Source organism: Camellia sinensis, chromosome 6 (assembly GCF_055761805.1).
Source record: "Camellia sinensis isolate YWXY chromosome 6, ASM5576180v1, whole genome shotgun sequence".
Lineage (NCBI taxonomy): Eukaryota > Viridiplantae > Streptophyta > Magnoliopsida > Ericales > Theaceae > Camellia > Camellia sinensis.
The window spans coordinates 162,116,584-162,188,672 of NC_138966.1; the positions used below are offsets into that span (position 1 = coordinate 162,116,584).

General features: G+C 36.3%; 2 protein-coding genes, 2 non-coding genes and 1 pseudogene across 5 annotated transcripts; 2 read left to right on the top strand and 3 right to left on the bottom strand.

The window, feature by feature from the left end:
• The first annotated feature begins 18,527 nt into the window (after nt 1-18,527).
• On the top strand, nt 18,528-19,389 carry LOC114316484 (uncharacterized). The gene is made up of 2 exons (XR_014333424.1): nt 18,528-18,916; nt 19,302-19,389. It is a non-coding gene; the product is annotated as an uncharacterized LOC114316484 (transcript).
• A 12,944-nt stretch (nt 19,390-32,333) lies between these two features.
• Nucleotides 32,334-34,274, top strand: LOC114316483 (Integrase-type DNA-binding superfamily protein). The gene has a single exon (XM_028263140.2). The coding sequence runs from the start codon at nt 32,794-32,796 to the stop codon at nt 34,072-34,074; it is 1,281 nt and encodes a 426-aa protein (XP_028118941.2). The 5' UTR covers nt 32,334-32,793; the 3' UTR covers nt 34,075-34,274.
• A 7,608-nt stretch (nt 34,275-41,882) lies between these two features.
• Nucleotides 41,883-44,191, bottom strand: LOC114310032 (ubiquitin-conjugating enzyme E2 4-like). Of its 2 annotated transcripts, none has more exons than XM_028263099.2 (3): nt 43,687-44,191; nt 42,648-42,859; nt 41,883-42,314 (listed from the first exon to the last, which is right to left on the bottom strand). In XM_028263099.2, exons 1-3 carry the CDS (start codon nt 43,927-43,929, stop codon nt 42,239-42,241), a joined length of 531 nt encoding a protein of 176 aa, XP_028118900.2. In that variant the 5' UTR covers nt 43,930-44,191; the 3' UTR covers nt 41,883-42,238. The 2 variants fall into 2 exon arrangements, with proteins under 2 accessions (XP_028118900.2, XP_082731357.1); XM_082875231.1 differs by having other exon boundaries at nt 43,764-44,163.
• A 15,840-nt stretch (nt 44,192-60,031) lies between these two features.
• LOC114310031 (uncharacterized) lies at nt 60,032-67,392 on the bottom strand. The gene is made up of 2 exons (XR_014333425.1): nt 66,913-67,392; nt 60,032-60,471 (listed from the first exon to the last, which is right to left on the bottom strand). It is a non-coding gene; the product is annotated as an uncharacterized LOC114310031 (transcript).
• Nucleotides 67,393-71,706: 4,314 nt separating this feature from the next.
• The window catches only part of LOC114310056 (cyclic dof factor 3-like), a 1,925-nt pseudogene continuing 1,542 nt past the window's right edge, over nt 71,707-72,089 (bottom strand).

The window sequence follows — 72,089 nt, forward strand, 5'->3', positions numbered from 1 at the left end:
TCATGTTTAATTTTCTCTAGAATTTTAATATTATGGATTGGAATGAATATTTCTTCTTTGAATTTTCTCTGCCATGTGTATTTTGAGAAAAAGTTATTTCTCTGTATTTTGATCTTATTCTTGAACATGTTTCTGTGATTTTGTCGATGAATTTCTCTGCTTTGTAAATTTCTCTAGAATATGTATTTTTCTCTAGAATGTCTATTACTCTCTTGCCTGTCTAAGTTTCTCTGGTATTTATAATTTTCTCTGACCACATCACACCATTTCCTTCCCTTGTGTGTCTCTATCATGGTTAATTTTCTCTGGTTGTGTTTGTAAATTTCTCTGGCATTTTAATATTATGAAGTGAAATTTTCTCTGGAATGGAAATTTCCTCAAGAATGTGTAATTTTCTCCGGAATGTGTATTTTTCTTTGGTATGTTTATTTTGTTCAATTCTTGGTTTCAATGTGGTGTAATTTTCAGTGACATATTTACATTACTTTGTTTATTTTATCTTGCTAATTGTGGAATGGAAATTTTCTTTGGCTTGCCATGCTTACATTTTTCTGTCATTCATTTTCTCTGGTATGTTTACTTCTATATGTAATTTTAACAATTATTGAAAATTTCTCTTCCATGTTTATGATGCTTTTGTTGATTTCCTCTGACATTTAATTTTTAATGTACAATTTTCTCTGACATCTTCAATTTTTTCTTATCTGTAATTTTCTCTGACATGTCCAATTTTCTCTAGTATGTTCAATTTTATCTGGGATTTAATGTTGACATCTTTATGTTTTAATCATTGTCTAGAAATGGCAAAACGTAAAAGCAACGAAACACCGAAAACACCAAGCAAAAAATAGAAACTCTCTCAGTCTTCTTATGGACTAAGATAAAAAACCAGCAACAAAACACTGGAAACACCAAGCAAGAAAGAACAACTCTCTCGGTCTTCTTATGATCTAAGATCAAAAACAAGCAGCAAAGCACCACAAACTCCTCGCCAAAACACACAAGTCCAAGGTGATGAAGCAACTAGCATCCAGATGAGTACCCGAACTTCAAAAGACTCAAGCTCAAGGGGGAAAAAACCCGTTAAACTCCACAGAAAGAGAGCTCACAATAGCATTCAATTCCGATCCAACCTCTCATCTATTGTCTCTTTTTTTCAAACACTTAAATTCAATTCAAAACAACTTGTAGAGCTTCAAAAGACCCCATTCTGGTATTTGATCCGAGCTCTAACCAGTGGAAGGATGTATCCAAAGAAATCTAGGAAATCCGATGATGATATAGTTGTCATAATCCAATGTTACAATGAAAAAATAGAAGCATTCACAGTTGGTAAAAAGAACCTGACCTTTACAACAAATGACATGACCTTGATTTTTGGTTTGGAATGAGGTAAAGGAGCCTGTAGATGTCTCCGAACGTCCCGGAAGGGAATCTCGTTTTGTTCATTTGGGCTTACTACAGTTCAGGACTCAATGTCACGGTCTTGTATCTAATCTTGCAGAGTGCAATACAAGACCGATGAATCATCAAAGAGTCCAAATCTGGCAAATCGTTTTTGAAAAATTGAGTTTTAGAAAGAAGTGCCAAACATGGACTACTTTGCCAGATACAGAGTCGCCACCTAAATATTTATTTTTTGGGGGAATTTAGGAAATACTGACTCGTTGCCTAAGGCCACGTGTCCGTCATCGCCAAAGTTGCCTCGGTTCGGGAACTTAGGTACGATTGGGGGAAGGTCACTTCGTGAGCACCCCCGCTCACCCGATCAAAGATCAGCCTCTACTAACCATGATATCGAGTTTTGAAAACATATGTGCTCTTATTCCGGTTATTAGCCTAGAATTACTATGTGATGCGCATAGCATACAAGTATAGACTGGATTGCCTAAGTTGGAACAAAGCATCGCATATCCGTTTATTTTTTAAAATGGATTGAAGTTTGCTACTCGCAAGTAGGCTAAAACACGGGTTTCGACGAATTATTCCAACTCAAGCAACCCAACCTTCACCCACAGGCATTCAGGCAGTTATATCACATAAGCACATAGCCTCATGGTAAGCATGCTATCATGGCAGTCACTCACACGCATGCAAGGATGCTAAAGCATAAACACTCACCGAGTACTCCAAGTCAAAACAGAAACTAGTTAGTAATCAATGTATGATCCTAGTTCATGTTAAGATGGCTAATGCAACACATGCAAAAATGCAACTACAATAGGCTCGGCTATTCTAAGATGGCATATGAGATGTAACAATCGATACATGTATTCAACTTGGAATTGAAATACAATGCAGTTAGCATGATGCGCCGAGCCCAGTGCATGCAAAACAGATGAATGAATGCAAACATACGAGCATAAGGATGCTAATTTAAACGTACCCTAAAACTAACCATCATAAGCTAGTAAATAAAAGGGAGAAAGACGTGGGGTTGGAAGACATACATCACACACACGCACACTTATTACAACATTGCCCTCCTCGGAGGGTCCGAATAAGTAATACACAACCGAATGAATAACGAATTATAGCTAATTATTACATAACCCTAATTAATTAACAAATTAACTAAAATAAATAAGCTAGCATGCAAAACATATGGAATGGACTGCCTCAGCTCGGTCTTAAATAATAAGAAATGCATGCATGCTCGAGTCGCCTTGCCGAAAAATCCATTGCGATGCCCTGATTTGCCTCTGTTTGCAACTGGTCCCAGAACATTGTACAAAACTCCAGAAGGCTGAAACTCCACCATGCTATAGGGATACTACCGACCAGTTTTTACTATTGGTTTTCAGTTTGCTGTAACAGAGAGCAAAAAATGGGAATGGCAAAGTATTTTCAACATATGTGTGCACGACCACTCTCCCCGTCATTGCATGAGCTCTAGGGAGTGTAGTCCTCGATCCTCGTGCCACCAATCACGCATCTCGATGCATGATGGCCGAGGAGTCGGATTGCACGACTTGATGTAAAATGAATGCACATATAAATACAACAAGGCCTAAACTCCATCATGGGTAATCAAGAGTGTCGGCGACCGGGAATCGAAGCACATTTCGTCACTTTGAGTACGAAACGTCCCTCATTTCCCATGTTTGGACTAAACCCTACTCCAAACACCATGCAACAATTAGAATGGCATGACATGTAAACACAATGCAACAACTAGCATGCAATCCTAAACGAAATGCAACTAAGACATGCAAACATGCAAGGAATGACATGCAAAGGTGCAACTAGCATACGCAATGCTATGAACTACGAATGGCATACTCAATGCACATGAAAACTATATGGCATACGCAATACACACATGGAGATGGACATACACAAAGGTATAATCAAGGCATATACAATGCGACGATCAAGCATGCGACAACATGGACATGGCATACACAATGCGAGATGGACTTAAACTAAAATGAATGGGCCTCAGCCACACTCAAATCAGTGGCCAAACATGATGAAATTAAAGGCAGGAACACTCATACAAACATGCCCAATGCAAGGGACCGAACTTAAGGCATCAAATGCCACTCTACCAAAGCATGGCAAGGGATGAAATATGGCATACAATCATACATTTTCCAGCTCTGAAATGACATGCAAGATGGTCCCGAATCATGCAAACACCTCATACAATGCATGCTAGATGGCCCGAATACCGAAACTAGTGAAGCGCATTACACTAGAGGTACACAAAGCAATGCACAAATGGCCAAACCAGCCCCAAACAGACCCGAAAATGGACTAAAATGGTGGCTCGAAAGGCATGGAAATGAAGCTCATGCAATGGTCCAAAAACGAGGCGTACAAGCACGACTCTCAAACGCATTTAAAGAGTGGAAAACATGGAAATATGGCATGCATGCAAGCTCTGAAATATGATGCACAATGGTCCCAAAACATGGAAACACCTCAACATAAGTATGCAATAGGCTCCAAAACTCAAAACTAGGCAAGGGTATTGAACTACAACCATGCATAGCAAGCATCATTCGACCATGAGGCATAAAAACAGAGCTAAGGCAGTCCAAAGCATGCACAAAATTAGTTTAAAGCATGGCCAAAAAATGCTAGAATCAAAGGCCAAAATAGCATGCAATGTAAGCTAGTAAAGAGGATTTGCACTACAAGCACGTGAGGCAATCAAGAGGTCACCAAACCAACAAAATCCAGAGGTATGAAATGCCAAATAAAGCCCAAAAAACCACTGAAACATGGTCTATGCATGCAACAATGATAGGCTCCTTTGATAGGCTATAAAGAGGGTTGTTCTACACATGCAAGATAGACACCCAAAATGGAAAAATGGGCTCTGGACAGAGCCTATGCAGGTCCTAAAACCCACCAAAAATGGATTGAAACATGGCTTTGAAGCATGCAAATAAGGGCTCCTTTGTTAAGCCAAATATGCTAGTAAACAAGACAAGGGGTGAGAGGGTCACCCCTCTCTGATTTTGGCACTCAAAACAGCATGATAGCCATTGAAAATCCACTGGATTTCAGTGGCTAAAAGGCCAAACAAAGGCTAACACAAATGCTCTAAGGCATGGCTCAAAACAAGGTGAAATGAAGCATGGAAGGGGGTAGATGACCCCCAACAGCAAAATAATTTTAAACAAACATGTTAAGGGCCTCAAAATAAGAATTTTTTTATTTTACACCAAAGCTCAAAAATGCTTTCAAGTATAGCTAAGAGATGGAGCAAAATAAAGCCAAAAAGCGGGAAATGGTGTGTTACCCTTGTAGTCAAGAACTCCAGTAGCTTCTGGACCAAAAAAGGCAACTCCTTAGCCTCTGAAAACAAGCTCCAAGAACCTTAGAGTGGTGGTGGAAGTGTGTAGTTGTGAGGTGGTGTGTAAAGGTCCAAGATCAAGGCTCTTTTGGAGGCTAAAATATAGAGACAAGGGAAGAGACATGGTATATGCTCCAACCAAATTCTGAACCTTTGCTAATAAGGGAGAGGGTCTCTCTTATAGCCAAAGAGGTCCAAAGCTTCTTTAAGAGGCCAAAAACTAAGTTTGAAGATCCTCTATACACGTGTATGGAGGATCAATTATGTGCCTTCCAGTTGGCACAGCCGGCAACAACTCACAAGGACAAGACAGGAGGAGGCAGGCCGACCAGTTCAGGGGGTCGGCTGACCACTTCCCCTGGTCGGCTGACCAGTTCAAAAGGTTCAAGTGAGTGAATGGTGGTCGGCCATCTCCCAGAGTGGTCTCCTCACTCAATGCAAGCTAGTGGTGTAGTGGGAGACCAGCAATTGTGGCTCAAAAGTCAGAGAGACCAGCTACCTGACAAGAAAAATAGGCCGGCGGGAAAAATGGTCTCCAAGAAGAAAAGGTGGTCTCCCACCCTTGTACCACCTTCCAAACAATAAAAACAAGGTCCATGCCAAAAATGAACCAAGACGGATGCAAAACGAGGGTTCGGGGGTCAAAACGCGCGGCTGGAGGCCTTGAAAACTGATTGTTAAGCATCGAAAGTGGCGTGTGACCACGAAGGTGGTCTCCCGGGCCACGGTGTCCCTCTAGAGAGAGGAAACAAGGTGTGCGCCAAAAACTAGAGCAAGCAGAGAAAGTTAAGTGGTCCCGAACCGAGGCGCACGGCCGACGACTCCGAAAATCAAAAACTGGTCTCCAAACGGGAACAGTGGTCTACGACCATGAAAAGTAGCCTACGGCTACTGAGAGATGGTCAATGAGACCTCTTCCTCCGTTCAGGAAGAGAAAACAGAACTTGGTTCGCAAACCGAAGCAAAGCACAAAAGAGTCTCGAAGGCAAGGCTCTCAGCTGAGACTCCGTAACCTCAGAACAAGCACAACATGCGCAATCACTGAGCACTCAATCGATGACGTCTGAGTCTTAAGGTCGGTCAAAAATGGGGTGTCTACAGAGCCATGTCATTAAGATACTCTAAAAAACCAAAATCTGCATTCCTAGGAGAAGATTCCAAAAGGACACAAGGCTCACTGGTCCTGTTCTTAAAAATGCCTTGCTCAAAGCAATGAAAGGCAAGCAACTAACTGACTTCAAAGATGTAGCAATCATTGTGACATTATACTTGTGTCTCATCCTATTTTTTGCAACAAGTGGGAATTCAATAGGGTGGGTTTTTATAAAGTATGTGGAACCTCTTGAATTAATGAAACAGTATGATTGGCCAAAAGCAATCACATCAACATTGATTGATTCTATCATGGCATTACACAAAACTCCAGAAAAAGTTACGGAGTGTGTCATTGTATTGCTGGTAAGTATAACATCCATTCAAATTTGTAGTTATCATACTTACAAATTTGTGCATTTAGAAAATTTTATTTACTTTAATTTTCATCATAGTATTGGCTATGTGAACATGCAACTATCATTGACTCGGAAGACAGTAACACAACTGACTTTCCAAGACGTGCCAAGTGGAACCTGCAAACCTTGACGAAACAGCTGCAGAAGACACCAGTCCACTCTCTTATACCTCAACAGGTTAGATTCCTATCGCTACTGAAATCTCAGTGAAATTCCAAAATTTCTCTGACCACTGCTTTGTTTCCCTCCTTGTGCATTGATTGATTAAGATCAATTTTCTCTAAACTATCAATTTATGTTTTCTTCTTTGGTACCAACTGGTTTATTTCTGCCATTGTAATCAATTTTCTCTACAATCCAAATTTCTCTGACCACAATTGTAACACATTAACTTATATGCCCTGATCGATTTTCTCTAATATCTGAATTATGTTGGTTGTTTCATAATTTTCTCTGGCCCATAAAATTGTTTCTCCTTGTGTGTAATTTTCTCTGGCCCATAACTTATGTGCCTTGCATCTTTGATAAACACTGTTTATTTCTGCCCTTCTAATGAATTTTCTCTAGATTCCAAATTTCTCTGACACAGTTATAGTCAAATATTAACTTATATGTCTTGATTGATTTTCTCTGATATCTAAATTATGTTGCCCGTTTCCTAATTTTTTCTGCCTTATAAAATTAACTCCTTGTCTGTAATTTTCTCTGGCCCATACAATTTTCTTTGAAGTTTGTTTCCCATTAGTATCATTTAGATGAATTTTATTTTCCTTATTTGAATTATCTCTCTCAGCGAATTTTGTAATATTTCTCTAATAAAAGAGCCTCCTGTTACAGATAGATAACAAGCAGCTAGTCAAAAACTCATCAGAGGAGTTCTGTCTTGGTAAAAAGACAAAGAAAGAATCCAAAAAGGCAATTGTCAAATTCAATGAGACATTACAAGATTCATCTCAAGATCAAGCAATTGTCAAATTCAATGAAGAAGCAGAAGGCAACATAGAAGAATACGAAGCCAGCAATGGACAAGAAGATCATGCAAGCAGTGGAGAAGTAGAAGCCAGAGAAGAAAGTGAAGAAATAGAAGCAGAAGACAAAGAACAAAATGAACAGAAAGAAGAAGACAGTGAAGAAGAAGATGAACAGCAAGAAGAAAACAAGGAAGAAAGTGACGAAGAAGAACGTAATGAGCCGATGGACCAACAACGTGATAGCATTTGTGGCTCAACAATGCATCAGCCTCAAGAATCTGAGGAATCAAAGGATGCCCAAATTGCTGATCTACATCAAAGACTAAAGACACTTTCTCAATCTAAAAAAGAAGAAGAGAGAAATTGGATTGAATTACTTGCTGAAAAGGATATTGCAATAAGAACCTTGACATCACTTAACTCAGAACTTCAAGAAAGAGACAGCACAATCCAAATGAAACTAAGGATGTTGGAGGTTCAAAAGGAAGAAGATACAAAAACAATTCAGCAGTTGAGGTATTCAAATTCGGAGCTTGAAACTGAAAATGCTAAATTGCATGAACAAGTTCAAGAACTATCCGTCCAACTAGCAACACAACCATACCGAACACCAAAACAACTTCAACCACAAGGTCAGTGAAAATCTTGAGCAACAAAAAGTTGTGTACTTGTGTCTACATAACTCAGAGAAATTTCTATTTATTATAATTTTCTATGTCATTGGTAATTTTCTCTGGAAGTTATATTTCTTTGAACACATTAGTTTCTGCCACTTATTTCTATTGATTTCTACTGCTCATTTCATTTTCTTTGTCCATGTTCTTATTCAATTTTTGGGGCTTGTTTGATTTTCACTGTGTATAGTTGGAATGTAAGTGGAATAACAACCAACAACACAATAAGAACAAATGGCACACAAAGAACAATCGAAACAAAAGACGAAAGTCTATGGCAACTGGAAAATATTGAATCAAATAAATTTACATATTGAAATATCATCTGTTACTTCAGAGAAATTTCACTTTTACCAATATTTTCACTGTCTACAGTCAAAAAAGATTCGACATCAATGATAAAAAATTTGAAGGCGAAAGAAAGGAAGGAAAAGCAACACGATCCAGAATTTCAATATCCCAAAGTTGCGAAAGTGACTAGAGCTTCAAAACAAGCTGCAAAGCAAACTGAGCAAACCACGAACGACAAAGAAGTACTTGATGCTGATGCATACGTCTTGCCTGAACCTATAAACATCAGAAAATCTTGGGTCTTTCCACAAACTCTACTGATTTCAAGATTGATAAAAGATCATGTAAAAGACATCTTGCAGCACATATCAAATGTGTCTGGATTTGAGTAAGTACAACAAATAAAATAGTAGATAACAAACAACAAATTACAAACTTATATTGCATTAATAACAACTAAATCCCTTCTTTGTTATCTTGTAAGGCTTTAATTTGAACAAGTGAGTTGAATCTCATTACCTTTGAAGACATTGGAAACCTAATAAAGCAAAAAGAAATTGCCAACAATGTAAGTATTTCATCAAAATTTCTCTACAATGTTCCATCAACCTTTATAAACCAATATTACAATTATAAATCATATTTTTCAGGTCATTGATGGCTATGGAGAGATCCTTTTGGCTGACCAAATGAGGGAAAGACAAAAACTAATTTCATTTTTTTTCATATCCATGGGCTTAGTATGTTACTACTATTTTATTTGATTTTCTCTGGAATTTACTTACTACTTTCTTTTCTTAAGATACTTCTTGAAGTCAGTTGTGTCACTAATCTAATTTTCTCTGGCTAGTTATGTGCATTTAAAATTTCTTTGTGTATATTTCTTAAATTCCTGTCATTTTAACTTTCTCATAACATAACCATTTTTTGATTTTCTCTGACCACAAAATTTCATCAAGATAACAGAAAATCAAGCTTTTCGAGTGTCCTTATTTGACAAACATATTGAAACAGCATAGAGGAACTACAGGTTCCTCCATTTCCCAATAAATACTGGAGGTAATAAGAAGTCCACACATGAAAATCACTGGACATTGCTTGTCCTGGACAAACAAGACAATTTATGGAGGTTCTATAACTCATTGAGGCCAAGGAGGGATGATGCAGAAGACAAATATGTCATAGATGCAAAACAATTGGCAACGAGTGCAAATTTCTCTGATCCATCATAATCTTTATGTGATGATAATTTTCATAGAATCCCATTGATTTGTCTGTAAATTTCTCTGTTATTTAAAAATTATTTTTTGTAGCAAGATTATGTGGAGAATTTTTTGAAAGTTTGCCTTGAAAGAAAGGCTCAATCACAACCCTCTTTCAAATTGATAAACTCACAAAACACAAGTTATGACTTTTAGTATGTCAACAATGCTCCACAACAAAAAAGTGATTCGTAAGTTTCATACATCTATAAATAAGATAATCTGATTTGCATGTTTCTTAAAACTAACCATACCTATAATTTGTATGCAGTATGGATTGTGGCCTCCTTGTCTGCTATATAATGAAACAATATAGCAAGCATGAACCTATCAGCTCCAAATTGTCCACACAAGAGATAAGGTTGATGAGGGTAGAACTCATAGAGAGATTTGTAACCGAAGTTGGCCGGTCATGGACTGAACTAATTGAAATACCTTCAGAAGAAGAACCAAAAATGTAATAGTGAAACTAGTGAAAGGAAGACAATGTACATATCCACACAGAGAAAATTGTCTCACATATATGTATATATCCATACAGTATTAACCATTCATCTTTTTGTTGATACATTGAAGGAATGATGATTCTTCACTAATGTAAATTTCATTTTTTTTTTAATTTGACTAATGTAAATTTCATCTATCGATGGTTAAATATATATATATTTTTTATTGTGATTGTCAACACAATCCACACAGAGAAAATTGTCTGCAAAAATTTCTGTGGTATGATATTACAAGAAATTCATAGAGAAATTTAACTTGTATCGTCCCAAGGGGATGCCTATATGATCATGTAATCTATAATGCTTTGTGTTCGTACAAAACAATCATCAAACTCAACAAAACACAAAGTGCACAGTAATTTTATTTGCCACTGGAAAATTTCGCTGGATGAATTTCAAATTTCAAAACACAATGCCCAGATAGTTTTCTCTGATAGTGGAAAATTTCTCCGGATGAAATTGATGGATTCAAATGGTGACAGAAAATGGAATTTCTGAGTTGTGAATTTCTCTGGGTTGAGTGATTTGGAGATGAGGAATTTCTCTGGGTTGGTGAGGAAAATTTCTCTGACTTTGACAAAAATTTCTGAGTTGAAGTGAGTTCAGAGAAATTCTTCCCTAGTCCAGAAAAATTCTCAACACAGAGAAATTTCAAAAGAGCTTAATTTTGTTTCTTGGTTGTACTCAGTGCAATAATTTGGTGTATGCTCTGTCTGGTGTGCACATTTCTTGAAATGACTGATATGAAGTTACCAAAAATTCACAGAGAAATTTAACTCATATCATGCCAAAAAAGGTGCCTATATGATCATGCAATCTCTAATGCACTGTGTTAGTACAAAACAATTATCAAATTCAAAAAGCACAATCCACACAGTACTTTTCTCTGTCGTTGTCAAATTTATGTGGATGAATTTGAAGCTTCAAAACACAATACACAGAGAATTTTCTCTACCATAGGAAAATTTCTCTGGATGAATTTGACAGGTATTACAAACCCACTGCCTATAGTATATATCAACAAACACACTGCACACTTTAACTGATTTGGAAAATTTCTCTGGATAAATTTGATTGACATTATTATATACACTGTCTAAAAAATACATTTCACAAAACAAAATACACAAAGTAATCATCAAATGTATTATTCAATCAATAAAATGTATAATCCTCAACTATTTAACAAAGGTTCCTTGCATGTCCTCTTATTATGGTGACCAATACTCTCACAACGACTACACTTAATCACTCTTTTAAACTCTCCAGTAGAAGCAATTCTATTCTTCTTCGGCCTCTCAGCTGGTCTCTTGCTCAATAGAGGTAAAATCATAACATCTTTAATGCTATACAGAGGTTTTTCAATAATTGGAACTGGGCCAATCGAAAACGAGTATGCTTGACGATACATATCAGCACGAAAAAATGGTTCAACAAATGAATTCAAATTCTTTCCACTCCTAAAAATTGCAGCAACAACATGTTGACATGGATACCCATTTATTTCCCATTTTCAACATGAACAAGTTTTCAACCCAAGATCAACCATAACCGAAGGAAAACAATGCACTTTAAAGACATTATCAGATGATAAACTAACATTCCATGTCCTCCCATCCAAAAAAGACCTCTCCAATACACTATCCATACGAGGACACAGAACTTTATTCCATTTACTAGAGAGCAGCCTCCTATCAGACCTCATATTCATGATTTGCAACTGTATCCTGTCCACCAAATTTGTTATTGGCAAATGTCGAGCTTCTCGTATCCATGAATTGAATGACTCAACAACATTTGAATACATCTCACCATAACGTTTCCCCTCAAAATATGCATCACTCCAATTTTCATACGGTAAACTTCTCAAGAAAACACTCACAATGTCTCCTCCCTCACTTTTTAATTCATTTAACTTGAAATGAAATGATGCCTTTGTTGGAGCATATGCACATTCTGAAAACTTGGACACAATAGTCTCCCTAGCCAAATTTGTGTTTCCACATGACAACTTATCCCTCAAATTTCTCTTTAGATGTTCAAGACAAAATCTATGAAAGCAGTTAGGGAAAAACCTAGCAATTCCCTCTACAATACCACAATGTAGATCTGATATGAAACTTATCACCCTTTCCGATCTCAATACTCCACATAAATGTTCAAGAAACCAACACCAATTGTCTTTATTCTCAGTATCAACAACAGCAAAAGCAACAGAAAAAAAACCTACAAAACAAACAGGAACAAGCATATTAGATATACACATGTAGAGAAAATAGAACAATAAACAACCAGAGAAATTTGACACTGCCAACATTCAGAGAAAATTTACTTAGTGTCTAACTCCAGAGAAAATTCACACATTGGAAACATCCAGAGAAAATTGACTTAGTGACCAACTACAGAGAAAATTCACACAATCATAATATCCAGAGAAAATTCACTTAGTGACCACCTACAAATACAATTCACACAATGACAACGTCTAGAGAAAATTCACACACTGACCAAAATCCAGTGAAAATTCTCACAGTGGCCACAACCATAGAAAATCCACACAGTGACCAGAACTAGAGAAAATTCAAAGTGTTAGAGAAAAATCACATTCACTCAATTCCTACATGTATAGAAAATTCATATATTTAGATATATTTAGATATATTTACAATTATCTTTATTCCCATCTTTCCCCGTTACAGCAAGCATAACTCCTTTGTATCATCCTTTCAAAAATGTTCTATTAAGAAAAAGCAATGACTGACAAGATTTGAAACCAGCAATGCATGCATGAAAAGCCATAAACACTCTTTTGAAACGCTTGTTATCTTCAAAATGTAACTCAAAATGACTACCTGGATTGTTCTTCAATGATTCATCAAAATACCATCGTAATTGATCAAATGACAAACAAGAATCCCCATATGTACTACATTTTGCTTTTTCAACATCCAACCAACCACAGTTATAACTGATTGAGACCCCATACTTGTCTTTCATTTCTTTGACAACATCCACTGGACGAGTTAAAGGTTTTGCACTTACCTCTTCAAGTATCAGCCCAGAAACTAAGCTGGAAGTCATCCTAACATGTTTACTCGTACGAACCGCCACACTACACGTATGTTCATTGTTCAAAGTCCTTATGTAGAAGAACCCATTTTTTTTTCAACTGAAGCATGTACACTCCACATACATCCCCCTTGATTTCTTATATGCACATTCTGCCGTAACTCTCAGCTTGTCATTTTTAACATATGTAAACTGAAAACCAACCTCAATAGCATACTTGCATAAAAAAGTACGGAACTCAACCACACCACCCTCAAACTTTTGTCCAACACTTGTAATATTATTCGCCAACCAGCTGATAATAACACCTTTTCTTGGTGAGAACAAAACTTAGAGAGTGAATTCCTTTCAATATCTACCAGCCTATCACACTCACTATCCACAACATCTACCCAATTAGACCCCACTTCATCCTCTTCATCAGAAGTACTACATCTAGTAACTGAAACATCAACTATATCAACACCGCGTGCACAAACAACCCTCAACATATTCAGAAAATCAATATCATTTCGAACCATACAATTCGGATGGCCCACAATAGAATATGAAATACACATAGTCTCAGGTTTCAAATTCTTCCATGTTTTACACAAAATGCCAACCAATTCCTCAAAATTCAATTCGCATGAAACATTAATGTCAATAGTATCATTCCCATATTTGCACAGTAACAACACTGCACTATCCATTGAAACTGAAAAAAAAAATAAGAAAAATAATTTGTTTAACATAAAAACACTTCACAATAACAACATAAAAGTCCAGAGAAATTTCTAAAAATTATAACTTTCTCTGGACTTAAAATAAAAGTCCAAAGACATCTACAAACTTGTATTCACCTTCAATATGACAAAAAACAAAATCACAGAAACTTAATGAATCCAGAGAGAATCACAGAGAAATTTACTGCTAACTATTAAACACAATCATAAAAAAAAATCACACAGAATATCTCTTATGAAATTATAGGCTTCTCTGTGATTTTCACCTCACTACAAGCTAACAATTTTTTATGCGTCATTCTGCAATATTGCATTCATAGAAAAATCCAGAGAAATTTACAAACTTATATACACCTTTAAGATAACAAAAAACACTGCATTGTCCATCTAAACTGAAAGAAAAAACACAAAAAATAACATTTGCTTAGAGAAACAAAAACTTCTATTCATCTTCTACAAACATATAATTTTCTCTGAACTATAAATTGAAAGTGAATAACAAACTTATAATTTTTTCTGAACTACAAATAAAAATTCAGAGAAATTTATGAACTTACATTCACTTTCTCAGATTCTATCTGCATTAGAAACTTCTAATAATATGTCCATATGCACTTATAATTTTCTCTATGATTTTCGTTGGATTATAATAACAAATTTACAATTTTCTCTGGACTATACCAATAAAAATGCAGAAAATGAAATTTTTTTGGTTTGAAAAAATATAGAACAAAACTTATCATTGATCAGTATGTTGATAAAAAACAGAGAACGAAAAATGAACTATAAATATCAAAATCAACTACACTGTCAACACTATTTGAAATTGATCAAAAAACAAAGAATGAAAAATTAATTTCAAAAATAAAAATCAACTCTATCAAGCTGGCTTCTCTCTAAACAAAAATTCAAAACAAAAATCAAAATTTATGTGGAATCTAAATAGAAAACAAACCTGATTCAACTTCACTCAAAAACTTACGCGATCAACACACTGTCAACACTCTTTGAAATTGATCAAAAAACAGAAAATCAAAAATTAATTCTAAAAATAAAAATCAACTCTATCAAGCTGGCCTTTCTCTAAACGAAAATTCAAAACAAAAATCAAAATGCATGTGGAATCTCCATCGAAAACAAACCTGTTTCAACTCTACTGAAAATCTATGCGATCAACACACTCTAACACCACTAAAATCTCCGACGAAATCTCCGATGAAAACTACACGATCGTAGCAATCTTTCTCGTCAACTCCACTGAAATCTCCGACGAAACCTCCACCGTGAAGTCAACAATATAATATTCAAACAAATTTCTCGTCAACTCCACTGCAATCTCCGACAAAATCTCCACTGTGAATTCGGTTTCCAAAATCTCACCGTGAAGTCAACAATATAATATTCAAACAAATTTATCTTATAAAAGAAAGGTAATTTAAGTACTTTACAATTTAAAATAAATTTGAGGAATCTTAACCATCAAAACATATTATTTTAAATCTCTCCTCCTATCAAAAATAGAGGAGGGACCTTAGGTCAATTTATTCCAATTTTAACCACATACATCACATCTCTCTCCTATTTGTGTGAATAATTTCAACAGCGGCGAACATTTCGGCAGCCTCATGATGACTCATATCCTCTCAAATCGAAAACCCAAAAATACCAAATCCCAAATCACCTTTCTTTCAATTTTCTTTCATCTATTTTTTTTTTTTTTAAAATTATCAACAATTTTGATTTTTTCTTTTCATCTCAAAATTTTTTTTTATTAAGGACAATCATAAATTTTTTTTTTAAAAAAAGGTTTAACATATAATACCACTATTATCAAAATATTAAACTTTAAAATAATATAACGTTTGATATAAATATTGATTTTTAATAAACTTAATATTTTTAAAATTCTCTCATTAAGATCTATCAAATAAAATCGATGTTGACTATGAAATTCTTAAAAAAAAAAATTATTATCATCAAAATTGATATAAATAATAATATATTACTTTCTTTGACAATAATATATTATTCTTATTCATAGTAATATATTATTTTAATAATATTATTCAAGAAAATAAAAAAAAAAATTATTTTTACTCAATTACACGCCTTCTGTTAGAAATAAGTTGAACGGTATGTTTTTACCAAATAAAGGCCCCAGGAAGAATCCATTTTTTCCTTTCCCTATAAATCAATGGTCACAATTAATCGACAGCTAGATACCATCATAAAACAAAATAAATGGTCACAATTGATCGACAGCTAGATACCATTATAAAACAATATTCTCTCTAAAAAAATGTTAGGACCTAAATATTTTATTAATATTATACTAAGAGCTTATTTGAGGTGGGTTTTTCTTTTTATATTTTTGAGTTACATTATTTTATATTTTTTACATATATTTTTATAAAAATTAAAAATATATTTATTTAAATTATTTTAAATAATTCTTAAAGGGTTGTTTGGGGTGTCCTAAATACGTGTACTTTTTGTCTTTTTAGACTAAAAAATTGAGGAAGAAAATATAGATGTTGGGGTTAATTTTTTGACTTTTTATGAAAAAATGTGTAATAAAAAATTATAAAAATTGGTTTGTAGGAGAAAATTAGGATTGTGAGTTGTGCAGCCGCAATTGTTGACTTTTGATGAATAGTGTTAACTTTTTAACTTTTTGAATAACTTTTTGATTTTTTAACTTTTCCTGGACATGTCAAACTTGGCCTAAATATGTGTATTAAGTGTTATATGCATACAAGACATTAGGCCTCGTTTGTTTTTTTAGTAATTTTTTAATTTTTTGATTAAAAAATGATATAAAAAAAATTAGCATGTTTGGAATGATTTTTTTAACTTTTTACGAAAAGATGTATAAAAAGTAAAGAGAAAATGAAATTTTTAACTTTTTTATATAAATTATTGACTTTTTAATTTTTTTATATAAATTATTGACTTTTTAATTTTTAGGGCAAATTACAAACACTCCATCGAGGTTTGGTAAAAATACAGATTTTCTCATGAGATTTGAGAAATTACAAATTGCTCATTGAGGGTCAAATTTTCATAACAAATTAGGGAAAATTAGGGGTGAATAGTATGAAAATAAAAACCTCAGGAGACAATTGTTATGAAAATAAAAACCTCAGGGGTCAATTTGTTATGAAAATATAAACCTCAAGGGGCGGGATGTAATTTTTTAAACCTCAGGGAGGAATCTATATTTTCACCAAATCTCGAGCGGATGTTTGTAATTTGTCCTAATTTTTTTAATGATTTTTTAACTTTTTAATTAAAAAAATCACTCGTCAAACAACGCGTTAATAGTCCCGTTTGATAAAGATGTGGAAAAGCGATTATAGATTATAACTTAACAGATTATGGCTTATAGTTTGGTACAACTGTGAGATTTAGATTTAAGCAGCAGAGTAGTGTTTGGTTAATAAGCTATAAAATAGCTTTTCACTGTATAATTATCTTTTATGCTCTTATATGATATAAAAATGATTATTTTGTCATTTTTTTCAGTTTTAATTTTAAAAAAATTATTTCATTAATAAAAGTTAATATAATTAGTATAAATTAATATAAAAATTGATACATTTGATAAAAATGTAATGAAAGTATTGTTATTATAATTTTTTTTCATTATAAATTAATTAGTATCAATTAATTGCTTAATTAGTATCAATTAATACTAAAATTATTAATTAGTATCAATTAATGACTTAATTAGTCTCAATTAATACTAAAATTATTAATTAGTATAAATTAATATTAATAATTAATTTTTATTAGTGTCAATTAATATTAATAGTCAACCATTGTTATTAATTAGTATCAATTAATAATTAATTCATTACAAAAGTATATAATATTAATTTATTAATAATTAATACCAATTAATATTTATTTTTTAATTAATATTGATTTTTTTTTATTTTTCTTCAGAAATATACAATTTTTTATTTTTTAATTAATATAAAAATATACAATATGAATTTATTAATAATTAATACCAATTAATATTTATTTTTTAATTAATATTGATTTTTTCTTTTTCTTTAGAAATATACAATTTTTTCTTTTTTTAATTAATATTAATATTAAAATTTGGGTATTGATGAGGGTATTTAAGTAATTTTAGCCCCTATACCAACTGCGCATTTAAGTCAAAAAATTTAAGCACTCCTGACCAACTTTTGAGCTAAGTTGAGAAATAGCTTAATTTAAAGTATAAGCTGGTTAACTTAAGTTATACTAAACACAACATTTTAACTTAAATTAAGTTAAAAACTGAAATAAACAGCTTATAAGCTCTACCAAACAAACTTAATGGCTCTGTTTGGTAGAGCTGTGGGAAAGTGATTATAACTAATAGTCTAATAGTTTATAACTTATAACTGTGAAGATAAATTGATTTTTTACTTATAAATTAAGCTTCTCATCTCCTATTTAAAGAATAAATTAATTTTTAATTTATAAAACAATATAAAATATATAATTAAGTTAAATTAAATCTATCAAAATAACTTAAATTAAACGAGAAATTGAAATAAATTGGAAAGAAGGCGAATATAACATTTGATAGCGTAGTCTCTCTCTAAAAAACCAGAGGCTCTTCAATTTCAACCACACATCACATCTCTCTGCTCTTTGTGTGAAGAATTTCAACAGCGGCGAACCTTTCGGCAGTTTAACGATGACTCATATCCTCTCAAATCGAAAACCCAAAATCCCAAATCCCAAATCACCTTTCTTTCAATTTTCTTTTATCTATTTTTTTTAATTATCAACAGTGTTGATTTTTTTCTCTTCATCTCATCAATTCACTATTCAATTCTCAAATCAATTCACCAAAAATCCATGTATGATTCGCAACTTGGATGTTTCCAATTTATTGATTCGCTGATTGTGTATATATAGGTATATGTTATATATATATACATATGTATATATCGATTGGTTCTTGTGTTTGTTTCCTTGATTCTTGATCTAACGCGGTAACCAGAGGGAACGTGATCGCGAAAGAGCTCAGGCTCGAAACGGCGGCAAAGGCAAGGGCAAAGATGATGGCTTGACCCCTGAACAGCGTCGCGAAAGGTTCAATTTTTAACCCTAAATTTCAATCTTGATTTGGGTTTTCAGTTTTAAGGTTCAAATTTTAATCCTATATTTCAATCTTGATTAGGGTTTTCTGTTTTTTTAATTGTTACGTGAAATGTTCAAATTTTAATCCTAAATTTAAATCTTTTTTAGGGTTTTTAATTTTGTTTATTGTTACGTGAAAGGTTCCAATTTTAATCCTAAATTTAAATCTTGATTAGGGTTTTTCTGTTTTGTTTCTTGTTACGTGATAGGTTCAAATTTTAATCCTAAATTTAAATCTTGATTAGGGTTTTCAATTTTGTTTATTGTTACGTGAAAGGTTTAAATTTTAATCTTGATTAGGGTTTTCTGTTTTGTTTATTGTTATGTATATATATAGGGATGCGAAGGCGCTTCAAGAGAAGGCTGCAAAGAAGGCTGCAGGGGCCGCAGGCAATGCCGGAGGTAAAAGCAACAACAAGAAATAACAGATCTGGAAACATAATTGTTTTGAAAATTCATGTTTAGTTTGATGATGATGAGGATGGTATTTGTGTTATGGTTGTTGTTGTGACTGCATGTTTTGTGGGTTTGTGTTCTTTGGATCTGTTTTTGGAGTAAAGAAACAGTTATATTTTACTTTCTAATTCTGTGTTGGCTATTGACATGTGATTAATAAAATCTAGTTGTTCTGTTGTTCATAATAGCTACTTCCTAATTTTTGGATTCTGTTGTTGTTCGCATTCAATTTCTTGTTATGAGAATTTTATGTGACCAAGTTCAAAGTGTTTTATTTCTGTTTATGATACGTACTTCGTTTAATATGTAATTTGGGTAATGTGCAAAATGATTTCTTTCTATTTTGATTGTAATGTAAAAATGAAGAATTCATGATTGTTTTTTTTTTTTTTTGGGTGAATAAATTCATGATTGTTGTCCATGCCACGTGCCATGATTTAAAAAAATATATAAATCACCATGCTAAATTGTCCGTATTGTCTTGTATGTCTGATTTGTAAGTGTCCTTGCGTCATAATGTGATGCTATCAAAGTATGTCATCAAGACATATTGTTAAAAATGAGACAACCATGTAAAACTTCTGGTTTTTTAGAAATAGCATAGAAGAGTTAGAAATAGCATAGAAGTGGTTGATTCTTATTTTATGCTGCACAATTGGTATGTGATATGATGTTGGGCAACCTAGAAACCAAGATAGGACTATTTTCTGGGGAACTTATGGGAGAGACAAATTTGATAATACATTGGAGAATGAGAGAACTGAAGGAAGTACTAGAAAGTGGGGAAAGAAATAAATAAAAGCCAACTAGTATCACTTGTCCATCGCTAATAAGAAAAGTTGCACTCCATGAAATAGGGAGTCACTCGAGATAGCTCAGTTTCTATAACACAGTTCTTCCAAGGACTCTTTTATATTCCCTGTTCCATCAGCCAATCTTTCTTTGGATCAAACCTTAAATGTCTTGGTCCTTTTAATTAGTTTTCCTATTGCACCTCACATGAAGACCATATTAGAGACAATGGAGTTGATTGAATTTGTTATTGTTGCTCACATTTATTGCTAAATTTTGTGTAAGCTATGAGATACTAGTTACAGATTTTCTTCACCCAATCTTGCTCTGTTTGGATGCAAACCCAGCTTGCTAAGACCCCTGAAACTAGGTTTTAATTGAACCTTAAGCAAAAACATTGCTTTGTTTGAGGTTGTTGTCAGGGCTTGAGGCATTTGAATGTGACCTACATCTTAGCTAGTACATGGGAAACAATTCTAGGTGGAAATAGTATTTAAGAAAAGTGTGGAAATAGTATTTAAGAAAAGTGCAATTCTGAACTATCAGGTTATAAGCCTTACAAATGATTCTAGGATTAAAACTGTTGCAAGTTACAATGATTCATTCAGATGAACTCCATATTAGGACATTATATTTATACATACCGATGACTTGATTCTGACACAATCCAAAGCAGGATCATCCAAACTGATAGTGTTGAAGTGACCTGTAGTTTCAACAATTTGGACTCTTTTGTTGGACGTATAAACTTTGAATGTGATTGATGCACAATGGCACCTTCGTATTGAGGAATGCTGTGATGTGCTTATGGTGTATTGTCAGTTGATTTGGTTTAAGAGGGTGTTATACACGTCGAAAGGCCAAGACATACGTGTCTTTTGTGGTAGTATTTTCTGAATTATTATTGGTGAGTTGGAATAATGCCTTCACAAGCATCAAACGCATTTATTAAGGCCTAATTGCGTTTAGTTTTCGTTATTTTGGATAGTTTGGCTTTTCACACTTTTTTAGGTGTTGCCTTTTTTAATTTTTTCCCAATGAAAGACTATTGATCATAGGTGGCTAATGTAACTTTGGTGAGTTGTGAACGCTATGAATTAATTTTATTTAGACAATATGAGGAAAAGAAAAAAGATTGCCTTGAGTTATTTATTAACCAATAAAAATATTATGTTAGGGTCTCCATAGAGGAAATGTGGCGAGTTTTGAGAAAAAAAACTGAGCATTAGTTAGATAATTTGATGTAATTAATGACATGCGCGATGGAATGGTGACTAGTGTGAGAACCGTAAAGGGAAGAAATAAGTATATTTCCAATAAAAATAGCTTTATGTCAAGGATCAACACCATGTCCTTATTAGGATGATATTCCTTTGTGTATATTATTTGTGGACGATATAATTTTAGTTCATGAAACAAGAAAGTTTTAAGTTGAAATTGTGGTTAAATAGGATTAAGAAAAATATGTGGAGTGTACCTTTAGCAAAACGAGAATATTGAGATGAATGAGCGGTGTTCAAAGAAAAGATAAAAGAAGGAATGAGAATCTGTTGCGAAGAAGTCACCAGCGATTCCATTTGAAAATAAGATGATGGAAAACTGCTTGAGATAATATTATTGGATGAGACCAAAGTATTCTGTTTTCTGCACAACCAAAAAAACAAAAAAAAAAAAAAAAAAAACATTTTCTAGTCTTTTTTCCATTGGATTTAGAGGGCCCTATTGAATCTGTTTGTGCTAATTCTTTTTTAGATTTCTGCAGTTCATGTAAGTAGAAAAAGCACAAAGATTATCCCGAAAGAAACACACTGATAAACAATAGAAGTGACATTTGCGATTGAAATGTAATCTAAATGCGATGGATCAAAATTATTGTAGATGTATGAAAGTTGAAAAGGGATGGAGAGGGGCGAGACTTGAGCCCATCATCAAGCATGGTAAAGGATATGATTGTGCGTCTTTCCATCCATGAGATTTAATAATTCAATTCAGCACTTAAAATTAAATATATGAATCAAAAATAAATATAAAAATTGTTGACTTGATGGTCAAGTAGTTCCAAATAAAACTTCGTAGCTCGAAAAAAATGGGACTCGAATGGCCCGACCTCTCTCTCTCTCTATCTCTCCCCTCCTCAGCCTTGGTCTTTTTCTTCCTTCTAAATTGCGACGGTGATGGCGGCGCTAAAGAGGTTTGCGACAGTGGGCTCTCTCTCTCTCTCTCTCTCTCTTATATATATAGATCTATGTATACGCAGATCTAACCAGCACAGTATGTATATATATACAGATAAATCTGTGTGTATACACACAGATTTGTTCTTCTTCCTCCTCTCCTTTTCTCTTTCTCTCTTCTTCCTTCTCTTCTTCTTCCTCTGTTCTCTCTTTTCTTTCTGTTTCTTTCTTCCTTGGTTTTTTTTTCTTGTTTGATTTTTTTTTATTTTTCCTATCCTCTCTGCTCTATCTCTTTTCTCTCCTTTATCTCTTTTTTTTTATTTTTTTTTATTTTGAGTTATAAAAAAAAAAAAAAGAAGAAGATCTAGAAACACAGAGGATGACAGAGGGAACAAAAAAAAAAAAAAAAAAAAAGATGCCAAAACGACATTATTTTGACACATCGAGCCATTCAAGCCTAAATGAATTCAAGCTACCTAACGGGATTGGTTAGTTCCTATTTAGCCACTCGTTTTCTGTTTGGATCAACATTTTTACTAACTTTTCTAGTAATTTTTTTTAAAAAAAATCTTTTTTATCGGCATTTTAATAGCCCTTTAGTGTGGGTTCTACTTTACTGAAAGTCCAAATTGAAAGTAAAAATCCAAAAGCCCAAAAAAAAAAAAAAACACACGTAAAAAAAGCCAATCCAAACAAGTTAAATGTCAGGAGCTCAAATCCTCCTCCTCCTCTTCTTCCCCCTTCTTTTTTTTTTTAAATAAAAAAATAAATATGAGTAATGGCTTGTAAGAAGAAAAGTGGACCACAGGCCGAATATGTCTTGGGCTCTATGCAAACCCCAAGTCCAAGTCACGTTAGTCCGACTTATGTATACTCTCTGAATATTTAATGTATGGGTATTTAAAATATAAAAGAGTTAAATTTTAATTACACATTTTTTATAAAATATTTATATGCATGAATTTTGTGCACCTATATTTACTAGAGTTATAATCCTGGGTTGAAGCTGCTTATCTCAAACTTGGAGTATGTCACATAAACCAGTTTGAAAAATTCTCAAACACAATTTTCTACATAAATTCCATCTACTAGTAATTTTGAAATTATGAACAATAGTGGATGTATTTCGCATCATTATATATGAAATTTTTATATAAAAATTATGTTTGTGTAATTATTAAATTGGTTTTCTTGTTTGATTATATTTTCTTGCTTGTTCTCTCTCCAAATAGTAAATATTTGTTATTTCACTGTTTTTCCTTTTTTTAATGGCTCTAGTTTAATTCCAACAGCTCCTACAAAATTCTCCTCGAGTTATGAATAAAAAAGGGACTCGCTTACTGGAGGGTGTTGCTGGCTCACGAGGGGATCCCGTTTCAAGGATTCGAATCATTTAATGTGTAGAACTCGTCGAGCATTATATACTTGTAAAAAAATTACTTTGATCGAATATCGATAGCTATTTCATCGGATTAGATTTCTGTTAATTGTTTATTTTTTCACCGTTCATTTTTTTTATTATATAAAACTGATTTGATCACGTAACTATGGATATCCGATCAACGTAATTTTTTTTAAATATATATCATTCGACGATTTTTACATATTTAACGATTCAAATTATCACAACAAAATATATAATGGATCTCACAGATATAATAATACTGTCCAATCTGTCTAACTGGAGGGAACCAAACCCATTAAAAAATATATAAATAAAACTTGCGTGCATAGACATGGTGCATAGAACAAAAATTAGGAATGTGGTGTCAATAAGAATGGGACCCACCGCAGTTGAATAAATAAAAGGAATAAATCATTCGAATTTGTATTAGAACGGTTACGAGTTCGGCTCTCCTCTCCCTTTGATTGAAAAATAAATAAATAGAATAGAATGGAATAAAATTGTGTTGTGCTTCTAAACATATGTTTTAAGAGGTTCCCTATCATGTAATATTTACGTTTTGTAAATCTTTTTATTATTATTTACACGTGGGTGTGTAATATATACCTTGATGTTGTGTTTGGTTGGGAAATTTGATGAGAGATTTGGAAAGAAAAAGGGAAATGTTAGGTGAAATGTAAATAAAATATACCTACATTTCACCTAATTTCATATATCTTTTCCCTTTCTCTTTCCAATCCCTTCCCAAATCTCCCAACCAAACACAGCATGAATGTGTCTCAAATTGAGTTTTTTTCAAACATAGCTTGTTTTTTGACTTTTTAACTTTTTTACACAAAAAAAAAATTCACTAAAAAGACAGATTTTTCCCACAAAAGCTACCAAAAAACCAAAAAAGTCAAAAAATTAACTTTTTATCAACTTTCCAAAATACCACATAAATGTCTAAAAGTTGTAGCTCAAGCTTTCTCATCCATGATGTCTATCTCAAAATTTGCTTGTGTTTGATTGTTTTTAGCTAGTGTTTTTAGATGAAATTAAATGAAATGGTCCTTCTTTAATTTTTCTGTGGAATAATTATTTTTTTATAATAGTAAATAATAATTATATTTGTAATTTTTTTAAAAATTTTTTAGTGATAGAATAATCATTGCATTTCTGATCATTACATGGCTCATAAGCTAGCCAAGTATCATTTGACTACTCTTATTCACGCTAAAATGTAAACTTAAAAAATTAATAAAAAAAGTCAAAAATATATAAAAATATACAAAACAAACTAGTTATAATGATAATAATGATAGTTATAATTTAAAACAATGAAAACAAATTTGAATCTTTATAATGGAATTGTTGATGTTGAGAGTATTGTAGTTTATCTCGTCTTTGCATTTCTTGTTTGATTAAATTGATATTCCAGTTTTCCTGAAGTACATATAAGTCAAATATTCTTATTTTGAATGAATAAGAAATAATTTCATTTACACCATAAATATATTCACAAATTGTATATACTTATCAATCATACAGGTCAAGAGAGAGTTTTGAGTAATTAAAAAAGCATATGGAATCAATTTCAATTTTTCCCAAACATAATATATGCTGTTTGTGTGAATAGAAAAGAAAAATGTTTGGGGGCCCTAATTCTGTGGCTCAAATGTGGCTCAAATGGCCAAAACGACGTCGTTTTGGCCATTTTGATGTTGTTTTGTACTCAAAACGACGTCGTTTTGGCTATTTGAGCCACATTTGAGCCACAGAATTTGGGCCCTCTACCATTGCTCAATAGAAAATTATTCCTTGCAATGTAGATATACTTCAAAATATACTATTTTATGTATATGTTACATAGAGAGAGAGAGAGAGAGAGAGAGAGAGAGAGAGAGAGAGAGAGAGAGAGAGAGAGAGAGAGAGAGAGAGAGAGAGATTTAGGTTGTGAAGGCAAGCATCAATTGGTACACATATACAGTGGTCTAATATTGAAGTAGCTAGCTAGGGGCAAATTGACGTGCCATCCACGCCACTTTTCCATTCTCACCTCTCCTTAACATCCCATGTCAACTTCAAAATATTCAAGTTTCATAAAATTAAAAAAAAAAAATTGTGTTTTAATAGTCTCTTTATGCTAAGGATGTATAATTTTTTTTACATACATATCATTTTGTATGAATTTTTTATGTATAAATTTTGTTTATATAACATTACTTTTGTCAAATTTGATAGGACGGTTTCTCACTATTTCTTTTGTCATGTGGTCTACAAATGGCATTTCTCCCCAGCATTATGCAAGAAAATAATTATAACAAAAAAAATAATACACATTTTTTTTACCATTAAAGCAACGATGTGAAATTGGAGGATTGATTAATGCAAGGGGTCAAATTATGTGTATAGCGTTATTAAAATGGCAAATCCACTAGAGATTGTTGCTAATAGATTTTTTAGTATATAATAATACTATCATTTATTTTTCTAACAATTTAAACTTTAAAAGATGAACATAAGATTTATAATCTATTCTAATGCTATATTAAATTCTTGACCACTAACTCATTTAACTCTTACTGAAGTAATTTTATTATTTATATCATTAACAATAAATATTGAAGCCCTCATTTCTCTAAGAATTTAAGCTTCGAGATGAGTCATGCTCCAAGGCCCAAAATTTACTTACATACCCAAAACAGAAAAAGGTGAGAGATGGCCATTTTGATTGCTTAAAATAACAGTGCCTTTCATTTAGGGGTCCCCTACCCTATTATTACCAGCCATATGTCTAAGCTCATATGGGTTGCTTTCATTAAACTCATGTCTTATTATTATTATTATTATTTTGTCATTGTCATTGGCATGCGAGACAAATAAAAATTGTGCAAACAAACAAGTCAATGCCATAAAAAAGTGCTTAAACACCCTTCTATGATGGAGTTGTTGTGGTTATTTATTGTATTATATTTTTATTAATCATGAACTTTTTTGTCATTTGGAGAGACGTGGTTGAACTAAACAAAATTATCTTAGGGTTTCCTCATGTCAAAGGGGAATGAATAATCCCGCCACATAAAACACAAAACTATATATAATTATTTATGTTATTTTCAGGTAAAACAAACACTTCTTGTTTTTAAAGATTTAAACCCTAGTCCATCACTAATATAATGGAAAAGATTAGCGGCCATCCATCATAATCTACAAATATTCTGAAGCGTGGCACATCGTTATTTGTTAGCTGACTAACACTTTTTAACATTAATTTTGCTTTCTAACAACTAACTATATCTTAACAATTTTAATTTGTCCAGTCTAGTTATGGTTAAAGTAATTAGATGATGATAAGATTAACAACATTGAATGATAATGATGATAAGATTAATGACATTGATAAACATGTTTTGTTTAAAATAAACCCTAAAAGTGCATTTGTTCATAGTTATAAATTAGGTCATATTTGTGGAGGTCATGATATTGGTGCTCATGAGGAAATGGGCAAGTTCAACTTAGTTTTCACAGGACAAGATAAGATTTTCCAATCAATCTTCATAGAGAGTTTGCTGGTTGTCTACGAATATGTATGACAATGTATATATATGTGTGTGTATGTGCATACATAAGCATATATGCATGATGTAATGACCATAAAGAATTAGGCAAATGGGTCTTCTTATTGAAGTCATGTATAGTTTACAAAATGGTATGAGCATATACATTAGGTGATTTACATGCTTTGCATTACGTTCATGTAGAGGATTATGATGATGATGATGATGATAACTAATGGTGATAATCAATTTGGCTTAGAGCTTATAATGGTTGTTATAATTTGCTATATTATAGTTGTCCTAGCCAAAAAAAAAAAAAACTAGTATCAAATTTGACAATGTTTTGTGCTAATTCAACTCACCCAAGCGAGAGTTTTGCATTAGTGGCTTGGACGTGAGACATCCATTGGGAAAAAACCATGCACCCCAACTTTATTAGACCCGTCTATCTGGCTCCCTTGTAGTGTATGGGCTTCTTTGCTCACAGGAAAGGGGGATTGCTATGGTTGGTCGCTCCCTCCTACCCTTTTTATTTGGCAAAAAAATATTACGCCATTAGAATAATATTGCTAAAGATGTCATTGTAATACTTTGGTTTCATTTTGGATGTGGATTGGTTTTTTGACTTTTTGACTATTTTAGCCTGGGTTAAAAAGTCTCGTTTGAGATGAATTTTTTGGCTTTTTTGACTTTTGTGAGAGAAAAAAATAAAATGATTATGATTTGGATGTGACATTTTGTCTTATTAGTTTTTTAGCTTATTTTGTTATTTGTGACTATTTTAACCCAAAATTGGAATGCCAAACGAAGGCTTTAGCATGTAAATTACAGCTATGGTATTGCAATTTTGACAATAACCACTAGAGTCCCTCTAATGGAGGAATGTTAGACAAAAAAACTAATGTAAAGGTAGATTCTCTTCCTATTGAAGCTCATGTAATGAGGTAGAAAGTAGGGTTGAGCTAGTGGTGTAAAACAAAAGCAAGAATAATTTGAACTAGAAGGATTCCATTTTGATGCAATTACTTTCAACTTTTGGGTTTTTCTTATGTTACTTTATGTGGGTCACATTAGAATATTTATGAATTTTTAGGCAGCTAAATCTGGATTTGGAGAGAAGGTTGTAAAAATGGGGCTGGTGTGGAGGCACTAGCAAACTTCCTAGTGAAAAAAGGTTAAAGGCACCCTAAAATAATAGTGGGCGAAAACAAAGCAGATGTGGAAGTTATTAGTCTAAAGCTAGAAGTGGTTGCAACAAATACAAGCCTATAGTATTTTATAGTCAGCTTATGCTGCTGAAAAAAAAAAAAGTACTTGTTTATTGGTAATGTTATGGAGCTTTAACCAAAAGGCTTTGTGGGTAGTTGTGAAAGTTGAGAAGCCAACGTCTCAGAAATTAGTAGACTGGGGATAAGTTTCTCTCTTTCTCTATTTTTTTATATATTAGAGGTAGTAGTTTGGGGATAAGATAATCTTTCTTATGACAAGACTTGAACTTTTGACCTCATAACTAGTGAGTTACAAGATTTCTGATCAAACTTGCGAATTTATTTCTTTATCAAAAACTTCAAATGGAGATGGATATGTTATTTGTGCAATGTATGCCAGTTGTATACATACAAAGTAAAACCATCATATTGTTTAGGCCATTAGTTGACATCTCCATAGTGCAATAACCTCCAAGTCAAAAAACAACTACTTGAGTTTGCAATACCAGCCATCAGTTAAAGTCTTTAGTTAATGATTACCATAACGTTATTCACCATTGAAAGTGTTAGACCATCAACTGCCCAAGTGGGTATAAGAAATATGCCGTTTGTCATGACTAGTATATTTTTTATTAGGGTAAATTATATAAATAGTCCCTATAATTTATACAATGTGTCAATTTGGTTCTTATTTTTTAAATTTGTTTGATTTTGCCCTTTAATTTAATGGATTGTCATTTTAGTCTAATAAATAACAGTTGTTAAGTTTGGTGGATAAAAAGTCAAATTATGTGTCAATTTGATCCCTGTTAAAATCGAATAAATTAAAACAACATGGACCAAATTAATACAATATGTAAACTACAGGGATCCAATTGACACATTGTATAAATTTTCCGTCTATCAAACTTAATAACTGTTATTTATTGGACTAAATTGACACAATCTGTTAAATTATGGAGCAAAATTGAACAAATTAAAATAACAAAGACCAAATTAACATATCGTGTAAATTACAGAATCATTTGCATAATTTACCCTTTTTATTATTATTTATTGGCAAAAAAAACATTTTACTAAAGGAAGACTAGACATGACTAGTTATGCACATATGGATAGTCATCCATTGGGAACTTGAACAAATGTCAACATGCATGCACGCGCATAAATGTACTCACATACAAATAACAGAGAGAAATTCAAATCTTTTGTAATTAATAAGTTATTTGTAAAGTAAATTTCGTATTGGTTCATGTGGAGGCACTTCAATTGCGAAATATGTGCATAAATTGATCCAAGCACTCAGTTATAAAAAAAAAAATTAAAAAAAAAATCTCACATAAAACGTAGATGCACACTAACTCAATAAAATATTTAATTAACTTCACAATTAACTTCAGAAAATTGATGGAGCGACTTAAGAAAAAAATAACTAAGTGAGGAAGCTGGCCAACCAAGAAAATTCCTTTTCAATATCAGTTGGTGAAACTGGGAAATAATGAAAGAGAATTAAAACAAGGCATGTACTAAGCTCATCTTCATCATCATCACAATGGTATTGAGACTGCACAGATGATTTGTTCTTTACTGCTTGGTCAAGCAGAATCCACATGTGTGCTGCCTCATTTTCAATTCCAAAAGGCAGTGGTGATGTGTTACCAGAAGCAATTTATTGTGGTCTATTTTGTTGTGTTTTGAGGCCTGAAAGCACACAAGGAATAAAGAAGTGTATGTTTGACAAGGAAACAAAAGCAGAATAAAAAAAAAAAAAAAAAAGCGACTTTGAGAAACATGGCCTCATATGCTTGCTTTCTAATCTTCAAAACAGCCAGGTTAAATAAGAGAGGCATATTAGCCAGTACCATACCATGTGCTACCTCTATAAAATAACAATCCAAAAACAACAGCAAGGTTGGAAGAACTTGGTCATATAATACATATATAGAATAACTTAACTCTGACAAAGTGGAATAAAGAGACTCTTTACTCTAGACTCTTCGCTCTTGGGAATCTTTCTCTCTCTCTCTCTCTCTCTCACACACACACACACACACACACACACCTTCTTTTGAAAGTATTTCCTAGAAAAACATATGAGTTGTTTTGAACCAAGAGAGCTAGCTTGAGATGACTGCAAGCAAACAATAACTACTAATAATGGGATCCTAATCATTTGGTTGGGGCTCAAACTGTGAGGTGGATGTGGCCCGTAGAGTCGCCTTCACTTTTGGTAAGAATATAAATAATGCAGTTATTATTTTTTAAAGAACTTCATTTTTTAGATGAGATGGTTAGAGGAGATAAAAAAATAAAAAAATTGTGTTTGAATTTGATTGTCAATTCGATAATTAAAATATTTGTATGTATTTGATTGATTAGGAAGGAGAATTTAATCACATGTAAAAAAGCAGATTGAGAATATAAATAATAAAATTATTTCTAATTGATGATCAACAATTCAATAACTTTTCATATTTTCCTTGTTTGAACTAATGAGTTGGAAAAAGTCTCCAAACCCATCATAAAAGAAGTAATTATTCAGTAGTTTTGAAACGCAAAGACCATGTAGCATTACTTACATAGTGTTCCAAACAAATTTTGTAACCAAAATTTTACCTAGTGGGATATCTTAACTCATAATTGTTAAGTAATTGTTTAAATCTCAGATTGAGAGACCAAAAAAAATCTTATTTAACAGTTGTTGCAATTTTCCATCAACCAAAAATACTACATAAACAATAATATTGCATAGAACTTGTTAGAGAAATTATTAGTGATTTTTTTTTTTAAAAAAAAAACTTTTTATAGGCGTGCAAAAAAATTAGAAAAAATAATTTAACAATTTGTAATAACTTTATAATTTTTTTAACTAAAACATTTAATCCCCAAATATATATAATACCTAGAGTATCCAATGATTTTCCTCCCAAAAAGTACTTAGAGCTGCAAGAAGAAAAGCCAAATAAGGCATTACTGTGTTCATGGCCTTGGAGGGTGGGGCTTTTCTTTATACTTGATCTAGAAAAGACAGCAATGATTTTCTCATCCCTGTGGAACAAATTTTTATTCTTTTTAGAAAAAGAGAGTCAAGCCCTGTTTAAAACTAATAATAAAGTTGATGATAATGTTTTTTTTAGATAGTAAGTCGATGACAATGTTGATAGTTAAGCTTTGCTAATTACAATAATGGGGTCTTTCCATCTGATTACTGGTAAATCAGGACCAATGATTAGATGGACCACATCTTTGTCTTAAGATATAGAAATCTCTTAGTAATTATTAATTAATAAACAAGACTTTTAGTTATGAAATATGCAATTTGTGTGATGTTAATTTTGAACTTTTTAATTATGTCAATTTAATTTTTTTAAATAAAAAATATGTATTTTTACTTGGTCTACAAACTTAACACTATCTTTGTCCAAAAAGAAAAACTTGATGCTATCCAAATTAATAACAATACGGGGGAATTTTAAATATTTTATCTTAAAAACTAAGGGTATATCGAACATTTTCATTCCATGTTGGGTCGTTAATTTTGGGTGGCAAATGAAGGCACATATAAAATTTTGGATCAAATTGACATATTCAAAAGGTTTATGCAAGTGTATTTAAGCCTGACAAATATTACTTAATTTTTGTTGTTGTTTCTCTACAACCAATTTTCCTAAGATGAATGATGGCATTAGTACTTAAAGAAAAGGGACCTATCTCCTATTAACAAGTCTGATCATCATATTAAATTCAATTAGGAAATAGGAAAGTTAAAAGGGCAAAAGAATATGTCGGTGTTTGAGAAACTCACATGATCATTAATAAAACTAAATTAAAATAAAATAAAATAACAGAGAAAAAAAGTAGCACCACATAATGTGATCAAAGTAAAGCAAAGATTTTGGGGTTCTTGTGGTCACTGTCCTGAGAAGAATATTCACCCAACTTTTGCAAACCTTAGAAGACAGACAGGTAAGCATACAAGGGATGACCTGTCAGTTTCTGATTGGTTAATTAATGACAGAGCATTAGAGGGATGGGAAGCACGAATGCGTGGAATAGTTGAAGCCTTGAAGGTGATGATGAAAACAAGTAGATCTGACTCAGGTCTTGTGAACACGAAGTAGGTCTTTTTAAATTTTCAAATGAAACTTGAATCATACCTCTCTCTCTCAGCCTCTCATCTTCCTAATATATAAAAGCTTCATTTGTGTCATTTCATTTCTATCTCTCTTCTCTCTAATTCTTCTTCACCCTTGGCATGGAAAATCAGTTTCTCAAGATGGAAACCTTCCTTCAAAGTGAACCATTGTATATTAATGGAATGGGATCATCAAGCCTTTTTGCTGATGTCAATGTTTGGGGATCAGCCGATGAGCCTGTTTGTCCTGGTGGTGGTGGTGGCAGTAATCTTAAATCATCGTCACCATCCTCACCCGATAGATTGTTTTCGAGTCCAGAGTCAAATTCTTCAGCAGAAGATTTTGCAGCCACTTTGAGTACTAATGTCAACCATTCGCATCCATTCATGGGTGGATTGGATATTGTTGACTCAAATGGAGCTTCTGGTTCAAATCCAAAAGACACCTACATTCCTGTAAACTTCTTGAAATCTTTCCCCGAACTGAGCTATGCTCAAATACCTGAACCATCTTCACCCTCTTCACCGTCATCAACCGCGTCAAAATACCCAAAACTTGGTTTGTTTTTGCAGGAACCAGCCATCTTGGACATATCAGCAAGAGCCACAAAATCACTTGGGAAGAGCCAAAATTGTGAGCCCATATCATCTTCACCAAACCCCTCATTTTCCATGCCTCACCTTGGCAATGAATGGCTCAAGATCAATCACAACTCGTCAAATTACACTTCAAAAGGGTTCAGTGACTACTGGCTGAGCACCACCAAGACTCAGCCCATGAAGCACACTGGAAGAAAATTGCTGCAGCCACATCACTACCACCAAAAGGCAGGCCTGTCACCACCACCACCATCATCATCATCCCAAGGAAAGGTGTTTAGAGGGGTGAGACAAAGGCATTGGGGAAAATGGGTTGCTGAGATTAGGCTACCAAGAAATAGAACAAGGGTTTGGCTTGGGACTTTCGAAACTGCAGAGGAAGCTGCTTTTGCATATGACACAGCGGCGTACATTTTAAGAGGAGACTATGCACATTTGAACTTTCCAGAGCTAAAAAATCAACTCAAGGCCAATTCTGCTAATGGTGCAACCGCTGCGCTGCTTGAAGCCAAATTACAAGCAATAAATGCTAATAAGAAGGGCACAGATCTTCATCCACAACCAACATCACCAAATAAAGACTTGGTTGAGAGCTCAAGAGTAATCAAAGGTTTAAATCAGAACACAACAAGAAGAGAGTGGCAATTTGAGTTGGAAAGTAAAGTTGGATCTGAGATTATGATTGAGAATAGAAAGACTCATCAAGAAGTGTTGTCAGATGTTGATGCTGTTCAACTAAGTAGAATGCCTTCCTTGGACATGGACATGATCTGGGATGCACTTCTAGTATCTGATTCATGATCATATACATTCATACATAGATCTTCATGTGGGTATGATTACTCCGATCTTTATGGCACAAAATCAAGCTAAATGTTTAAATTTCTTAGTTTGTTCTTTCTCTAATAATGACCATAGTTTAGAACTCTTGCAATCTTTTAATTCATAATATATTTTTTTTTATATAATGATATTTGATTAAATGAAGTGTTTCATGCCAATTTTGTGTTTCTTTTCTTTTCTTTTCTTTTCTTTTTTTTTTTTTTTGGTTGATAATTTTGTGTCTAATCAGAATTTGTTAATGTATACGAAAATAATTGATGAATCATTTTTGTATCTCTGAATTACAATAATGAGTGTTTTGTCTTAAAATTACATGATCACATATGACCACATCATTATTAAAATAGTAAATAAATAAAAATTAAAAAGAGAACCCCAAACATAAAAAAAATTGGAATATTTTTGAACGGAATATTTTTGAACTTTGATTAACATTCCAAGTTGTCAATGGAAATTGGAAGATCCAAACTTTTCTTGTAGTTGTAGCTGCCAAATTTTAGAATGTGCTTCATGGGCCCTCTTCATATAAGTCAAACGACGTTGGCCCACAAAAGTATATTATGTGCTTGGGTCATTGTGGGCCCATAATTGGAGGGAATGAACATTACGGTATGTCCAGACATAGCATACATCATATCATTGAATAAGAATCATGACCAAAAAAAAAAAAAAAAAATTAAAGAAAAAGAATCATTGTACCATAGTTTGTGGGAATTTATTCTACTTGTCGAGTTATATGAATATAGACAAGGTGCCAAGTCAAAAGACTAGGCTAACAATGAGAATGAAAAAACAATGGAAATTCTCAAATAAATGGTGAATAGAGAAAGTAATCTCAATTTGGTAAGTTCTTTAAAATTTCAACATAAACAAATTATATATATATATATATATATAATAAATATAAAAAATAGGGATTTTTTTTTAAGGTCCCTAGTATTATGATTTTATAGCAAAAAGGATACTCAATATTTTTATAATGTCTGAGGTCCCTCAACATCGATCCAGAGAAAATTCAACCAGAAAATTTCTCTCCAGAGAAATTCTGAATTTCTCTGGATTCTCTACTGTGTTTTAACCAAATTTCTTTGGACTTCGGAATTTCTCTCCAGAGAAATTTTAAATTTCTCTAGATTCTCTGTGTTTTGAACAATTTTCTCTGCACTCCGGAATTTCTCTCCAGAGAAATTTTGAATTTCTTTGGATTCTCTGTGTTTTTAACAATTTTCTCCGCACTTCAGAACTTCTCTCCATCCTGAATAAAAAAAATGTTATTTTGGTCATCAATTGAACACTGGGTTGTGTTTTGGACCATATCAGTAACCTGTCCATGGTTGGAAATGAGTTTTCTAAAAAATTTGATTGGAATTATTTAGGAAATGTTACGAACAGGCATGGGAATTACTGCTTGAATTGTTATAGAAACATTAGTGAAACAATGCAGTTCTGAATAAGCTTTCTTGAGCCCTTCGTATAATAATTAACAACACTGCTTTCTAGTTTCTTCAATCTTCTCACCTAAAGTTTTGTGTCATATCTGCTTTCTTAGACCTTTTTGCTTCCCAAATTTCATACTAGTTGTCATATTTCTTCTTGCGTCATATCATATTCATGTATATATTGAAAGCATTTGCTTTGTTCTATTTATCATGCATTCTTTTGTTTTTGCTTCCATAAACCATCATTTGCAGTTCAGATGGAAATGAAAAGGTTGTGTTGTTTCCATTGACTTTGCTCCAGAGAAATTTTGAATTTCTCTAACTTTGGAATGTGTTTTAACCAAATTTCTCTGACTTCGGAATGTGTTTTAACCAAATTTCTCTGACTTTGGAATTTATCTCTAGAGAAATTTTGAATTTATCTCCATGATCCCTAGTTCATGTGCCTCCAGGACCATCTGTAACTGGCTTGTGATTCAGATAATGAATAACAGCATCTTCAACCCTGTTTAATCCACACAAAATAAATAAATAAATAATCATGACTCCTATATAAGAAAGTACAAATCACAAACTTAATCAGCAGCAAGTAGCAGATGAGCTTACCCTGGTTGATTGAAGAAATCTGAACTTTTTCGGCACTACGACTTGTTTCCCCTGCTACAAGCTTTAGATCCTTACTTTGAAATTCAACCAAAGCATTTATGAATTCCACTGGCGATTGGCTGAACCCAAGAAAGAAGGATCGTCTCCTACGGTGCCATCAACCAGCTAGCATGTGCAGGAATAAACCCATGCCTCACTTCGCGCGGGAACGAAAATCAACAGCACCGCTGGACCACTACCATGCATGGCGAAACCACCGACCTGGAACAATGGAACTTGAATCTCCATATTTACCAGCTTGGACACCCAGACCAAATGGCATGGTCTAACTCAAGATCTGCCTCCGCGAAGAAGACAGAGTTTAGACAGACAGAAAAAAAAAAAAAAAAGGATTGACTTGAGATAGTTAATTTTCTCTGTGATATATTGGTGTGGAAGTTGAGGGACTTTAGACATCATAATATAATATTGTGGATCTCTTCCATTACTAAAATTGGAAGAGGGATCTTAGACCAATTTTCCCTAAAAAATAAAGGTAGAAGTCCTAACAAAATGTGCTTCAAAGTTTGAGCTCCTTGGTTGTCAAAAAAAAAAAAAAAAAAAAAGAAGTTGAGCTTCCTTACTTTCAAAATTTTGACAAATTAGATTCACATTCAATTGTGTTATATATATATTTTTAAACTATTTGCTTCTCTCCTACTAGGGCTGAGCAAGGAATCCGTGAAATCCGTAATCCGATCCAGTCCAGTCCAATCCGATAGGTTTGGATTGGTTTTTTGAATCCGCGGTTCGGTTCCGGATTGAAGAATTAAAAATCCGTAGTTCACGGATTGGTTCTGGATTGAATCCCACGGTTCCAGATTGGAACCGATCCGGACCGTATACAAATAGTCTATATGTTTATTATACATCCTCCCTTATAGTATCTTCTCTTATTCTATGTAAAATGTAAACTCAAACCTAAAACCGTATAATATCTTCTTTTATTACTTTTGTTTGTTAGTTTTAAGTTTTAATTTGCAATGGTCTAAATACTTATGGTGAAACCAGTTTTCTTATGGTTGTTTAAATTCTAGAACAGTATGTCGTTATTATAGAAAAACATGTTGCTATTATGGAACTAATATAGCGCTATGTTTATATTTTTATGAAATTTAAGTGTTATATATATATATTTTTGTTATTTAATTATGTGAATCCGTGGTCCTAAACCGATCCAATCCGTATTTAAATGGATTGGTTCGGATTGGTTCCATGATTTAAACGGATTGGATTGGTTCCAATTTTTCAGGAACCATAAATAACGGATTGGTCCTGGTTTTACCCCAATCCGGTCTAATCCGGACCATGGTCACCCCTATCTCCTACTAGCACCACCTATACTTTTTACATTTTTTTTTTTTTTTGGAGGTTCTAGGTGTCTAGGACAGTTTATGCACATCTCAATTAATTCCCTTTCCGATCCAGTCAAAGGCAAGTTATTCACATCGGAATTAGGAAATTCACAAGATATTATTTCTTGTTGCCTGGACTCAACAGTTAAATCTTGAATAATTGTGTAGGGAGTATACTCACCAATCACTCAAGACAACAGTCAAGGTTAGCACCACCGATCTCACTATTGTGACATGTGCTGGGTGCAAGTGAAACTACCTAATTCAATCACATTTAAAAAAAAAAAAAAGATTTTATTTTGAAAATAGATCGTCTTTTTTTCATACAAATATAAGCCGGTCATATAGTTATTAATATTAAATCAATTTGATTTTTTTACATAAATAATTTACTTGACAAGTTTTACAAATTAAACTATTTGAATTATCAAAATAAGCCTCATTTCTATAAAATAAAAAAATAAAAAAATATGAGCTCGAGATAAATCTATAGACAAAAATAGTTGAGCCTCCCATTGCCGGGAGATAAGCTTGATTCTCAATTTTAACGATAAGTTTATTACTTATAATAAATAAAATAAAATGCAACAAAACAAAAAAGCTATTTGGAAGGACTATTTTACATCCATCACTATCGGTGATTAGTTAATCAAATAATATATTATTAGTATAATCAAATAATATATTGGGCTTAGTGGGCAGTTTATAAAGTAAAAGTCCAACAGTAATTAAATACTTTTCTTTGTTATCAATCAACTAGAATGTCTTATTATTAGTCTCTCAATGTATGTTTTTTCTTTTTTCTTTTTTCTTTTTTTTGTGTGTGTGTGTGTTTTGATCGATTAAAGAAGTCTAGGGACACAAACCAGAACAGAAGCTTAGTAAGCTATTTGATTGAAATTTCCTTGCAAATAAATCAAGAGTCAGCTTTCCTCATAATCTATAAAGTCCAGATAGGACTGGCTTTATATTTCTCAACAAAAAAGTAAACTGAAATTCTTGTTTAGATCACAGTCTAGTCCAGTAACATCATATGAAATTACTTTTCGAAATGCTCTAAATCAAGTACATAATAGAAAATTTTACACAACGATATGTTAATTTATCTTTGTTAAGTAATTAAATGATAAATGATGGCCTACTTCATATTTGTTACAATTTTTTATTAATCAAGAGTACACAATAATACATAATATTTCGAGATTAGGAAGTATCTACTAATTTTCTCATAGCAAATCCAATTAAAAAAAGTGCTGTTGGAGTAAAATGAAGTTTAGATAGATGGGGACCTTGAAGTTGCTATATGGTTAGTGGTTGATTGGTTACTTTCCTAATTAGAATACAAGTTGTACTATTGAAATTGTGCCTAGGCCTGAGAGGATCGTAGGGCTATGGGAGTTGGTGTTGTTATCAGCAACTGTAGGGGTGAGGTGATTGAGTCAATGTCAACGCCACTAGCTAGCTTCGTTGATGTGGATAGCATGGAAGCATTAGCATTGTATTATGCTGCTGTGGTTGCTACAGATTTGGGGCTTCGTCGAGTTTGGTTTGAGGAGGATTCACTTAATGTGGTTCGAGCTGTGTGTTCAGATGAATGTTGCTTGGCTGGGTCTGGTCACATTGTTCATGTTGTCAGAGAGTTTGTTTAGGCAATTTGATGATCAACTCGTCCAGCATATTAAGTGACAGGTAAAGGTGCTCGCGAATCGATTTTTGACGATTCAGTTTGCGGTTTGGACCCTACATGTCTGCAACCGCAACTGCTCACAATGCAAGTTGCGGTTTGTGTGGATAGAGTTCGCAGATATGCGGACGGTTTGTGGATTGAGTTTTTTTCTTTAAAAATTTATTTTTCGGCTTGGTTTTTTCCAGATTTTAAATAATTTTGATTGTGGGAGATTCAACACTATCCTCCATTAAAATTGCATTACGAAAAAAATTAGAATGAAAACTAAATAAAAATTAACATAGAAAGAAAAACATCACATAATTAGATTTGTAAAAAATTGAAAAAAAATTCGATTGAATAATATGTATTTTAAACAAAGCAGTATATGATATTATTATAATGTTGTAATGTTAAAACCTATAGGTTTGATAATCAGATTAAAGTGAGTGAGTGAGTGAAAGAAGATACGATTATGGTTACACACTTACAAAACTTACAAGAAAAATTGATGGTCTAGATTTAAAAAAAAAAAAAAAAAAAAAAAATTGTATATAGATACAGGTGGGTAAGTACGGGGTGTGGATAAAACCTGTTACCCGTCCACAACTCGCAAAATACGAAAATCCTAAATCGCATCTGACTTTAACAATTATACAAAACTGTCCAAATAGATACGAACGATTCGAATTGGACGATTTTCACAGGTCGAATAATCTTACGCCCAACTCTAGCAACAGGGTAATGTGGTTGCACATTGTCTTGCACAAATGGCAATTGATCTTGATGAGACTATAGTCTGGATAGAGGAAGTTCCTCCTTTCCTTGCGCAGCTTGTGTCGTCTGAGGCCTCTGACTTTAATTTGTAATTTCTTCGGTTTGACCTTTTCTATCTATAAAACAAGAAGACTAATAACTACCCATTTTGAAGACCATGAATGGTCCAGTGGCCTTGAGCGGACGCGTAGCGCTATCGCAATGACCTAATTAACACAACATCTCATCTTTGGAATAAAAACAAATAAATAAAAGATGACTGAGGATTTATGGAGAGAAATAAATAAAAATATATATATATATATATATTGAAAAAAATAAATGAAATAGATGTTATTTTTTTTACTATTTTTGTTTTTCTTTTCTCCCCAGTAATTCTTAATCCAAATCTGAAGTTTTGTACTACTGGGCTTTCGCACTGGGTCATAAAAAATAAAAAAGCACAAAAAATATGGCAACCAAATGATTACACCAAGGCCCAAAAACCTACTAAAAAGCCGAACCAAGCGATAGTTTGACAATAGCAAAAGGCCCATATATGATACAAAAAGCCCTCTTGACTCATCGAACCCAAGAAGAATTTAAATTTCGATACCAGATCCCATTAACTAAAATCTTACTAAAAACATATATCTCCAAACATGGTTAAATATTACTGTTTATATTTGGCTTCTTATATTTTTAATAAGATTTTTATTAAAATTGTTAGTATGTGTAGAATTATTTTTAAAATAAAATTTTGTCAAACTATTGTCACGTATTGATTTTAACTTTTTGAAATTAAATTAAATAGAAATAAAAAGTATCTTAATGTATTTGTAATTGTTCAAATTTACTCTAGATTGAAGAAATACTTTGATTTACTATATATGAAACAATCAATTCCAAAAGATTATTCTACGGGTTGTGTTGTCTCATCATTGGAATTTTCATCAAATTATTTCTTTCTATGAATTTTATCTGCTATGATTTTATCTAAATAAATAAATAAATAAATAAATAAACACATTTTGATTGATCTATATATCATCGATTTGCTTTTATTTTGATCGTAAACTTTTTTACTAACTGAATTGACAAAAATAAAAAATAAAAAATATATATATATATACTGCTAAATATTCATGTCTAATAAATGGTCAGAAAATTTAATCTTATCTACTGTTAAAATGTTAATCCACTTCATATCATATGATCACTTATTTTTGCTAATTGCAAAGCATCCTTTATTTTCAGAAATGTGAATTCTTTTTACTTTTAAGATTTTTAATACGAGTTTCTTAACATATTTGTGATAATGAGTTAAGGCCCCGTTTGTTTGGGGTTATAGAGAGGGGATTGGGTTTGGTAGTGAGGAGGAGATTGAGAATAGGGTGTTTGTTTTGAGAGATAGGGAGGGGATTAGTAATCCCTTGATATTAGTAAGGAGGAGGAAGGGGGATTGGTAAGGAGGAGATAGAGATGGTATTAGAAAAATAGTGAGGGGATTAGAAATTTTTTTATTTTTTATATATTGGGAATTTTTTTTTTAAATATAATGTTTAACTTTTTATATTTTTTTATTTGTTTTATTATTTTATATAAAAATAATTTAACAATTCTTCACTATTAATCCCTTCACTATCAATCCCCTCACTATTAATCCCCACACTAACAATCCCCTCACTATGAATCCCCTCCATTCTATCTCTGAAACCAAACGGGGCCTAAGTGTTGTTAATTATGTGTCTTCTTGAAGAGTGAAAGCAAAACACGACAATTATACATAGTAGTTTTGGGAATCAAATCAATACTTGTTTCTTTAATTGTGCCACACTTGTAGTTGTTTTCATTTTTTATTTATTTATTTATTTTTTTTTTTTTTTTGTAGTGGTAGACAAAAAGTCAAAAATATTATAATAATTAAAAAATATGAAATAACTATAACAACACAAGCTAATCTAACAACTAATCATTGTCTTTTGTTGATAAAATAAAATAAAATAAAATAAAAATAAATAAATAAATAAAAATATTTATCACAACACTGGCTCAGGTATTAACCGAAGAAACCAAAAAATATATATTTATTTAAGTTGTGCTCGAATCATGAATTATGGAAGAAAATGAAAATGAAGGAAAAAAGTGACAAAAATTAGCTTCCATTTTTGTGACTTTTCCATTCTCTTTTCCTTTCCATCCACAAATTCCTATTCAAATCTAAAATCCAAACACAGCCTAAAGAAATCAATTATCTTCTTTCAGGCTTGCTTTGCGGCTCTAGCTTTTGAGTTTGAATGACAGAGTAGCTTGATCCTTGACCAGCATCTCAATATCCTATAAATCACAGAAATGGAATAAATAAGAGATGCTTATCTTTCTACAGTTGAAAGTGTGATCAACATTAACATAGGCTTTGCAATCAATCATTTAAAGGAGAGTTGGCAAAAGAAAAAGGGAATATATAATAATCATGTTTGAAATCAATCATCTTCTTGCCTCATTAACTAAGACCCATGATTTTTATCAGAACTTTACTTTGATGCAAATGAAGAAACATCTATACACGTGTCTCTATACTCAAAAGCCATGCTCAAAGGTACGTTCCAAGAATATAAGAATTGTTCATTAAAAAGGGAAAATCAAATTAAAAATCAAAAGATCACATACTTTTTTGTCAATCCTCTTGCTTTCTTGTTGTAGCAATTCATGTTGTGCCGATATGGATTCGACATTGGACATAAACTGTCTTCCAGAATTGGGTCTAGCAGAATTGAGAAGATGGAAAGTAACAATTTCTCTGTGGTCAGTGCAGAACTCCATTGATCTCCTAGTATGTTGATTTGAATTGTGCCATCTACACCTATATTTGGATGACAAACCTGCATATCATACCAACCCACTATCAACTTTGTTAGATTGATATATATTGTTTGGTCCATTTGCTAACAATTTAAGTTTTTTTTAAGACGATTGGTGATCTAACATGGTATGAAAGCTCTAGTTTCTGGTAGTCCTAGTTTTAATTCTTGTCTTCCTTGCTATCTTTATCATTATGCACTCTTTTGGTTATCTCTATTCTCTCCACGTGCAAAATATAGCCACATATGAGGTGAATGTTAGTGCTAGAGCTATGGAACATTTGTCCTATATTGCCACCGTCCATATACTTTAGAGGCCCTCCACAGTTCCACTCAACAAACAGTTGATTTTGTGTAAGTCGCCTCCACAAAAATCTCACAAGTTTCCCCTGGTTGGTTGAGGGATTTGCGAAGGAAAAAGGAAAAAAAAAATGTGAAACCTAAAGATTTTAGGTTTTTAGGTCTCACAAAGATTTTAGGTCTAACACACACACTTCTAATAAAATTTATGTTTTATTCACGTTTCAACTCCCTTTCCATTTCCTTTCTAAATCTCTTCCCCAATCCTCCAACCAAACACAGATACAAACTTAATCCATATAATTTGTATGCCCAACCACTCAATACCAATTGATTTTGAGGTGAATATTTTCAAGAAATCTAATAATTAGTTAGATTACCCTTTTGGAACAATTGATGATCTAACAAGCTCATTACCAAATCAAAATACAATCAACATGAGAGTTTGAGATAAAACTCCAATTAATATCAACTAAACTGCTTGAATAAGTATCAAAACTCAAAATTCAATGGTGATGATCAACATCTGGTGATGTAGTAGTAAGTACCTTGGTTAGGAATTTTACTGTTGGAGGCTTGAAAGGGTAATCAATGGGAAAATGGATGGAAAGGGGAAAGAGAACACCTTCCAAAGGGGTATCCACAGGGCCAATGATGATGCCTTGCCACTGAAACATGTTGTCATCACTTAAAGGGCCAAAACTGATGTGTGTTGAGGGGTCTTCATTGATGTCTCTGAGCTCCCTTTCAAGTATTTTCCTTGCACAGCTCTGCATAGTCTCTGTTTCCATGTTTTCCAAATTGGTGTGTGTGTGTGTGTGTGTGTGTGTGTGAGAGAGAGAGAGAGAGAGAGAGAGAGACCTAAAATCTTGTAGCTACAGTTGGGTTTGTTGCAGCAGAAGTTGATCTTGAAGACGGTAAAGAAGCATATAGAGATAAGAAAAAAGAACCATCATTAGATGAAAATTTGGAGAGAGAGAGAGAGAGAGAGAGAGAGAAGACTTACTCAAGTCTTCTGTAAAAATGACGCATAAGTTGATACCGTTTGGGAAGTTTTTTTTTTTTTTTTTTTTCCTTGCTATTTTAGTTACAAAAGATAAAATAAGTTATTTTAGTCATAACATATAAAACATCACATTTAATCTATAATGATTACATTCTTCTCTCACAAAAAAAAATTAAAAAAATAAAAAAGTTAAAAAGCCCTTTCTAAACTAAGTTTTTTAGCCCAAACTAAAATAATCAAAAAAACTAAAAAATCAAAAAATCAACACACTTCCCAAACTAAACCTAGTGAAGTCTTTTTTGTTTGTCAACTGCCAAGTAGGGGTGCAACTCGGGCGGGTTCGGTCGGGTTGGGGGTCTGCCCAAGCCCGACCCGAATTGTATTTGGCACTGCCCAAGCCCGCCCAAGCCCGACCATGAACCCGAACATTGTTGCCCAAGCCCGGCCCAAGCTTTGTATTTTGAACTCGGGTTGCCCGAATTGCCCGAGTTCAGAAACCTGTAGGTAGATCTAAGGGTAGACATAAAAGATGCTAATCTAATGGTAGAAAACTAACAAAAAAAAAATAAAAAATAAAAATTAAGACTAACTCTTTTATTTAATAGAAGACTAACCAAAAATAAAAATAAAAATAAAAATTAAGACTAACTCTTTTACTTAATTTATATATATTACATAATTTATTAAATTATATATATATATATTATATATTATGTATTATATAATTTATATAATATATTAAATTGAATTCGGGTTCGGGTTGCTCGGGTTGGCCATTGGTTCTGCCCAAGCCCGGCCCGAATTGCAATTCGGGCATCAAAAATCTGTCCAAGCCCGTCCAGATTACAAGATATAGTTGCCCAAGCCCTAAAAAAACTCGGGCTGGGCTCTGGTTGCTCGGGTTGAGCCCGCCCGAGTTGCACCCCTACTGCCAAGGCATGTAAACAAATAAATAAATAAATAAGGGTAAATTACGCCTGACACTTTTAGATATTTGATTCAATTATATTTCATCTCCCATATTTTAGGAATTATATTTTTATTTTTATGATTAATAGTTTTGTTTCACAAATCTTCTATTTATATAAAAAACAACAATTTTTAGTAGAAAAATAGAATAAATTACATTAAGAAAAAAGTGAAGTAAAAGGAAGGGGAAAAAATCAGAGAAAATAAAGCAAAGTAAGAAAGAAGAAAGTGCATAAGTTTAATATTTTCATTCTGTCTAAATAATTACAATAACAGAGGGTTAGTGTAATTTCTCAAACGTCAAGGATTATATGTATTAAACTCAAATCTCAGAGGTGTAAGTATAATTTACCCGATAAAAAAAAAGGAAAATTGCAAATAAATGGATTGGACAAAAAGTAATTGGGAAATAACTCCATAGTTTCTAAATCATAACTAAAAAACAAAAAATTATATCCAAACACCACCACATGAAATATAGTTAAAGATCTCATAAATTATAATTAAAATTGCTGTGGTTAGGCCTAGAAAGGCCATAACCCACTATGAACAACCCAATCCTACCACTTAGGGCCCAAGGCATAATTCAACTGATAAGGCCCAGCACAGCCAGAAATCAGCATGACATGAAGGACCAATGATATTGAGACATGTGGCAGGCAAATGGCAAGCCACATCGGCAGACAAAGATCTGCAAAGTTATTGCCACTACACATCGCCATTAATGCAGTTCATCACAGCATTTATTACGACAACACCTTTCCGTCAGAACAGCTCCCCCTCACCCTGAACAAGGTAAGCTACAGCATAGGCTTTCGGCCAAGGTAGCAGGTCAGAAGGGACGGCGAAATGATTACCAAAAGATATAAGCAGACGTTGAAGACAAGAAGAAGGTTAAGTTTTCTATCTCTAATTCATATCTCTACATTACACTTCTCTCTCTCTAACTTGCTTGTTGGAGGGTTCACTGGAGGACTCCCCGTTCCCCTGTTGAACTTGTGTGCAGGTTCTCTGGTGGGCTTGAACACTCAGTTACCAGTTGAAGAAGCGTGGATTAGTCCGACCCATTCCACATGGGACTTGTTGTGTAGTAATTGTATTATCAGTTGGCGCCGTCTGTGGAAAGGCTTTGCTCCTCACGCCAGTTGTGTTCACTGTCGCCGGAGACCCCGTTTCAATAATCCTTTCTCGCTACCCATCGAAGTGTATGGTCATGACTAGATCCATGGCTTCTCACCAAAATGCTGCCGACCACCAAGCTAACCCCCCTAATCCAAATAACCCACCACAATATTTCATCGAGCTTACCAACAGCATTAATCGCATGGTCGAGCAAAATCAAGCCTTGATCAATGCCTTACTCCAAAGAAACCTTCCTATGCCCCCTCCACCACCTCTCGATATTCCTCCAAACTACGAACAAGCCCCGAGCCATACTATCCCGCAGCCTAATCCGCCTAACAGAGAAGGCTTGCAACCCCCTCTCCCAGGTATAAACCGACCACCCCGGGGCCCACAACCATCGATCCCGCCATCAATCCTTGAAGGAGAGGCTAGCAGCGTCCAGTCCCCGCTGCCCTCCGGAGGTGACCACATCCCTCTCCGGGACGCGGAACTCCGAGCCATGAAGCTCCAACTCTAAGGGGTCATGCAGAACATCCAGCATAAACTCTCTACCACAGCAAACTCACCATTTGTCGCCTCCATCTGCGACAAACCTCTACCCCCCAAGTTCAAGATGCCCACAATCGACTCTTTTGACGGTACGACGGACCCAGTCGACCATCTGGAGACCTACAGAACCCTCATGATCCTCCATGCATTCCTTGACGAGATCATGTGTCGAACTTTCCTCGTGACGGTGAAGGGGTCAGCTCGACTGTGGTTTAGCCAGTTACCAGCAGATTTCGTCTCCACTTTCTAACATCTCAGTGACTCCTTCCTCAGCCATTTTATTGAAGCCCAGCACCAGCGACGCCCGGCAACCCAACTCCTCAACATTCGACAGACCGAGGGGGAGTCGCTACGCAGTTTTGTTACCCGCTTCAACACCGAGGCCTTGCAAGTAGCGGAAAATGATGACAAGGTCATTCTCACTGCTTTCATGGTCGGTCTGCGGTCGTCCGACTTCCTATTCTCCCTCTCTAAAAACCCCCCGACCTCCATGGCCGCCCTACTCTCCATAGCCCAAAAATACATGAATGCTGAGGATTCTCTAGCCGCCTGGCAAGATCCCATAACCAAAAACCCAACCCCTAGAGAAAAGAGAAAAGACTCAGAACCCAGAAACACCCAGCATAATAGCCAAACACCACACTATACCGACCGGCCCCCCCGAGCTGACTGGTCGGCACCAGCCCGACAGCCCGGTCGGTTCGAGCGGTACACACCCCTTAATTCCCCTATGGAACAAGTCCTCAATCAGATCCAGCAGGACTAGCCCCTTAAATGGCCCCAACCTTCACGAACCCCTTCCAATTGGAAAGACCAGTTCAAATATTGCCGTTTTCACCAGGACCATGGCCATAATACCGATGAGTGCGTTAACCTCAAAGATCAGGTCGAGACCCTCATACGCCAGGGACGTCTTAGCCGGTTCACGGACACCCTCCCTCAGCAAAGGCAAAAAACTGAGCCCCTCAGAAACAACCGCCGGCGCACCCCCCCCGGCAGCTAGCCCAACCTAACCAAGGCCATGATCGCCCTCCACAGCAACCTCGGCCGCCAGACAACCCCCTCCACCTGTTGGAGAAATCAGAGTCATTTCAGGCGGCCTTGCTTGTGGAGGACCATCCTGCTCGGCTCAGAGGGCAGAACTCAGGAAGATAAGGCAGGGCTCAGACAAAGCAGTTGCCACGGTCGATCGACCCTCCAAACAGCCCAAGCAGTGGACCGAGCCTATCACCTTCACGGACGCCGACTGTACAGGCATCCGCTACCCTCATGATGACCCTCTCGTCATTTCTGCCCTCCTCTCCAACTACAAGGTCAGACGAGTTTTCATCGACAATGGCAGTTCTTCAGACATCATCTTTCTCAATTGCTTTCGCCAACTCAAAATTGGGGAGGAAAGTCTGTCTCCCCTCCAAACCCTTTTGGTCAGTTTCACTGGCGACCGGGTCACCTCCATCGGCTCCATTGATCTTTCCATCACAATCGGCGAGTACCAACGGCAGACTACAAAGTTGCTCACCTTCCTTGTTGTCGACTGCCCATCCACCTACAACATCATCCTTGGTCGCACTGCCCTAAATGCCTTCCAAGCTATTACATCAACTTATCACCTTGCCGTTAAGTTTCCCACCGATCTGGGGATCGGGACTGTAAGGGGAAAGCAGACCGTGGCCAGGGAATGCTATGTTGCCTCACTAAAAGAAGTCAAGCTGAAAGAAGCCATGATCATTAAAGGACTTGACGTTCGAGATGAGGACGAGCTGGTCAGAGGAGAACCTGTGGAGGAGCTCGTGGAGGTTCCCATCGACCCCACCAACCTAACGAAAACTGCCAAAATCGGCAGCCAACTATCCCCCCAAGCAAAGGCCGACCTTACTGCCCTCCTGACCGAGCACAATGATGTCTTTGCCTGGACCCATTAAGACATGCCAGGTATTGACCCCTCCTTCATAACCCATCGCCTCAGCATTGAACCCTATTTTCGACCTTATCGCCAGAAGCAGCGCATCTTTCATCCTAAGCGCAATACTCTTATTGCCGCAGAGGTTGACAAGCTCCTTGAGGCCCAATTCATCAAGAACGTGGACTACCCTAGATGGTTGTCAAACGTGGTCCTGGTTCGCAAGAACAATGGTAAATGACGACTCTATGTCAACTACTCAGACCTCAACCGAGCATGCCCCAAAGACAGTTATCCTTTTCCCCGCATAGATCTATTGGTCGACGCCACGGCCGGTCACCAAATGCTCAGCTTCATGGATGCCTTCTCTGGGTATAACCAAATTCTAATGCATCCATCTGATTGGGAACACACCTCCTTCATTACCGATCGAGGCACCTACCATCACCAAGTGATGCCATTTGGATTGAAAAATGCTGGGGCCACCTACTAACGGTTGGTCAACGCCGTTTTCCATCATCAGATCGGTCGGAACATGGAAGTATATGTCGATGACATGCTAGTCAAGAGAAAACTCTCCGCTGACCATTTGACCGACCTGCGAGAGACCTTCGCCACCTTACGGATGTACCAAATGAAGCTCAACCCGGAGAAGTGCGCCTTCGGCATAGGATCTGGGAAGTTCTTGGGTTTCATGGTCAGTCAGCGGGGCATTGAAGCTAACCCTGAAAAGATCAAAGCCTTGATTGAAATGTAGTCACCCAGAACGGTTAAGGAAGTTCAAAGACTCATTGGCCGAGTTGCCGCCCTCAACCGCTTCATTTCCCGTGTAACGGATAAGTGCCTGCCTTTTTTCAAAGTTCTTCGACAAACTTTTGAATGGACGACCGAGTCCGAAGAGGCCTTTCAGTAGTTGAAGCAGTGCATGGCCAACCCCCCTTCATTTCTCAGGAAATCACTAGCGAACCCCTCTTCCTCTACTTAGCCGTTTCAAGCACCGCAGTCAGTGCAGCTCTTATCAGGGAAGACGACTCTGTTCAACGGCCGGTCTACTACATCAGTCGGGCCCTCAAGGGTGCCGAACAAAATTACCCATTGTTAGAAAAATTGTCCTTGGCCTTGATCATCGCCTCCAGACGACTCCGTCCTTACTTCCAAGCCCATTCCATAGTGGTCCTCACCGACCAACCTTTGAAGAAGGTAATGCAGCAACTAGAGCTCTCTGGCAGACTCATGCAATGGTCGGTGGAACTCAGCCAGTTTAACATCTCCTACTGACCTCGAATAGCAATTAAAGGGCAAGTTGTCGCCGATTTCATCCTGGAGTTCGCTAATCCTACCCCAACCACGGCCACTCCACCCCCACCAACCCCTACCGAGCCAGAGGATCCTCATTCTTGAACTCTTAATGTCGACGGATCATCCCGCAGAGAAGGCAGTGGGGCTGGCCTCATCCTCACCGCCCCTGAGGGTGGTTATTTCAAATGTGCCCTCCGTTTCTTGTTCGATGCCAGTAGGACACAATGCGGGTTTACAGGGATATTGCCCTTCCCCTTGTTCGCTTCTTCAATACCTTCCACATCCAGCACATTCCTCGAACGGAAAACTCAAAGGCAGACGAGATGGCTCAGTTGGCTTCTGCAGACCAGTCCGACCTCAGTCATGGTGTCCGTCTCGAATACCTAGTCCACCTTGCCATTTCTCCCGATCAGCAAGAAGTGCAGTTCCTCCAGAATGAGCCCATCCCTTGGGCGTCGGACATCTTTCTATTTTTGACAACGGGAGAACTTCCAGATGACTAACAGCAAGCCGCCAAAGTTAAGGCCCGGTCGTCCAATTACATCCTCGTCAGTGGTGTCTTGTACAAACGTGGTTTTTCACGCCCGTATCTGCGATGCCTCAGTCCAACTCAAGCAACCTATGTGATACGAGAAATCCATAAGGGTATCTGCGGTAATCATTCAGGCGGCCGGTCCCTAGCCCACAAAATACTTCTTACTGGATATTTCTAGTCTACCCTCAACCAAGATGCGACCGACTTTGTGCTCAAATGTGATAAATGTCAACACTTCGCCAACATCCCCCATGCTCTTCCCACCGAGTTGATCACACTTTGTAGTCCTTATTCGTTCGCCAAATGGGGGATCGATTTAGTTGGTCTACTTTCCACCGGCTGAGGCCAGACCAAGTTCGCGATTGTCGCCATTGATTACTTCACCAAGTGGGTAAAAGCAGAACCCCTTGCCACCATTACCGAACGGAACATCTGGCAATCGATCGTATGCAGGTTTGGCATCCGTCAAGCCATCATCTCCGACAATGGCAAACAATTCGACAACACCAAGTATAGGAAGTTCTGTGCAGACCTCCAGATCCAACCCTTTTTCTCCTCTCCAGGTCATCCCCAAGCCAATGGCCAAGTCGAGGTCACCAACCGTTCTCTTTTGAAGATCATCAAAACCAAGCTAGAAGCTGCTAAAGGACTTTGGGCTGAGGAATTACCGAATGTACTCTGGGCTAATCGTACTACTGCTCGAACTCCCACTAGGGAGACCCCCTTTCGCTTAACGTACGGCGCTGAGGCGGTCATCCCAGTGGAAGTCAGTCTGCCTACCCTAAGGGTTTTACACCCGAACCCAGAACTGGCCGAAGAGCTCTGTCGGGCAGACCTTGACCTAATTGAAGAGCTCAGAGAAACCACTGCTGTCAGACTGGCCTCCTACCAACAGAAAATGAGAACACACTACAACCACAGAGTCCGACCAAGGGAGTTCGCCGTAGGAGACCTTGTCTTACGCGAAGCAACCCTCACCACCAAGAATCCGGCTGAGGGCAAGCTGACAGCTAAATAGGAAGGACCTTATGTTGTTAAAGCCAGACCTCGCCCAGGCACTTACCGACTTCAGGACATGGAAGGTCGAGACCTCCCCCATCCTTGGAATGTTGAGCATTTGAAGCGCTATTTTCAATAAAACTTGTATTTTGTGTATTGTCCAATTGATGTATTTTCTTTCTGACAATCTGCACACGTAAATGTTTTCATTTTCTCCACATATGGTGTAAATTTATGATCCACAAGCTACACTTTGTATAACAACAAACTTATATCTCAACTATCTGTGGTATTCCAATAACGCTTTGATTGCAGCCTCAGCCAGACTGAGCATGAAGAGTTCGGCCAGACCGAGTCACAAAAAGCCTCAGCCAGACTGAGTATGAAGAGCTCGGCCAGACCGAGTCACAAAAAGCCTCAGCCAGACTGAGCACAAAAAGCCTCAGCCAGACTGAGCATGAAGAGCTCGGCCAGACCGAGTCACAAAAAGCCTCAACCAGACCGAGTCACAAAAAACCTCAGCCAGACTGAGCATGAAGAGCTCGGCTAGATTGCATTGCATTGAATTTTTTCTTACAAGTTAAAATTCCCTTTGCATTGAGTTCTCTCACTTTCGCTCTGCATTGAATTTTTCTTACAAGTTAAAATTCACTCTGCATTGAGTTCTCTCACTTTCACTCTGCATTGAATTTTTCTTACAAGTTAAAATTCACTCTGCATTGAATTTTTCTTACAAGTTAAAATTCACTCTGCATTGAGTTTTCTCACTTTCACCCTGTATTGAATTTTTCTTACAAGTTAAAATTCACTCTGCATTGAGTTTTCTCACTCTCACTCTGCGTTGAAATTTTTCTTACAAGTTAAAATTCACTTTACATTGAGTTTTCCTTACATTTTACACTTCACAATAATTTATACATTCCAGATGCAAAAGCAAAAATAATGGACTGAAAACACAACTTAAATTTTATTTATTCACTAGCTGGTACATAAGTTCATTACAGCATTTCAAAAAAAAAAAAAAAAAAAAAACACACAAAAACAACTCTAAGTACAAGATCTTCTCATTTTTCTTCAATTATTCCTCCTCACTGGAAACGAGGTCTTCTTCTTCAATCCTCTCATCCAGGGGGGTCTGGGCCACATCGTCTTCGTCAATTTTTACACTACTGAGGTCTAAGCTTGGGAACAGCTCTTCAGCTTTACGCTTGAACATTTTCCAACCACTGTCCCAGAACTCAACCATTTCATACTCATAGAAGTTTGACCACTGGAAGCTCTCAATAACTTCCACCTCAGTCCTGCCTCCAGCGGTCGTTCCAGATGAGCCCGCCCCCCCAGACACCTCATTCGCCACGCTGCTGGCGACCGCGACATCAATCGCCATCTGAAATTTAGCAGACTCCTTGAATTGTTCTATTGCTGCGACATACAGATCGGGGTATGCTGCCCTTTTAGAGGCTGCCTTGGTCCTCTCTTCCTCTAGCTCCTTGTCACAGCCCAAACCCGCGCCTATGGGTTTAGCACCGTAACCGGCCAGTAATCCGAGATTACCGAAGGCCTGCTTAATAGTAATACAGTAATACAAAGTACAGGGGCTGGCGGAAGCCAATACAGTAATTAAACAATGTTCAATGAGCTGTGACAGTCTGTATGTCAAAAAGACTTTTCATTCAGATATATACAGTCAGACAAAACAGTATGTACATATATACACTCATTCAGTTCAGGGACCTAATCCCTATCAAACAGTACAGTAACAGTCTATACAGTCGAACAGGACAGATACAGAGACAGACGGGGAATTTAAAAACACCCCTAAGCCGTAGCTTGACAGGCTCGGAACCTCGCAGTGAGGCACAACGGTTGGCTTGACAAAACTGCAGTTTACCCCGACGCTTCTAGCTGCGGTCTGGTGCCTGCACACCTACATATATATATGAATAGTGAGCTAAAGCCCAGTGAATAACACAATGCGTAAAGAGGTTAAGAATGAATGTCCTTACAGTAATGAAAACAGTTCATTAAATCAGTATTTCAGTCGTTCAGTCGATACAGTCATATGTGGTACATCCATTAGCATAACAGTACAGTGAACAGTAGGTCTTAAAAAGACCGAGTAGTAAATGATGGCCATCAGTCAGTAACAGTAGTGGTTCCAACGAGGGAACCGACAGAGATCTCTGTAGCAGTAACAGTAAACAGTAGTTGCTAAGGATGCCACAATACAGTTCAGAATATAGGACATACATTCATTTAACAGTATCAGTTCATAAAGCAGTACGGTTCAATTGTTCAGAAGATAATCATTTTGAACATATCTTTACACAGTTGTTACTCACAGAGTTCTGGGCTACGGTAAGGCTAGAACGCGTCCTCAGTCGCCAACCCTACACAGTTTACAGATTGAACACACACTAAGTTACACAGTTGGGAAAGATAATAACTTAATCCCTAATATGCCTCGGTGTGGTTCTACATCTATATCCTCATTAAGATGCCTTAAACTAGGCCTAAGAATGCCTAGGATGAAATGGGGATGCAAAGATGCACTTGAAAAAGTATTTTCAGACTTTTCAGAAAAACAGGGGTCACGCTCGAGTGTAGGTTACTCCGCTCGAGCGGACATGCAGACAAAGGTTTCCGCTTGAGCGTAGACTTACCCGCTCGAGCGTTCCGCAAAACAGTCAAAAGTGCTGGATAGGCGAAAATCACGCTCGATTGGGCGCTCGACACCCGCTCGAGCATGAGACACAATGTCCTGCTCGAGCGTCAATTATTCCGCTCGAGCGGACTGCTAAACAGAACAAAAATGCTGGGAGCACGATTTCCACGCTCGAGCGCCAGTCACCCCGCTCGAGCGTGAGTCCAAATTCTGAAAATTCCAGATTTGAATCTCAAGCTCAAAACCAAGTTTTAAACCATAAATTTCGATCCTCTTGGGCCAATTGTCCAGAAAACACATCAAAACTCATACTTTAACATGATTCAAAGCTCAATTTGCAAAATCAAAGCCCAAGGGTGTTTCAAACAAACTCAATTTGAAACCAATTTCATGAATATGGAGAACATGCAAACATGCATGGATTAAAACCATTTCAAAGCTTCAATTTGATGCTCTAAGGAGCCAATTGTTCCAAAAACAAGATGAAAACATGGTCCTAAGCATTAACATGGACATGCATGCAAAAATCCATGAAGAACAACCTCAAAAATGCAAAAGTAAGCCATGCATGCAAAGATTAAGCTTCAATTCAACACTATTGAACCAATTCATGCCTTAAATCACTAAAGACCCATTAATCATGCAAGAATAAACTCAAATACACAATAAAGAGGGTCAATGATCTACTTTAGGTCTTGTAGTCCAAGAAGGGAGCTCAAATATGTAACCTCTTCTACAATTTCTCAATTTCCAAACAAAACACAATCTAGAACTCAATTTCTCACTCTCACTCTCTCTATGATCGGTTGTGTGCAAGAAATGGGGAAAAAAATGTTTTGTTTGAGTGTATGAGGAGATCAAAAGGGTTCAAGTAGTGGGCCACTTAAGTGGCAAAATGGTAAATAAGGCCAACTATGCAATTTAACTCATTTTAATCTAATTTAATCATACCTAACCAGTTTTCAGATAATTATACCATAAAATCACGTAAATTACAATGATCATAAAACACTAATCGGTTTCCGGTTAGGCCACCGATAAGGCCTTCAATTCGCAAATTAAACATAAACATAAAAGCACAAACAGATAATTAAATAATCAAACAGATAGAAGTACAATTAAACAGATATACTCAGTCAATTCAGTTTCAATTTCAGTCAGTCAGTTCAGTAGTTTATTCAGTTCACTTATCAGTCATAATCAGTTTCAGTTTAACGGTAATCAGTGGTTATTCGGTAAACAGTGACGAGGGTTGTTACACTCCTTCTGCAGGCTCGCCTTTTCAGAGGCCGCCTTGACCCTCTCCTCCTCCAACTCCTTCTGCAGGCTCGCCCTCTCCTCCATTGCCTTAGCACGCTCGTCTTCCAGCTCCTTCTGCAGCCCAGCAATTTTCACGTCTGCTTCATCCTTTTCTTTAATTTGCTGGGCGCGCAGTTCTTCATTGCTGGTCATAGCCTCTTCATGCCGCTCAATGGCAACCTCGCAGGCCCTTTGAGCCTCCCTCAACTTCTTCTGCTCGCCAGCCAACTGGAACTAGAGCGACACAACCTGGCGGCGTTCGTCTTCTAGCTCCAACTTGACTGCGATCAGCTTAACTTGGGCTCGGTCGGCAACATTGCGGTGAACAATGGCCAACACTGGCATCTTTTTAGTTTTTTTAGCTTCCTGCCAACCTCTAGAGCACGCGCTTCGCGCAACCTTCTTCCACTCTGCACTCTCCCTTGTGAAGTTTGCAAGTTGAGCCTTGGCCTCATCCGACTTGACCTTTGCAGCCGCCGCCTTTCTCAGCAGAGCCCCAGCTAAGGTGGTTACCTCCATTTGGGCAGAGCATAACCCCCTTAGCAGCTCAGCCTCATTGAACCTGGCCACCGAGCGAACGGTTGCATCATCCACTATCCTCACAAGGCAATCTGCAGCTGCCCTGGCTGGGTCTTCTTCTCCCTCCAGCCGCCCAGACACCGCGCGAGCGTGGTAGATAGCAGTCGTCAGCCTGGCCCCCCCTCCTTAGGGCGCAGGACCCCTCTGGGGCTGTTCCTCTACCCTTGGCTCAGGGCCAATTGCCCCACCCTCTACTTGAACTTCTTGGGCGATCTCCACCACTACTGGGACAACCTCCACAACCTCTGAGGCGACCTCCACCATTTCTGAGGCAACCACCTCTCCTGGGGCCTCCCCCACTCCCTCCTCCTCTGCCTCTTGGGCCATGGGGGTCTCCTCTGCCGTCATCTCCTTCCTTCTCTTCAAGGCAGGCTCCCCCTCACCTTTCTTTTCTTCTTCCCCACACTGCCCATCTCCTTGGCCCTCTGTTTCAAAGGATAAATCGGGGGCAGTCGTGGGTTAGATTCACCCAAGTCTTTTTTCCCCAGCGATTTGGGGAGCGGTCGAATCCTCTCTCGTGCAATCGGCTTATGCGGTCAGTCTTCCTGCGCCTCCTTGAACTTACTGGCTTGGGCGAGGATGGTCCTATCCTCCGCCTCTTGTGCCTTCCTTCTCGCCTCTAATTTCGCCCGGTCGAGGTCTACACTGTTCAGTTGAGGACCCAACCCCACCGCAAACAAGGCTGACGGCTGAACAAGCTCGTCCCACTTGGCCCCCTCCTTCTCCCGCCATTCCTTCACTTTCTTCACCCTCTCCTCCATTGCTGTCCCCTGTCTTGGCTCCATCGATTTGGTGGGCACTTTCCAAACTGTACGCACCCTAACCCCTCAATTGGCGGACACATAGAACCACCGCGGACTCTACCCCTTGATCGATGACGGCAGCCCTACCACCAACCCCTTCCCTGCTGCTGCCTGCAGGGTAACCCAAGTCTCCTGCTGCCCTGACGCCTTGTAGTACGCAAAAAACTCATCCACTGTCATTTCAGCCCCCCCATTTGCCTTCGGCCACGCGCTCGCACAAGCCAGCAAGATCTTCTACGCGTTGGGCATTAGCTGGCCTGGGGCTACCTCCAACCGGTTCAGTACATCCACCGCTATCCGGGGGAGGGGCAACCTTAACCCTCCCTTCAACTCCTCTTCGTACAGGGCAAACTCCCCCGGTCGAGCATCAGACGCCCTCTCCTTTGATTCCGGCAGTTTCAACTCTATCTCTGCGGGGATTTGGTACTTCTCCCGCATCCCCTCCAGCTCCTTCGTGGTAATGATCGACTTAACTGCCTTTGTATGCCAATGATCTAGCTCTACCTGGCTTATTGGCATTGGGGCCGCCATCATAGTGGAAGAATGAGATCGTATCGCCGGCTCCCCTACCCTCTCCATTTGCCTCTCCGCCCTGTACTGCTCCGCCAACTCCACCGCATCGTCATCCCCAAGTGGATCAACCCTGGCGATTCCAGCTTCTTCTTGGGCCATTTCTGTGGTGTGTCTACGAATAGCTTCGGATGCGGGCGCAAGGAAATTCAAAAAATATCGCAGAGGTGTATCGTCAGCGACAAAGGAGTTAACACTTGGAATGTTTTGATTTTTTGCAAAGAGGTAGGTAAATCGAATGATACCAAAGGCCCAAGGCTTGCCCGTATTCCAAGGGTCACAATTAATTTTCGCCAGTTTGAAAACTTTTCAAAAACTCTACCAAAACTGTCTTTTCAACACCCACAATGACCTATCGTTTTACTTCTGGCTCAACTCCTAACCTACCTCACCACGAGATACTGCCACGTGTATAACCACGACTCACTGTCCCCTCCCCTTACCCTGTCTTTTCCACTTCAAATCACCACGTGACACGCCGCCTCTCGAGCCTTGCGTCCACCCACCTTACCCTTTGCAGTCGGCCATCCTCATGGTCGGTCCCTCCACTCGGGCTCCCTTCGTGGTCGGCCCTCCCCATGGTCGGTCCCTCCGCTCGGCCACCTTTCGCGGTCGGCCCTCCTCATGGTCGGTCCTTCCACTCAACCACTTTTGGTCAGTCGTTCCTTTCACTCGACCTTTAACCCCAATCTTCCTCATTATTCCCTTCGTTGGACTAAAGCTGCACTCAGGAATGGGGGACTACTGATGTGGTTAGGCCTAGAAAGGCCATAACCCACTATGAACAACCCAAGCCTACCACTTGGGCCCAAGGCATAACCCAACTGATAAGGCCCAGCACAGCTGGAAATCAACATGACATGAATGACCAATGATAATTGGACATGTGGCAGGCAAAGGACAAGCCACATCGACAGACAAAGATCTGCAAAGTTATTGCCACTGCACATCACCATTAATGCAGTCCATCACAGCATTGATTACGACAACACCTCTCCGTCGGAACAGCACCCCCTCACCCTGAACAGGGTAAGCTACAGCATATACTTTTGGCCAAGGTGGAAAGTCGGAAGGGACGACGAAATGATTACCAAAGGATATAAGCAGACATTGAAGACAAAAAGAAGGTTAAGTTTTCTATCTCCAATTCATATCTCTACATTACACTTCTCTCTCTCTAACTTGCTCATCGGAGGGTTCGCTGGGGGACTCCCCATTCCCCTGTTGAACTTGTGTGCAGGTTCTCTGGTGGGCTTGAACACTCAGTTACCAGTGGAAGAAGTATGGATTAGTCCGACCCATTCTACCTGGGACCCGTTGTGTAGTAACTGTATTATCAAAAATAATATCATAATTAAAGAAGAAAATTTTTTATAACTAAAGAAGAAAATTACATAATTAAGGGTATATATGATACATGTACACCCCTTTCAAGGGATGTGCTTAGTAAAATTTCCCAAAATAATTAGATGTTAGTGCAGAATCTAAAAGAATTACAACAATGAACATTTATTCATAAATCTCTCTTCACCTACTTATATTTTTCAAATTATTTTTTGATATTCCATAAGTCTTATGGGTGATATAATTATCAAAATATTCCTAATAATAATAAGGTGAAGTGCACATTAATATTCACATTGATAGTGTGAATGTTCTGTCAAATTTATTTAATGTGAATGTTCACATCATAAAATATTCACACTATCAATAAGAAAATTTATACTGTCAAATTTATTTATTTATTTTTATTTTATAAAATTACATATTCAAGTGAAATCTTATTTGATGATCTAAAATAGTGCACATCAGGTTGCTAAAGGTTCAAAAAAAATTTGTAAAGATAAAATTATCTATGAAATACCTTAAATATGATAATTAAGATTTAGCAGATCAAATGTCCGAATAATAAGATTTGTTAAAATATAAAAATATGTTATAAACTAATTAAGACATAAATACATAAAAGAGGATAATCTAATAAATTCTCCTTATAATATAATGATGAAAAGAATGTAAATTAACTCAGTGATAAGAAAAATCCGTAAAATTACTAAATTACCCTTAAAATTCTCTCCTCTCTCCCCTTTTCTTTGCAAACCTTAAATCCAAATCATGCCAAGGGGTTTAAACATGATTAACTTCACTTTGACATAATTTTTGTATGTCTGATATTCAATTTTTCAAAGAAAGAAATACACTTGGAATTAAGCGGTACATAAAAGTGATTGTATGTATCCAGTAAATCACTTTTCACTTTAAAGTATTATCAATTTTTATAATTTTTACTTTAGCCCTGAAGATTTTTTTAATCTAATTCTTAACTATTGAATTTTTACCGATGTGGAAAAAATATAATACTTAAAAATGTGAGAAAAGTTTCATCACCACGTTGCATTTCTGTTGGAAAATTGGACAGCAGTTACTAGCTGGACTACATTGACAAAAATTCAACAATTGGGAGGTTAAATTGAGAAATTTTAAAGTTTAAGAATCAAAGCGAAAATTGAGTATTATTTTAAGGATGCAAAGCCTAATTTACCCAAAAGAAAAATGGAGAAAATGGTTTTGATCACACACTAACAAGCCTCTATATGTATCACTTATATCTTCTCAATTTTACTCAATAGTTCAAAATGCTTCTTATTACATCCGGAAACAGAGGGATAAAAAAACTAGTACCAACTAAAAAAAGACAGAATTACCCATGAAACCTTGAAGCAGTTAACTCAATCTTGATTTGCATCAAAACTTTAAATCAACTAATATCAGCTTTCCTCTATACATTTCTCTGCACTCAGTGCTTAGCAACTATCACATGGTATGATTGTCCAAGCAAGGGGAGATTAAAAAAAAAAAAAGAAAGTAAATTAGAGGTTGGAGACTTGATTTTGATTGCCTTCTTCTAGAATTGGGTTCATGAGAATTGAAATGATGGAAAGCAACAATTTTTCTGTGGTCAGGGCTGGGCTCCATTCCTCTCCTAGTATGTTGATGTCAATTGTGCCATCTTCATCTACATTTGGATGATAAACCTGCTTATCATACCAACACACCATCAAAAACAGTAATAAAATCAAAGTAAAATCAAGATCAAACTCTGTTTGGTTGTGTTTTAGTTTTACATTAACAAAAGGAAAACATCGCGTTGTGATTTGTTCCGTGATTGGAACTATTCAATTTCTGTATAACAATTCAAAAACAACCATCATTTTCAAAATCAAAATTTTGATATTTCCTAAAAACTGAGCTGTTTTCAGCAACAATTCAGGATCACTAGTATTTTGCACTTTCCAAAATTAATAACAGAAACACAACCAAATAGGCAAAAAAACCAGAAATTTTATTAAGATAATCAAACACAAGCAATATGCTAACTAATTGATTATCTTAATAAAATAGGTGAATGTTAGTGCTAGAGCTATGGAACATTCGTCCTATATTGCCTCCAAAAAAATCTCACATGGTATCCAAGTTAGGTCTTGGGGGTCTCGTGGGCTAACTCTTCATTGAAACAATAATTTGAGAGAGTGATAGAGGATTGAGAGAGAGAGAAAGAGCCACAGAATTGTTCAGTGAATGTGTATATTACAAAGAGATTTACACTCTCTTTTATAGAGAGAAAAAGTTACATAGGGTGCCAATTAGCACCGAAAGAAGAAAACAATTGGTGAACATTCATTATGGCAATTGGGGAACATTCATTATGACTATCACTAATAATAAACTAACATATAGCACACTAACATGATACAATAATAAACTATACAATAATACTATACAATAATAAACTAACATCCCCCCGCAAACTCAAGGAGGGAAAGCATCAACCAAGTTGAGTTTGGAAACAAGATCATGGAAGCGGCCAGGAGGATGAGCTTTAGTGAAGATATCAGCGGGTTGATCGACTGAAGCAATAGGGAGAAGATGAACAGTACCACAGGTAACATGCTGGTGAATGAAATGACAATCAATCTCAATATGTTTGGTGCGATCATGAAAAACATCATTGTGAGCAATCTGAATGGCACTCTGATTGTCACAATAGAGAGGAGTAGGACCAGAAGCAGAAACACCCATATCAGCAAGTAGCCAGCGAAGCCAGAGAAGTTCCTGAGTAGTATCAGTAAGAGCTCGATATTCAGCTTCGGTGCTAGAGCGGGCAGTGAGGGATTGTTTTTTGCTACGCCAAGCAAGAAGAGAATCCCCTAAGAAGAAGCAGAAACCCGTGGTAGAGCGTCGATCCGTAGGATCCCCAGCCCAATCAGCATCGGAAAAGGCACGCAGATCAAGAGAGGAGGAAGCAGAAAAGTGAAGGCCATGGAACAGAGTGCCTTTGAGGTAGCGAAGGATGCAGAGTAAAGCAGTATAGTGGGGAGTGCGGGGAGCCGACATGTACTGACTAACAATGTGAACGGCATAGGCAATGTCAGGACGAGTGACTGTGAGATAGACAAGACTGCCGACGAGCTGGCGATAAAGAGTAGCATCAGAGAGAAGAGTCCCATCGAGAGGAGTGAGACGAATCTGAGGATCAACTGGAGTAGAGGTAGTTTTGCAATTAGTAAGACCTGCACGAGCCAGAAGATCGGATGTATATTTGGCCTGGGACAAATAGGAACCAGTAGAATCATGAGAGACTTCAAGGCCTAAGAAGTAATTAAGAGTACCAAGGTCCTTCATTTCAAACTGTCGGTGGAGAAACTGTTTGAGGTGGAGAATACCAGTTTCATCATTACCAGTGATAATCATATCATCCACATATAAAAGAAGAAGAGTGGTACCATGAGAAGTAGACCGTATAAAAAGAGCAGAGTCATAGGAGCTAGAGGTGAACCCGAAGTCATGAATGGCAGAACTGAACGTAGCAAACCAAGCACGAGGCGCCTGCTTGAGGCCATAGAGAGCACGCTGTAGTTTGCAAACCTGATGAGGTTGAAAAGTGGACCCAGGTGGAGGTTGCATGTAGACCTCCTCAAGAAGATGACCATTGAGGAAAGCATTTTTGACATCCATCTGAAAGAGCCCCCAGTGGCGAGCAGCAGCAACAGCAAGTAAACTGCGAACAGAGGTAAGCCGAGCAACAGGAGAGAATGTCTCCTCATAATCAATACCATATTCCTGGTTGAAACCCTTGGCAACAAGACGAGCTTTGTAGCGTTCAATAGAGCCATCAGAATGTGTTTTGATTTTGTAAACCCATTTGCAGCCAATTGCAGTCTTGCCAGGAGGAAGATCAACAAGATCCCAAGTATGAGCTTTGTCTAAGGCCTGGAGTTCATCAGTCATAGCTTGCTGCCAAAGAGGATTAGTACAAGCCTCACGATAGGAGGTAGGTTCATAAGTAGAGAAGGCAGCAGATCCAACAATATAATCACGAAGATGGAGAGGAGGTTGAGTTACCCGGCGTGGTCGACCCGTAGGAGGATCGGTGGGAGGAAGAACCGGTGGAGAAGGAGGTGTGGCAATAAGAGGTAGACCGTCAGAGGGAGCAGGCTGGACGGGATCAGGAGTGAGCAAGGGTGTCTCGATGAAGGAGGAACCTGTATCAAAATCAGCAGAGAAAAGATCGATGGAAGGATTAGTAAATAGTACAGGAGTGGAAAGTACGGGTAAGTGAAATGAGGAGAGTGAGGAAAACATTTGGTGTTCCCAGAAAACGACATGGCGAGAGATACGAAGACGTTTAGAGAGAGGATCCCAACAACGAAAACCTTTATGTTCAATTCCATACCCAAGAAAGCAACAAAGACGAGAACGAGGTTAAAGTTTGGTGTGTTCGTGAGATTGAAGAAGAACAAAGCAGGCAGAGCCAAAAACCCGGAGATTGGCGTAAGGAGGGGGAGTGCCATGTAGACGTTCAAAGGGAGTTTGATTATGGAGGACAGGGATAGGAGCACAGTTGATAGTGTAAACAGCAGTGAGGGCAGCTTCCCCCTAAAAGTTTTCAGGACAGGAAGAAGAGAGAAGGAGAGCACGAGTAGTGTCAAGGATATGCCTATGTTTCCGTTCAGCGCGGCCATTTTGCTGGGACGTGCCAGCACAAGAACGATGAGGCAGGGTACCATGATGCTGAAGAAAGGAAAGGAAATCCGAATCCCGATATTCCATAGCATTGTCAGAGCGAAAAATTTTGATGGCTTTGGAGAATTGGGTGTGGACCATTTGGGCAAATCTATAATAAATGTGTTTAAGTTCAGACCGATGTTTCATGAGAAAAAGCCAAGTAAACCGGGAAAAATCATCAATAAAAACAACAAAATAGCGGGAGCCCCCCATGGGAGTGGTAGGGGAGGGTCCCCAAATATCCGAATGTATAAGATCAAAAGGTGCAAGGGAAACAGAAGTACTTTTATTAAATGATAAAGCAGGTTGTTTGGCAAGTTGACAGGGTATACAATCGAAATGATCGGGAATTACATGACCCAACTGTCCACTAGAAACCAAAGACTTTAAGCGATTAACAGAAATATGCCCTAAGCGACAATGCCAAAGATGAAAGGGAGATAATGAGGAAGTCGATGTAGGAGCAGCGATCTGAGGAGAGGGAGGAACATGTAGGTGAATGAGTTCATAGAGACGTCCACGCTTACGGCCGATCCCAATAGTCTGCCCCGTCTGAGGGTCCTGTACCAAACAATCAGTAGCAGAAAATGTGACAGTTAGACCAAGTTCACATAATTGACCAATAGAAATAAGGTTTAAGGTGAGAGCAGGAATATGATAAACTTGAGGTATAGATAAAGAAGAGGTGGAGACAGTACCAACATGACGGACAGACATGAGGGAACCATCAGCAGTATGAATGGAGGGAAAAGGAGGAGATGAGGAGGAGGAAGAAAAGATAGTAGAACTGGAGGTCATATGATTATAACAGGCAGAGTCAAAATACCAAGAAGAGTTACCTGGAATTACAGACAAAGCAGTAGGAGGAGTTGTACTAGAGAGAAGTTGTTTGAGCATGGCCTCTACATCCGTCGGAGAAAAGTGAGGGGTAGACAGAGCAGGTGACTCAGAGAACCCCGCAGAGACAGAAGCATCAGTGTGAGGAGATTGATTCCTGGAAGCAGCAGCAGCAGTGTGATGAGACTGATTCCCGGAAGCAGCAGTAGCAGTGTGATGAGACTGAGGCCCGGAACGATGAAAGCTTCCCTGAGAAGAGCCACCGCGAGAGGAGTGGCTATTGGAGGATGATCGGGAAGGATTGCGAAAACAATCCTGTTGCAGATGACCAGGACCAAGTTTGTTGCAGTAGCGGCAGGATCTGACAGGGCAGTTGACCAGGAGATGTGTTGAAGGAAGGCCCCGATTCTGACAATAGAGGCAAGCAGTGGTCCGCTGGGGAAATGATGGCCGGGACGGAGGAGTGGCAAGAACAGAGTCCACATGATGAGTTTGAAGTGTACCAAGACGAGTCTCCTCTGATAGCAACTCAGAAATTGCTTGTTCAAGAGTGGGCAATGGATGACGATGAAGCAGAGAGGCACGTACGGGCTCAAAAGAGGAAGTAAGAGCCATGAGAAAATGCACCAATCTTTGCTGGTTGCAATAGAGAGTAAATAAAACAGCATCTTCGTGGTTATGCCAAGTCGGTTCTGAAAGAGCAAGCTGATCCCAAACAGAGTACATTTGAGAAAGGAAGTCATTAATGGACTGAGTGGATTCTTGGCGCATGCGATGAAGTTGATTCTGAAGTTGATATTGATGGGCAAGACCAGTAGTCTGGTATCGTTCTTTCAAAAAATCCCAGATGTCTTTGGCAGGAGTATTGATAGAGTCTAGCTGAAAGCGACCAAACTGAAGACTGATGGAGGTAATAGAGGTATTACGAAACCAGGTAATGATTTGGTAATTCTTACTGTCCCATTCCTCAAGTCGGTCTTCATATGTAGCAGTATGAGCAGTAGTTTCAGTAGTGACACTGTCTTTTACTGGTTTAGTCACATCCCCGGTGACAATTCGCCAGAGCTTCTTGCCTTTAAGAAAGGAAGACATGGCTTGGGCCCACAGAACATAGTTTGAACCATTCAGAATAATGGAAATGGGATGGGAGGTATCAAGACGATCCATAATACTAGTTAAGTAGGATTAAAGCAACAGGAAGAGACCTGTAGGAGCAAAATTTGGTAAAACAGAATGTACCAGTGAGTCCGGAAGGTCGAAAATAGCCAGAAAAGGCTTCTGGACAGAGATGATGTCAGCGATGATGTCAGCGGCGCACGTTAGCAGAGTGCAGGGAGGAGCACGTTAGCAGGAAGGCGGCGGCGCACGGTAGTGAACAGGCGCAGGCGCGGCGCACAATAGCCGTTTTGGCGCACGCGGGTGCAATGTAGTGAAGCGGCGCACGAAAGGCGCACAATAGCAGGCGCGGCGTACGGGAGTGGCAGGGCTGACGTCAGCCGCGGTTGTATGGGCGCGTGGAGGCGCGTGGCGGAGGTGAGTAGCAACAGATGGCGCGTGCGGGCGCGTGTGAGAGTGGTGGCGGAGCTGGTGACGCGCAGAAGGTAAAGGCGGCGCGTGTGGGCGCGTGGAGGGTGTTCTGAGAACGGGCTAGGTGCCGTTGGAATCGTGAGAAAATTCCGAGCGATTTGATGTATGCCACTGTGTACGGGACTAAACACCAAAATCGAAAATTACCAGAAATGTAACACTGGGCTCTGATACCATGAAACAATAATTTGAGAGAGTGATAGAGGATTGAGAGAGAGAGAAAGAGCCACAGAATTGTTCAGTGAATGTGTATATTACAAAGAGATTTACACTCTCTTTTATAGAGAGAAAAAGTTACATAGGGTGCCAATTAGCACCGAAAAAAGAAAACAATTGGGGAACATTGATTATGACAATTGGGGAACATTCATTATGACTATCACTAATAATAAACTAACATATAGCACACTAACATGATACAATAATAAACTATACAATAATACTATACAATAATAAACTAACAATCTCCAATTTGTTTCTTGTGTCTCTAATTTATTTTTCACCTCCCCATCCAAACAAGTCAGATCTGCAGGGAGTATTAGACACTTGTCTCACAACGTTTCCCTAATGCACGCTGTGTTTGGTTGAAGGATTTGGGAAGGAATTTGAAAAGAGAATGGGAAAAGATGTGTGAAACTATGTGAAATATAGGTTTATTCACATTTTACCTACCTTTTTCATTTCCCCCTTCAAATCCCCCAACCAAACATAGCATAAAACACCCAAAATTAATCCATATAATTTGTAGGCCCAACCACTCAATACCAATTGATTTTGAGGTGAATATTTTCAAGAAATCTAATAATTAGTTAGATTACCCTTTTGGAACAATTGATGATCTGACAAGCTCAATACTAAATCAAAATACAATCAACATGAGAGTTTGAGATAAAACCCCAATTAATATCAACTAAACTGCTTGAATAAGTATCAAAACTCAAAATTCAATGGTGATGATCAACATCTGGTGATGTAGTAGTAAGTACCTTGGTTAGGAATTTTACTGTCGGTGGCTTGAAAGGGTAATCGATGGGAAAATAGATGGAAAGGTGAAAGAGAACACCTTCCAAAGGGGTATCCACAGGGCCAATGATGATTCCTTGCCACTGAAACATGTTGTCATCACTTAGAGGGCCAAAACTGATGTGTGTTGAGGGGTTTTCATTGATGTCTGTGAGCTCCCTTTCAAGTATTTTCCTTGCACAGCTCTGCATAGTCTCTGTTTCCATGTTTTCCCAATTGGTGTGTGTGTGTGTGACCTAAAATCTTGTAGCTACAGTGGGGTTTGTTGCAGCAGAAGTTGATGATCTTGAAGATGGTAAAGAAGCATATACAAAGAAGAAAGAAAGAATCATCATTAGATGAAAAATTGGAGAGAGAGAGAGAGAGAGAGAGAAGACTTGAGAAAGAAGTCTTCTGTAAAAAAGACGCATAAATTGATTTTAGTGAAGTCTTTGTTTGTCAACAACAGCCAAGGCGCGTAAACAAATAAAGAAATAAATAAGGATAATTATATTTCATTTCACTTTTAATGTTGTGAAAATTATATTTCTACTCTATATTAATAGTCTTATTTCATAAATTCTTTATTTATATAAAAAGTACCAATTCTGAGTAGAAAAATAAAAAAAAATAAATTAAAATAAATAAATAAAGCAAAAGAAAGGAAAAAAAATTAAAAAAAAATAAAGTAAAATAAGAAAAGAGAGAGTGAATGAGTTCAATGTCTTCATTCCGTCTAAATAATTACAATAATAAAGGGTTTATGTAATTTTTTAAACCTCAAGAGTGATATATATTAAACTCAAACCTCAGGGGGTGTAAGTGTAATTTAACCAATAAATAAAAAGGAAAATTGCAAATAAATGGATTGGACAAAAAATAATTGGGAAATAACTCCATAGTTTCTAAATCATTAAAAAAAAAAAAAATTATTATAACCAAACACTACATGAGGTAATTTCATAAGTTATAATTAAAATAATATCATAATGAAAAAAAAAAATTGATCATAACTAAAGAAAAAAATTATATAATGAATGGTACATATGATACATGTACACCCCTTTCAAGGGGTGTGTATAGTAGAGTTTTCCAAAATAATTAGATGTTAACTCAGAATCTAAAAGAATTACAACAATGACATTTATTCATAAATCTCTCTTCACTTACTTATATTTAATCCAAATTATTTTTTTATATTCCAATAAATTTTATGGGTAATATAATTATCAAAATATCCCTAATAATAATAAGGTAAAGTAGACATTAAACATTCACACTGTCAATGTAAATATTTACACTGTCAAATTTATTTAATGTGAATGTTTACATCATGAAATATTTACACTATCAATATGAACCTTCATACTATCAAATTTATTTATTTATTTTTATTTTATAAATTACATATTCAAGTGAAATCTTATTTGATAGTCCAAAATAGTGCACATCAGGTTGCTAACGGTTCAAAAAATATTTGTAAAGGTGAAATTATTCATGAAATACCTTAAATATGATAACTAAGATTTAGTAGATCAAATGTCTAAAGGGTGTGTTTGTTTTGAGGGATTAGGGTGTGGGATTTGACTATTAATCCCACCGGACTAATAGTCCAGCGTTTGTTTGAAAATTTTTCCTCCGGACTAATAGTCCCCTCGGACTATTAGTCCCACAAATGTGAGACTATCCTATCCCATGGGGGGTGTGGGATAGAAACCATGGGATTGATATCCTATGGGATTATTTTGTGAAATGTTCATTTTACCCTCCATGCTATTACTTAGTAAACAATTAGAAAATGGTAAAATAGTCTTTTGAATATTTATAAATTATTTTTTTAGTGTTGTTAATTTAAAATTATATATTAAATAAAAAATTTAAATTATAAATTATAAATTCTAAATTAAATTTAATTAAAAATAATAAATTAAAAATTATGGCCTTATAAATTAAATTTTTTTAGTGTTTTTAAAAAATTAAATTTACATATTAAATAAAATTATTTTTTTAGTGTTGTTAATTTAAAATTATATATTAAATAAAAAATATAAATTATAAATTAAATTTATTTAAAAATAATAAATTATAAATTATGGCCTTATAAATTAAATTTTTTTAGTGTTGTTGAAAATTTAATTTATATATTAAATAAAATTATATTTTTATTGTCGTTAATTTAAAATTATGTATTAAATAAAAAATATAAATTATAAATTATAAATTTAATTTAATTGAAATAATAAATTAAAAATTATGGCCTTATAAATTAAATTTTTTTGGTATTGTTAAATTATAAATTATAGATTACAAATTTAAAATTATATATTAAATAAAAATTATAAATTACAAGAGTAAAATAGTCTTTTGAATATTTATCCTTATCCAGTCCGTCTAACTAAACATTGGATTCACTAAAAATAGTCAAATCCAGACATATAATCCCATGAGTAAACAAACATAGGATACAAATCTAGTATAACCAAATAGTCCGGGGACAATGTATCCCGGGACTAATAGTCTGATGGATTACAATTCCTTTTTATCCAGTTCGTCCAAACAAACACACCCAAATAATAGGACTTGTTAAAATATAAAAATATATTATGAACTAATTGATATGTAAATACTTGAAAGATGATCTAATAAATTCTCCTTACATTAATAAAAAATGTAAATTAACTCAACGTTAAGAAAAATCTATAAAATTACTAAATTACCCTTGAAATTCTCTCCCCTCTCCCCTTTTTTGGCAAACCTTAAGTCCAAATCATGCCAAGGGGTTTAAACATGATTAACTTCACTTTGACGTAATTTTTGTATATCTCATATTCAATTTTGCAAAGAATGAAATACACTTGGAATTAAGCGGTACATAAAAGTGATTGTATGCATCCAGTAAATCACTTTGCACTTTAAAGTATTATCAAGTTTTATAATCTAATTCTTAAATATTGGATTTTTACCGATGTGGAAAAAATATAAAGGAGCTGTTAAGATGTGCACCTTATTAAATAGTGCACATCATGTACAGATTTATTTTAAACCATTAGATATTTATAAATTAATCTCAACCATCAAATAATTTGATTGAAAATATTGAATACCCTCTCAACCGGTTACAATTTTGTTCACCGATTGTTGTGTGTTCCACAAACCCTCTTCACTTTGTTTTCCCAAAACCATTCTTCAGACCAATCCGAAGCTCCTATTCGCCTCTTCAAACACGACTCCGGAGCTCTCTTCAGAGACGACTCCAAAGCTCCTCTTCGCCTTCTTCAGACACGACTTCGGAGATTTTTTTCAAACACGACTTCAAAGCTCTTCTTCGCTCTCGAAGACTATCCCACAAACATAACGTGCCCTCGACTTCGCCTCAAGATATGTCTCTCTCTCTCTCTCTCTCTCGCTGCAACTTGTTTCTCTCCCTTTCTCCATCTCCATTCTATGAAACCCTAGACTGAAATCCCCTTCTTTGAAACTGCCCCTTTCACCATTGTGAACTCACTAGGTTGGTTTATAAAATTAAGAAAATATAATTTGAATCGGTTTAGGTTTTTTATGTTTGTTTGCTTTGGTAGTTGTTTTGATTTCATATATATATACACTTAAAATTTGGCTTGAGTGTGAGAAATTTGATGCGTGGGTAATTGAATTTTTTACTCATGTAACTAATATGAGACTGTAATTTTTTATTTGTTTATTGAAATCAGTTTATGTTTGTAGAATGGTTTTGGGAGGAAATTTGTAAAAATATTATGCAGATAAAATTTTTAAAAACAGTATGCCTACAAAACTCAAAATTAAGACATGCCATTTTATTATTTCTCCATCATATGTTTTTATTTTTATGCATTGTTGAGAGAGAGAAAAAAAGGTGGGAGGAAATTTGTGTCAACTTTTCACTTTGTAGTTAAAGTTTTTTAGTATGAAAGGGAAAGTTGTATGGCCATTGTGACTTTCTTATCTGTAAAGGGTCCCTCAAAGAAATTCAACCCTGTTGGATTTGCCACTATATCTTCACATGTCCAAACTAGATCCTACCCTCTTCTTGTTTTATTTCAGGTCTGTTTGAAAACTGTTGCATATTGCCTTGGCATCATCCCAAAATATATATTAAAAATAAATAAATAAAATCTTCAAGCCCTTCTCTTCTTTTGTTGATATTTATTATCTCTATCACAAAATATATAATTAAAAATAAATAAATAAAATCTTCAAACCCTTCTCTTCTTTTGTTAATATTTATTATCACCATTTGCGTCATAATTTTGGCACTTAAAATTCTTAAAGGTGTACTTTTACCCATACATTTTGATCCCCTTTGTTACATAATTTATTGCGTCATTTTGAAAGATAGAATCACCATTTGTGCCTTAGCTTTCGCACTTGCTCAAATCTTGGATTCTTGATGAAGTCTATGTAGAAAATCTTAAGAAATACTAGTTTCTGATAAACCAAGAAATGTAATGAAAATCTCTGAAGATAGAAGAACTGCATTGCCATTATTCAAGTCACTTTCTGGATTGAGTTTAACAGTTACCACATTTGACTTTTGGGATTTTCGTGCATCTAAACTACTTCCACTCTCCCTCCTAACGTCAGTATTTACATATATAGATATGTACATCTGCTCACACTCATGAAATAAAAATACAAAATAAAAACAAGAGGAATTACAAATCAGTGAAAACAATTCAAAATAACTACAACTTTCATGGAGGTGCAGGGTCTGTGTCCGCTGCAAGTGAAAGTTGTGACATGAGACACAACTCTCACTTATACCTCTTTAAAAGTAACATGATTTTGAGTTAGTTTCCACTTTTTTGCAATTGCCCCTAAAAACGAAGGCACCTGTTCTAAATTTTACAAGTAAAAAACCATCATTGAGGAACCTTTTCTTCATCTTTCCACTCTGATCAGTTCAAAGTGTTGCATATGCTTCAACAAGGCTGTGAATCAATATGATCTCAAACACCCAATATTTCTCTCCCAAATGCCACTTTGGAGAACAAATATTAGATGTAATGGTAACACTATCTACTTTAGGACCGTTCTTGGAAGCTGAGCGACCTAGACAAGGCTGCAGGGTTAACCCACAACGCTAAATTGGTTTCTGGTGTGTGATTCTTTTCGCCACCCTTTGGTTAGAAGGCCTTGAAAA

Bases quoted from the DNA above. Each gene is read 5' to 3' on its own strand.
- LOC114316483 (XM_028263140.2), top strand. From the start codon at position 32,794: ATGGAAAATCAGTTTCTCAAGATGGAAACCTTCCTTCAAAGTGAACCA.
- LOC114310032 (XM_028263099.2), bottom strand. From the start codon at position 43,929: ATGGAAACAGAGACTATGCAGAGCTGTGCAAGGAAAATACTTGAAAGG. The intron at 42,860-43,686 runs GTACTTACTACT...TATGATATGCAG, and splicing joins CAGTAAAATTCCTAACCAAG to GTTTGTCATCCAAATATAGG. The intron at 42,315-42,647 runs GTATGTGATCTT...TGTGATTTATAG, and splicing joins GCAAGAGGATTGACAAAAAA to GATATTGAGATGCTGGTCAA.